We start from the raw sequence: 72089 nt of genomic DNA, 5'->3' as shown, positions 1-72089 counted from the left end.
CGGGGCCAGGCCCCGGCAGTCTCCAAAAAGTGGGACTGAGCCGGGGCCCTGCCGGGGCCCCCGTCCCACCACACGCAACATTGGCTGGATGCATGAACCCGTCGCGGCGGCAGCCACGACGGGAGATGCGCCTGCCATGAAGTCAGGCGATCTGACAGAAGTGGCAGCCAACCACAGCGATGCTGTGCCTGGCTGCCACTTCTGTAAGTCATAGTAACTGCCTCTGGTGACCTCTCGCGCGAGGGGTCACCAGAGGCAGTTACTGTCCCTTTGTTTCCCCAGGTCGCCGAGGCGTCTTTAACCCTCAGCGAACCTGGGGATTCCTTGACATTTTTCGAGGTTTATGAAAGATGGCTTGAAAAGTACACAATTCAAGCCATCTTTTATAAAGCTTTGCCGACGGACAATTTTGTCCGTAGCCAAAGCTTTATAAAAGATGGCTTGAATTGTGTACTTTCAAAGCCATCTTTTATAAAAACCGAAATGTTTAAAAAAATAAAATGGCCTGAAAAGTAGGCAAACCGTAAGGTATGTACACACACACATATATATGCATGTTATATATCTGTGTGCGTACCTTACTATGGTTTGTGTACTTTGCAAGCCATCTTATCTAAACATAGAAATACATATTTCTATGTTAAGAAAAGATTGCTTGCAAAGTACACAAACCATAGTAAGGTACGCACACAGATATATAACATGCATATATATGTGTGTGTGCATACCTTACGATTTGCGTATGTTTTAGGCCACGCCCCCCACAAGCCACGCCCCCAAATGAGGGCCCCCCCCTCGATTTCTTACCCCACTTAAAGCCCTGGGCATACCCAGGGGTGTAGGGTGGTCCCCTGTGTTGTGGGCTGTCTGCGGGGCATGGTCTGGGTGGATGGGCTGCCTGCGGGTCATGGTCAGGGTGATGGGCTGGGACAGGATTACACACAGGCACCTTCGTGGCTACCTGTGCTGCCTCCTGCCCCTTCCCCTGGACTGCACTACTCGCATCAGTGGAACCACTTCCTCCAGGCCCCATGAGTGGAGCTGATACGGCCTCTTCCTCAACCACACCCCCCACCAACCTGCATGACTCGGTGCCGTCTTCCTCAGTACGCCCCTGTGGGGGCTCAGCTGCCCCTTCTGCTGCTGAGGAGTCACCTCCAACCTTGGCCTCTTGGACCTCTCCTCGGCAGCTGCGAGTATAGACGCAGCACCAGACTCCTCACTCCCCGGAAGATATTATAACCTGGGAGGGGAGCTGTGCCCTACGTTTCCGGCTGGCGGTGGCATCCCTGCCGCTGGGCTCCAGAGCAACGTCTCCGCCGTCTCAGTCGATGCTGCAGACTGGGAGAGACAGAACACAGGCATCAGGGCACCGTACAATAGTCTGCTACACACATAACAGTTGCACATGAGTGTCAGTGTCAGACATCACAGATGGCATCATACTCCCCAACACTCATGTCATTTGAACCCACACACATGCACAAATAAACTGGCATCTTCATCCATTCACATGAACGTGCATGTACATCCCAAGGGTGACAGGAAGTTGCAAGCATCACGGGGCATGACAATCACATGCACACATGCTACCACACAGACATGCCTATGGCCATCTCAGCCTCCTGTCACAGTGCAGTCGTCACCAACTGTCTCACATCAGCCAATCGGGCACCCTGTTGTGCGTGTCACATGCATCCATGGCGTCTCACAGTCACACACATACTAAACAGACACACGCACATGCACATCATGCAAGTAAATGAAGGTGGGAAGGGCATCCATGTGTCACACATCAAACATGGCATAGTACACACCCAGACATGCAAAGATGCGTGTATCAACACATGCAGTTGTGCATCATGCATACACCACTGATGTGCACCACACATGACTTTGCACACACGCAGCATGGTCATGTCCCTGCACACACACATCCATGAATGGGCCATGTCACACATATGTCCAAGCTGCACACCTCTGCCACACCTCAACATGCACTGCTTCGAATGAGAATGCACGGACACTTACCGCTCGACTCCAAACGGGTCTGCATCTCGAGGACCTGGTGGTGAAGCACTGGCCGAAAACGTTCCAGGTCCCCCATCTAGTCGATGGTAAACTGGACCCCTTCCTGAGGGTCCTGGACTTGAAGTCCTCCCAGTGCTTCTGGACTGTTTCAAGTTGCAGGATTCCACACCCTCTGTGTTGATAGCAACCACAATGTCTGACCAGAACCTCCTCCATCCTTCCTTGTGGGCGCACGGTCTCCTGAAGAGGGCATCATAATTCCCCAGGACTTGCACCACCAGGATGCCAACTTCGCTGGCTGAAAAGCTGACAGCCCTCTGCCTCTCTGGCTGGGGGTTTCCAGTGGTCTCAGATGGTGCTTGCCCCGACATGGCAACCCCCGAAGCAGGTGTGTGTGGGCAACTGGGTCCTGGGGCTGGACTGTGGAGCGATGGAACACCAGTCGGGAGTCTTCTGTTCCAGCAGGGGTGGTCACAGCAACTGGACCCCTGCAGATGGCTGATGTGCAGGCATCAAGTAGCAGGCCACGTGGGCAGCAGGCAGGCAGCAGCAGATGGCTCGTGGGAGGCTGCTTGGGGCTCTGGGAGGCAGGAAAACGGCCTTCTGGGCATGAGCGTGGTCTTCCATGTGTTGTCGCATGGCCAGCTTGATGCAGAGTGACTCGGCACGTGAAAAATCCTCAGTTCGAGGAAAGGCCCTTAGCGTGTAAGCGCGTAAGTGACATGGCATGCGTAGGCGTTGCTATGCGTATGGGGTACAGGTCCACGTAGGACGCCATTTTCCTGTACATTTTTTGTGGAGAGCGAGCGTGTGATTCTTGTACTTCTTGCGGGTTGACACGTGATTGCTTCACAACGGTTACAGTGCGTATTCCTTGTTTACTGTGGCAGAGCTCACTTCTTATTTTGGCGGGGGTGTTGCCAATGCGCACACGCACTGCGTGTACCACGTGTACGCATTTTTTGTGTTTCTGGGTGCCACAGCGTCCTGCAGGTCCATAATTCCACGCACGTGGGCTATCCAGGGTTCGCGTGCACCTTTTTGTTTTTGTTTTTGGGGTGCCCGAGCTTTGCATGACCTGTCATTTTTCCCCAGGGGTCACAGACAGCCTTGCAGGAGCACAGGAGTACCTATTCCATCTAGTACCCTGCCCTCTTCACCCCAATTGCCCAGCACAATTGCTTTCTGCACCTCCCATTCTCACAAGTACATCAGTGCCATGTTTGGGAGGTGACCAAGTGGTAAGCGAGGCAAAGGTCGCCGACCTCCAAGAGGTGCCCATAGTAGGGGACGTGGCCAGGATGAGCAGGGTGGCCAAGGTGGCATCGGTGGGCAACATGGGCAGGGTGGCCCAAGAGGGCAGTATGTCCAGGACCATTCAGGGACACCTATGCCCCCCCAGTGGGTCAGGGAGATGCAGCTGACACCATCCCAGCTCAGGCCCTGCTAGCCCGGCCTGTATTGGTCACCGAACAGGCACGGGATGACTCACAGGCCGACTTCCGTGTCACGAAGTCCAAGCCACGTGTGGCGGTGAACGTTGCTGTCACCAGGCCACGTGGATCTGGGGCAGCAATGTCATCTGCTGCCCCGAGTAGCCATGGTAAGGCGGACAGTGTTGGTCCCGGCCCCACACACCAAGGCAGTTGTGCCGCTTGGTCGTGGCAACATCACCCAGCAGTCAATGCCTGCAGTGAGACCTTTGCTCATCGTGCCATTGCATGCTTCCAGTGGCCAGTCCACCTGCGCTTCAGCCCCTACAGACCGGAGTGGCGTAAGCCACTTAGCGTCCCCACCACCTCTCAAGAGGAAGAAGCGTGCTCTTGCAGAACAGGCTGGGACCACAGACACTTCTCGCCCCTCTGGCACGTCAAGGAAGCAGAGTTTCAATAATGTGGAACTAGACGCACTTGTGGGCTATGTGTCGGAACATGTCCGCGACATGTTGGTGACGGCAGGGTGCAAGACTATGCCTGCTCAGCGTAGGGCCCACTGGCAGTGCATCGTGGACCACATTAGTTCCTTCGGATTTCTGAAGCGACCAGCTGAGGATTGCTCAAAGCGGTGGAATGACCTCAAACGCTGAGCAAAAAACAACCTGGCTTCTAACTATACCTCTACTCTGGTGACTGGCAGTGGATCACCACCAGAGGAGGATGAACTCACAGAACATGAGGAAATCGCTGGAGGGTTCATCGCAGAGGATCAGATCCAAGGCGTGTGAGACCTACCAGATCTTGAGACAATGTCCGATGAGAGCCCATGCGTGTGTGTCCAGACCATGTGTATGTTGCTTGGGTGATGTGTTGTGATCGAGTGCCAGGTCAGGCTGTGTAGTCATAACTGCAATATGTGACCCATGTAGTGCCTCCAAGCCATCCCCCGCCTTTGGGTTTGGGTTCACTGTAACCCTACTGACGACTGCAAACACTTTGCACATGATGACTGCATTTGCCCTTAAACTGCCATCATGCCACAACATTGTTATTACAGTTTTTTCTCTTTATTCTGCCTGATTAATGGAATCATTTGCATGAATAACACAGATTTGTGTGCCTTTCTGCCCGAAAATCACCATACTTCCGATAGGGATTTTGGGCCAGAAAGGCACACAGATGTGCACTTTTCACACAAATGATTCCATCAATCAGGCTGATTGACTGCTGCGCACCTACACATGTACTGCACCCGCTCACTTCTGAGCCCTGTTTCAACCTTCAACATGACAATTCCATGTGCCTCCCATCACTGTATTTGAACACACTGGCGTTGTTGCAGCGTGTGACACATGAGTGTTTTGTCCCACTCTTTTGCATGTTCTGTTTGATGATATGCATTTTACATGGATGGGGGACAGTAGTGATTAACTCCCATCTGGGTGTCCTTGTTAGTGCTGCCATGGCTATGCTACATGCCATCTGTGTGCTGGCATTTGTCATGTTTGTGGATGGTCCATGCCACTCACAGACGTATGTGTGATGCAGGTGCTATGCACCATGCAGCACATGTGTTGCTTTTTGATTTTGGAGTCATCAGTGTCTGCTTTCAGGGTCCCCTTCCACTTCATTGCCACTGCATGCATGGCTGAGTTTGTGTCATGTGTGATTTATGTATTGGATGTGTACATTGTGATGCCTAGGTGTGTCGGCTATGCTGTTCATACGTGTCTTCATGACTTCTCCTTTCATTTTGTGCAGGTGATGAGGTACTAGATGCTGTGGCGGAGGAGGAGATGGCGCAGGGGCAGGAGTACTCAGAGCCCCAACCAAGCACCAGTGGAGGACGTGGGGTGGTGCTGCATAAGAATCCATTACTCCTATAGACCATCCTGTCCACGGGTGTCTCTGGGCACACCTCTGAGGCTCTCTAGGGCTCAGGTGCTGAATCTGACATTGGGCCTCATTAGGACCCAGGCGGATTTCGCGGTGCTAAATGCACCGCGAAGCATGGCGGAAAGCCGCCGATAGCGCCATGGGGGTTGGCGGATTTACCGCCCCATTCCGACCTTGGCGGGGCGGTAAATCCCCAATCCCCATTCTGCCCTTCCCCATTCCCATTTTTGCCCCATAGGGTATAATGGGAGTGGGGAAGGAGTTAATTACGCCACCGTAAAATACGGTGGCGTAATTAACAACGAGGTCCCGTAGCGCCATGGTTTTCTCCGCCTGGTAAAACCAGGCGGAAAAGGCCGCCATGGCGCTACGGGAACTCGTAGTATGGCGGAGAGGTACGCCATGCACTACGCTGGCGTAAAACCCTCTCCGCCAGGGTCCTAATGAGGCCCATTGACAAAAATGTCCCGTCGCAAGTGAGTGTTTCTGGCATGGATGCTGTTCTGTCCGATGCACTGGGGGTAGACCCCTCAATGGCCCATTCAGTGTTGGAATGTCCACCTGTGGCGGTCACGGATGCAGGGCCACACTCCACACTATTTGCTCCGGTTCTTGGGGCAGCAGATCAAAGGAGGAATGCAGTCCTGCAGCCTCAGGCAGCGCCAGCACAGCAAGGTGCACATCACCTTGGGGCCGACAGGTGTTGTGTCCCGCAACGCGGTGGCTGTGCGGCACCGGGCAATACTGTGTGGGAGAACTCCATGTATGCAATTGCACAACAACAGGGGGCATCATGTGAGATGATGGCTCAGGCCGTGGATAGGGTGGCCACTTCCATTCTCCCCCTCCAAAGGCAGGTGGAGCTCCAGCAGCAGACAACACGGTTCACGTGCCGCTCACACAGCCAGGACATGTTGGCCACCAACAGGGACCGACGGGCTGAACAGGGGGCTCTGCGCACAGCCATATCTGCAGAGGCATGGGCCACATGGATGCTCTGAGGGAAGATAACACTTCCCTCAGAGCTACTGTGGGTGCACTTGAGGTGTCCCGGGGTAGATGGTCAGAACAGCAGCTGGAGCAGCTAACATGCACAATCTCAGCTGAGCCCCAGGCAACCTGTGAGGAGACCCGTGCATCACGTGAGGCCTTGCAGACAGAACTCTGTGCTACCTGTGACGTGCTGCATGGGAACCTCCAGACCATCATCCTGCAGAACCAAACCTTTCAAACCTGCATGCTTGCTGCCATGGAGGAGGATGCCAGGGTTTTGCGTGGTCTGCCTCTCATACCACGCACACCTTCTCATGTAGCACCAGAGGGTGACGACAGTGACAGCAGTTCTTCTCCATCGGGTAGCCGTGCAGGCCATGAGCCCACGGAAGGATTTATTATTTGTTTTCTCAACATCCATGTATGTGGTTGTTGGGATGCACCCTTCACCTCCTCCCTCCTGGGTGCCCCCCCGGTCACCCATGGCCATTTTTGTTTTTTGTTTTTAAATTTTTATTTTTCCTCTTTTTTTTGTCTATTGTGCATTCATGTTACAGTTTGTTGCTTTGTGTGGCACCCTTAGGCATCCACTATGTGTTCCAGCTGGGCCCATACAAGCTTGTCTTGTGTTTGTGATTGAGGCTTGGGGTCCAGACACATATGCTACTCCTGCTTCCCCTTTCCATGTGCTCGCAAGGGTGGCACCGTGTGACAGTAACTTACACAGAGGCATTGGGCTTCCATCAGTTGTGTGGCCAGTCTGTAGTCCAAACTGTGTATACACCCCTAGTGGGGATTAGTGATGGTTTCTCCACTGCATGGTTGATTTGTATATTGTATTCAATATTGCTCATTATGCATATTTACATGTAGCTTCTTCATGTGTTACCTTGCCTGTCTCCATTGTAGATGCAGTTCATGCTGTATGCAGTACCCTGCCACATTTGCCTACCAGCAGCACACTGAAGATGGGAGGGGTGGATGTGCTGCCTTTGTCAGATAGTCACACTTGGACTATTGTGATTGGTCACTGTCAGACGTTGCCACTGTTGGGTCCTGTATTCATGTTTTGTCATGCTGGTAAGTATATGTTCATGTGTGCAGTTTCTTTTTCATATGTGAGAGGGATTTGTCTGTGGCCTGTTTCCATTTGTGACGGTGCACTTTGTGACATTTGTGTCATGTGTTGTGCATTTATTTGGTTGCTTTCACATTGCATGCCATGGTGTCTCGGGCGGGTGACATGGGGTTTGGGAGGGGTTGGGTGACATACCAGTATTTGGGTGTGCTGTTTTGAAAGGGGGTAGTCCTTTATGCAGCATGAATGTGTGACTTTTACTGAAACGCATTGGCTCTCTTTAAGTAGCTAGGGATGCACACAATGTAGCACTTCCAGGGAAACAATCTCAGCTTGGTAGGGTTGTGACTGTTGACTGTTCCTTTGTCATCATCATTTGTCACCTGGTATGTGCCAGGTCTGTGTGCACTCCACAGGGGTGGGATGTTAGGTGAAAAATGTTGCCACAAGCTGGGTACGGGCTGCCTCGCCATGTGCCCTTTCCCCTCCCATGCGCAGCAGCTGTGCATGTGGTTGGGGATGTGAGGGCACCACCATGTCCACTGGCACGCCCCACCAGGTTGCACGTTGTGCAGGACACATGCTGCATCAATGATCCTGCATACTACTGGGGGAGCATATAGCAACTGGCCACCAGAGCGGTCAAGGGAGCGGAAACGTGACTTGAGCACTCAGAATGGGCACTCCACTATGCCCCGGGTTGCAATAAGGGCTGCGTTGTATTTTACCTCGGGTGATGTGGTGGGGTTCCGTATTGGCGTCATCATGTAGGTGCTCAGAGGGACGGCCCTGTCCCTTGGGGAGGTGATAATGGTTGTGATTAGTTGGGTTTTGCCATTTCTCTGTGTGCAACATGCATGCATGTGCACCGGCATTTGTACTCACCAATGAGCCATGTGTCGCCATGCCTCCCAGCTTCCAGGTCCCGGTTTAGGGGTGACATTCTGAATATGAAACTATCATGGGTGGCCCCTGGATAGTTTGTGTAGACAGAAGTGATTAATTCCCTTGGCATCGCATACCACCTGCATGTTGATGGAATGCCAGTGCTTGCGGTTGTGATAGATGTGCTCAGTGGCCCTAGGAGGACGTAGAGCCACATGGGTGCAATCAATGGCACAGAGCACTTTGGGGAAGTGTGCCACCCCGTAAAAGTCCTGGACCACGGCCTGCCTTTCCACGGGTGTTCTGGGCATGTATATTTTCCTGCGGACTGAGGGGCGTGCAGTCATGATCACCAACACCTGGTGTAGGCAGCATGACAGCGTGGGCCGTGAGATGCCCCCAACTATGGCACTTGTCTGCTGAAATGACCCAGTGGCCAAGAACTGCAGTACATTTAGCACCTTTTCCAAGGGGCTAAGTGCTTGGGAGCAGAGGGTGGGTGATGTGAGGTCATCCTCCCACACAGTGACCAGGTCTAGAATGATATGGGGTGGAAACCTGTACCTGCCATAGACCTGGCCATCAGGCATCCCAAAAAGGCTGGTCCTGGGTAAAATAATGGAGGGCCTGGCTATCCTCCTCCTGTGGTGTCCCACGACCACTGCTGCGAGGAACTGTACATTCATCGTGGCGGTATCAGCTTGTTTGTTGTTTGCACGCACTTTTATGCTGCGCGTGGGCGCTTACGCCAGCTTTCGCCTGGCATACGTGTTTCAGGGTTAGCTCGTCTTTTGTGGCGTGCGGGTTTCCCCTGTTCGATTCCATGAATACGTGTTGTTAGCGTGCGTGTTGGCGTTGCAAGGATTTGGCAGCGGTACTTCCCCCGTAATGCCCACATTTTCACGTGTTGTTCCCCATTCCGCGTGTTCCTCCCCCTTTTTAGGTGTGTGCGCTGGGCGGTGTGCACCTTCACTGGCCGTCTCGCGCACAGCTTTCGGGATGTCGCAATGACGTGTGTGCCACATGCGGATTCTGCGCAGATCACAGGTAAGCCACACAGAGCGACTTCCATGAATTGACAAATGGGCGCTTGCACGGCTTTCGCACGCGTGCGCGGTGATTTTCGCGCTTGCGCCCCATTTTCAGCACACATTAATTCCATGAATTACCCTGTCAATGGTTCTCATTTTATCTGGGGGGGACTGAGTCCGTCCACCCGTGTGTACCTTCGACTTGAGCCCTGGTTCTTCCCAAACTACTTGACCTCTTTCAGGATATCCCAGTGAGTATCCCTAAGGCGGACTGTCTAAAGCTACTAAAGGACCTCTTGAGATTTGTGCAGAGAGCTAAAAAAGCTAAGATTGGCAATGCATCTATAGTGGGCCCTGTGAAGGCAGGTGGGATGGGAATCCTGAACCTGAGCAGGTACCATCAGGTGGCTCATCTTCACATACTGGGTGAATGGGGCAAGGTGGAGTCTGGGAAGCAGTGGTGGGCAATGGACATGGCAGTGGGAGGGGATGACTTATGGATATGGGTCTGGTTGCCAAAAACCAGCAGACCAACCTCATTTTACATCAACCCAGTCCCGAGATCCACGATGGAAACAAGGGATGAAACCACTATGAGACTGATGTTAAGCAACTTCAATTCAGCAATCCCACTAAGTCAGTGCCTCGTCTGGGACACCCAAGGGAAGCCCTTATTTATATATTTTTATGACAAGTTATACTCTGGATGATAAACCCTTATATAACGCCCCTCTCTTAGAATCCCCCTCACACCACTGAGCCAAGAAGTAGGTTTGTTTTGCAAATTAAAAAGGTTTATTTGAAAAATTAAACAATAGATATATATCACACTTTTATAATAAATTAATATTTGATATCACACTTAGACATATGACAGTGAGTGATCAAGAATGGATGATGTTATACTAGCACACTGGTTTAATTACTTAGGAGTAGTATAGAGGATAAGGTAGCTGAGAATGCTTTACATGGTACAAGGAAATGCAAGGTGTAGAAGAAGCAACACAGGAATAAACTTGATATGATTTCAGCAAAACATAATATAATCATTTTTCCCTTTTTGGCAATTCACCCCCCCCCTCCTCTATGCAATGTAAGGAGGTGCAAGTAACACACACAATCTTCAGGAATACAATCACATTACAATACGAATTCAGTTGCCCCCTAGCAAGCTTAGATCACAAGGATGATTTTAAACACAGGCAAAGTACTTTAAATGTGGTAAGCAAAGAAGGGAAAAATAGGCTAAAATGATTTTAATTCCCTCTAGAGGTTCAGGGTGAGTGAGAGATACTTTAAATCAGTTCAGGCCAGCCCTATCAATGATTCAGGGATGGTTACCAGGTTGAAAACGGAATTCCGTAATGGAAGCAAAAGACAAATGCTTTTACACGTGGCTGGAATTAAGCAAAATGTCAAATCGCTGCAATTTAGTCGCGTGCGTCGAGAGCAATTACGGAGGAAGTATAAGGAGTAGCAAGTCGGTTTAGAGCTTGTTGGAAAGCTTAGAATCTCAGCTTTAAAATAAAAGTTAAATCACAAACGGTTCAAGAGATACGGACGATTTTGTGAAGGTAGATTCTCAAAATAAAAGTAAAGCTCAGAATGACGGATGACAGTTTTGCAGCTTTGAATCAACAGGAGGGACACGATTTCTATGATGCAGTTCTCAATAGGTTAAAATAGTTTGAAGTAGATTATATTAAACTAAGAGATTGGTTTTGCACAGTTCTGGCTGAGTACTCACACTATATTTTGGACAGGAATGCGACTTCGTCACGGATCGGGTCAATAGGTTTAGCTGCGGTTCTCTCTGCTCGGCAGGTCAATCAGGCACTGGTTCTGCTCACAGCGATCTGGGTAAGCTCTCAGCGATCTGGTCTGGGTCTGGTCTCTCTGGATCTCTGGTCTCTCTGGATTTGAAGTCTGGAGTCTCCCGGCAGAGCATCCCGCAGGAAAGTGGAAAGTGAATCTCATTATCTGGCTTCCAGTGGCTCTTTTTATGTCTTTTGAAAATGGGTGTGGATGCTAACTTTCTTTGCCCAACCCACTAAGGGTTCTGATAGGTCAAGGATTTCTCTATGACCTGATTTGAGAAGGGAGCAGTGAGTCATCCTATGTCATCCGGTGTCATGTTTATGGCTTACAGAAAGGACACTCCCCTTGTCAATTTGCCCACAAATCTATTTCTGATCCAAATACATATTTCCCAGATACACAAGTGGTTGACATTACATGTACAGATTGCAGATGACTTAAGGTGCATTCTTGTTCAACTCTGATCTTCCTAAGAGCTTGCATTCAAAAATGACAACTTATTTTCGTTTTTAGTTGGTTTACCAATATCGGACGTTTACCAAAAATGGCACAAATGTACACCGCCTTCCTACACATATTCCAGCAAATTTTCATTTTTCTAGCGTGAACCCCGTGTCTGCAATCTCCATAATTCATGGGGTTTTGCCTCAGAACATCGTACGGAATTGAGTTTAGACTCAAATTGTAGGTACATATTCCATTTTAAGGATCTCCAAATTGTACATTCCTGTCATCTGGTTACAATTAGTTATCAGTGTTTTTTATAAAACATATATTTGCCTTCAATTCAATTCACAAAAAGTGTCTGGGTCCGCCCCCAGAAGCTTGGTGAGTCAGAGATCACATGTCTCTTCTTCCAGGCAGAGCTCTGTTTACAGTCCACACCCAAATCAGCATACTCCATTCAATTGAAAGAGTCTATTGTGTTGACTGAGGTCAGCAGACCAGGGGGCCACTCTGCATTTGGTTAGCATGACCATGTGATCTCCTGGATGTTGCTGGTAAGGGCTGGTGTGAATGCTTCCCATGGACAAAGGCCCTTTGAACTGTTTTAATTGAATCAGACTGCCTCCTGGGAACAAACCTTTGAAGTCCCAGCTAGCTCAGGATGCTGTTTAGCTTCTGCAATACAGGTCCCCAGTCAGAGTTTAGACCTCTAGCGCCGGTTTGTGGAAAATGCCGGTACTGCACCTATTTTTGGGATCTGTCTGTAACGCTCACCTGATTCCCGTAGAGGCGCCGGTCTTGACTGGGCGTATACCGTATCTTCAAAGGTGATGTGTAACACACGGCTGGCTCTTTGGGCTGGACCTCTGTGCACTGTATGTCTGACTCGAAGGGTAAGATGTCTGCAGATAGAAAATATGGGATTAAGGAACTGGGTTATTGAATGTCTCTCTCTTCTTCCCTTTCTCTTCTCCTGTAGAACCCCAAAGGTTAACGCTCTCACCTTAGGTAAGTGAACGCCGTGCTCTCCATCTGCCTCGGGGCAGGGTGCTGTAACCAGTTTCTTCACTGGATAAGGGGAGCAGGCCTCTTGACTTCAGAGGACTGCTGTCCGTCGTTTACTGCACGAACGGTAAGTTTCGAGTAATTCTAATGTCTTTAAAGTCTTTAGTAATGATGTTTCTTGTTTTGCAGGGTTCCGGCGATGGCGGATGACGGGCTGAAGTGAGTTGAAGATGGAGCCCGTGTGATGAATAGAAGCGCCTGGAAGCACGTAAGTAAGCGCTTGTTGCCTGCTTCACGATGCGCTCTAACTGTCTTTTTATTTTGCAGGTACAAGTTCGGAGCGGCTGCAGGGTGCCGGAATACCCACTGGGTTAGATGTGGAAAGGAGTAATGGCACGTGAGTATTAAAGTTCCCCAATGTCTTTAAACGCACCTTGTTTTGTCTTTCAGATGCGGGATGCAGCGCCGAAGGCCTCCGGAGCGTGCAAAGAGTTGGTAAGCTTTTGTCTTTCAAATGCCGGAATGCAGTGTGAAGACCTCCGGAGCGCACGAAGAGTAGGTAAGCCTTTGTCTTTCAGATGCCGGAATGCAGCGTGAGGCGTTGGTGACAGCCGATGGACCAGGTAAGTGAAGAGCTGTCACTGAAGACCGTAATGCTAACCTGTTCTTTCTTGTCTTTATAGGTGTTGCTGAAGACTGGATTCAGGATGGTAAGCCTTTTTCCTTAGGCCCAGGATCAGATGCAGAAGATACGATGAGCGTTCTGCTGCAGAGGATGCAGAATAACGCAAAGCAAGATTCATCTATCGGGTGTGGTTTAAATAGCCTCCTGTAGTGCTTAGGTCGCTCCTTCCACAGCCACGCCTAGGTAAGAAAAGAGTTCCTGCTTTCCAGAAGAGTTCCAGTGTTCTGAATCTAGGGAGTGGCTCCTGCCCCACCCAACAGGAAAAGTAGTTCCAAGCAGAAGAGGATCAGAGGCTCAACTGGCAGGCAAGTAAGCAGCATGGTCTGCTGCAGGTAAGTCCACCCAAGCATTATGAGCCCGGCGCTTCCAGCGCTGGGACTGGGCATATTTATGAGCCTGGTGCCACTGGCGCCAGGACTGGGTCCAAAAGGTCCCAATTGGGACTGGTTGGCACTCGGAACCTGGGTTATGGATCTGCTTCCAAGGGAGTTGGGAAAACCCTGACCTTTTGGAAGCAGAGATCATGACAGTACCCCCCCTCAAGGCCCCTCCCAAACCGGGCTTCTCCGGGGGTTTTGGCTTGTCAGGAAATGTTCGGTGAAATCTTTTGATTAGGCGAGGAGCGTGGACATATTCAGCAGGTTCCCAGGATCTCTCTTGGGGGCCGTATCCTTTCCAGTCAATTAGGTAAAATAGTTTAGATTTGGAGATCTTGGAGTCCAGAATGCTTTTGACTTCAAACTCCAGTTCTCCATCAACTAGGATAGGTTTTGGAGATTTAGTTAGTCGGGTTTGAGGTTGCACGGGTTTTAATAGAGAGACGTGGAAGACCGGATGTATCTTCATGTGCGGGGGCAAGTCCAACTTGACCGCTACTGGGTTTACTATGGTAGTGATGGAATAGGGACCAAGGTATCTTTGGTTGAATGTGCGTGGCCCTTTTAGAGGTAGATATTTGGTGGATAACCAGACTTGATCCCCTACTTGATATTGAGGGGCTTCCTTCTGATGTTGATCTGCTCCTTTCTTGTATTGTTCTTTAGCCCTTTGAAGGTCAGAAACAGCTTCCTTAAAGGCTTGGGTGATTGTAGAATGCAGGTAGTCTACTGCTGGTGTTTCAAGATCTTGGAGGGGATCCAACTCCGAGGTTCGAGGGTGACTGCCGTACAAAAGAAAAAACGGGGTTTGCCCAGTTCCCGAATGGACAGAGTTATTGTAGGCATATTCGGCTATCCAAAGGATGTCTTTCCAAGTTTTTTTCAGTTTGTTGCAGCATGCAGCGTAAATACTGTTCCAGAGTTTGATTGGTCCTCTCGGTTTGTCCGTCGGTCTGAGGGTGGTGACTGGTCGATAGTCTCACATCAATTTGAGCCGACCGACAGCAACTTCGCCAAAAATGAGAAATAAATTGACTACCTCGATCCGAAATTAGAACCGAAGGAAAACCGTGCAGTCGGACGATGTTTTCGAGAAATTCTTGGGCCAGAGTTGCTGCTGTTGGCAAGCCTTTGAGCGGAATGAAATGCGCCATCTTGGAGAATAAGTCCACGATTACTAGAATCGTATTGTATCCGGAGAATGGAGGTAGATCGGTGATGAAGTCCATAGAAAGCGTATGCCAAGGGCGAGGTGGGATGTCAATAGGGCGTAAGAGGCCTGCTGGTCTTTCCTTTTGACTCTTGTTTTGGGCGCATACTCCACAGGACATTATAAAGTCTCTGATATCTTTTTTCCAAGACGGCCACCAGAAGTAGCGCTTGATCTTTTCTGAGGTCTTGGCCATACCGGGATGTCCTTCCATTAAAGAATCATGATAACAAGAGATTACTTTTTTCTGTAAATCTGTGCTGGGTAGGTATAATCATTCTTGGAAATACAATAAGTTGTCCTTTACTGCAAAGTCCTTTCCCTGCAGATGCCAATTCTATATGTGTGCTGGAGTTACAAGTTGCCTGGCTTTATCCTTAACTTCCTCTATGGATTCTGTGGCGATTACACCCAGAATTCTTTGTTCGGGAATGATTGGTACAGGTTTAGGGTTGATCAAGTGTTCTTCCACTCCCATCCGAGAAAGGGCATCAGCTTTACCGTTCTTTGTACCAGGTCGATAGGTAATTATGAAGTCAAACTCGGCAAAGAATAATGCCCAACGGAGTTGTCTAGAGGATTGGGCTTTTGCGGTTTTCAAATATTGCAGGTTTCGGTGATCCGTAATCACAGTAACGGTGTGTCGGGCCCCCAGCAGATAATGCCGCCAAGCCTTAAAGGCAGACTTGATAGCCAGAAGTTCCTTGTCAGTAATCATGTAATTGATTTCAGGAGGCGAGAATTTGCGGGACCAAAATGCCACGGGATGCAACTGATTGGTTACCGGGTCCTTTTGTGATAGAACTGCCCCCATAGCAAGGCTTGAAGCATCAGTTTCCACGATGTAGGGGAGTTCGGGGCGAGGGTGTTTTAAGATTGGTGCAGAGATAAATTTAGTCTTCAAATCCTGAAAAGCTTGTTCCGCCTCGGTAGACCATTCAAAACGTTTGTTTTTCTTTAACAAGGCAGTGATGGGCTGGACTATTCGAGAGAATTCGGGGATAAACCTGCGGTAAAAGTTATCGAAGCCTAACATGCTTTTCACACCTTTTACGGAGGATGGTGATGGCCATTTGAGAACTGCATCGACCTTCTTTGAATCCATAAGCACTCCGCCAGGTGATAATATGAATCCCAAGAATTCAACTTCAGTCACGTTGAAAACACATTTTTCCAACTTAGCGAAAAGTTTGTGTTGACACAATCTTTCGAGGACCATTTTCACGTGTTTCCGATGTTCAGATTCCGATGAAGAATAAACGAGGATGTCGTCAATGTAAACAACAACACACACATCTATGAGCTCTCTGAGGACATCGTTCATAAAATATTGAAAGGCGGCCGGGGCATTGCAAAGTCCGAAGGGCATGACCTGATATTCAAATAGCCCATACTTGGTGCGCAAGGCCGTCTTCCATTCATCGCCCTCTTTTACTCGTACCAAGTGGTAAGCTCCTCTAAGATCCAGCTTTGTATATATGCATGCTTTTCTGACTTGGTCCAGGAGTTCAGGGATCAAAGGTAACGGATATCTATTCTTAACGGTGATCTGGTTCAGGGAGCGATAATCTATACAAGTTCTAAGGTCTCCTTCCTTTTTTGGAACGAAGAACAAAGCTGAAGAAGCAGGGTCTTGGAAGGACGAATAAACCCATTTGCCAGGTATTGATCCAGGTATTGTCGAAGGTGAAGGTTCTCAGGCTCGGTGAGGGCATAAATTCTACTACAAGGAGGAGTAGATCCAGGTCTATCTGGCAGTCATAAGACCTATGAGGAGGTAGAGAGTTAGCCTGATCCTTCCGGAAAACATCTTGGTATTCTAGGTATTCGGGAGGTAACTGGGGAGTCTCTGAAGAAATTGCTGCCAGTGCAACACCAGGTGGAGGGTGACAAGTAGAGACACATTCTGGAAACTGGACCGTTCTTGCTCGCCAATCGATCAGAGGATTGTGTTTCTCTAACCAAGGTATTCCTAGAATAATCTGAAACTGAGGGGCCTTGATCACATCGAACACGATCTTCTCATGGTGTCCATCTTGACTTACTAGCGTCACCTCTTGAGTGGTATGTGTTACTGGCCCGGAGGCTATCTCCGTACCATCCACCGTAGTAATGACGTCCTTTACAGCCTTGGGACAAAGAGTTAGATTCATCCTCAAAACCATTTCATGATCCACATAATTGCTGATGGCACCGCTGTCGACGTAAGCTCCAATTGCATGTAATCGATCCGGATTATCTGGGCTAATGAGGACCATAGGTATCACGAAATGCGAGGTCACGGAACTGGTTTTCACGCTCGGCAAGAGGACCTCTATTCTTGTCGGGCGAGGTCGTTTCCCTGCTCAGAGTTTGTAACTTTGGTAACTGCAGCTCCTACTGCCTTCTTGGCAGGTTTCACCGGACAGTCTTGAAGAAAGTGCCCTGAGTTTCCGCAATAGAGGCATAATTGCAACTGTTTTCTCCTTTCCCGCTCCTTTTGTGTTAGAGGACCTTTCAGACCCCCTATTTGCATGGGTTCCCCGGAGTCTACTCCTTTGGAAGGAGTTGGCGGTTTGGAAAATACTCGAGCATCAAACTTGGAACGATCGGCCTTCCTGTTCTGCAGTCTGTGATCTATTTGAACGACTAAGTCTATATAGTCCGAACAATCTTGTGGGGGATTCACTACTTGGGCTAACACATCTTTGAGCTCTCCACGTAGACCTCTATAAAACAGCGTAATCCTTTTGTCCTCAGGCCATTGAGTTTCCACTATCAGTCTGTTGAAAGACGCAATATAAGCCAAAAGGTCTTGATTACCTTGTCGCAACGAAAGAAACTCATTGTCCAAGGCCTGCCCCTGTGAATGTCTTGCGAACAGTTTTTCCATACTGAGCTGAAAAGCTTGAAAATCATGGAGGACCGGATCATCTTGATTTACTAGAGGGATCGACCAGTCTGCCGCATTGCCACTAAGGTACGAAAGCACAAAAGCTACTTTAGCTTGATCAGTTGGAAAGGCTGCTGGCCGGCATAAGAAATGCAACCGGCACTGATTGATAAATACTGCAAACCTCTTTGGGTCACCAGAAAATCGTTCGGGCGGAGCCAGAGGTACATTCCCAGGTAGGTTGATCTGCACTGGATTCATAGAGGATGTAGAAGGAAGATTTCCCCAGATGCGGGTAACGGGGTCTGTCCGGCTTGTGACTGTAGCAATTGTCTAGCGAGATCATCTCTTCGCTCCTTGGAAATAATCAGTTCCCTTCTTAGAGCGTTTGTTTCCTGACTGGCTGCATGCACTTCTGCCCTTAGTTCCCCAAGTAACTGGGCTAGCTGGTCGGTATCCGAGGTTTCCATAGCGCCTGGACGGGAGTTTTGTGGTAGGCTTTGCGTTCTGTAACGCTCACCTGATTCCCGTAGAGGCGCCGGTCTTGACTGGGCGTATACCTTATCTTCAAAGGTGATGTGTAACACACGGCTGCCTCTTTGGGCTGGACCTCTGTGCACTGTATGTCTGACTCGAAGGGTAAGATGTCTGCAGATAGAAAATATGGGATTAAGGAACTGGGTTATTGAATGTCTCTCTCTTCTTCCCTTTCTCTTCTCCTGTAGAACCCCAAAGGTTAACGCTCTCACCTTAGGTAAGTGAACGCCGTGCTCTCCATCTGCCTCGGGGCAGGGTGCTGTAACCAGTTTCTTCACTGGATAAGGGGAGCAGGCCTCTTGACTTCAGAGGACTGCTGTCCGTCGTTTACTGCACGAACGGTAAGTTTCGAGTAATTCTAATGTCTTTAAAGTCTTTAGTAATGATGTTTCTTGTTTTGCAGGGTTCCGGCGATGGCGGATGACGGGCTGAAGTGAGTTGAAGATGGAGCCCGTGTGATGAATAGAAGCGCCTGGAAGCACGTAAGTAAGCGCTTGTTGCCTGCTTCACGATGCGCTCTAACTGTCTTTTTATTTTGCAGGCACAAGTTCGGAGCGGCTGCAGGGTGCCGGAATACCCACTGGGTTAGATGTGGAAAAGAGTAATGGCACGTGAGTATTAAAGTTCCCCAATGTCTTTAAACGCACCTTGTTTTGTCTTTCAGATGCGGGATGCAGTGCCGAAGGCCTCCGGAGCGTGCAAAGAGTTGGTAAGCTTTTGTCTTTCAGATGCCGGAATGCAGTGTGAAGACCTCCGGAGCGCCTTTGTAGTAGGTAAGCCTTTGTCTTTCAGATGCCGGAATGCAGCGCGAGGCGTTGGTGACAGCCGAGGGACCAGGTAAGTGAAGAGCTGTCACTGAAGACCGTAATGCTAACCTGTTCTTTCTTGTCTTTATAGGTGTTGCTGAAGACTGGATTCAGGATGGTAAGCCTTTTTCCTTAGGCCCAGGATCAGATGCAGAAGACACGATGAGCGTTCTGCTGCAGAAGATGCAGAATAACGCAAAGCAAGATTCATCCATCGGGTGTGGTTTAAATAGCCTCCTGTAGTGCTTAGGTGTCTCCTTCCACAGCCACGCCTAGGTAAGAAAAGAGTTCCTGCTTTCCAGAAGAGTTCCAGTGTTCTGAATCTAGGGAGTGGCTCCTGCCCCACCCAACAGGAAAAGTAGTTCCAAACAGAAGAGGATCAGAGGCTCAACTGGCAGGCAAATAAGCAGCATGGTCTGCTGTAGGTAAGTCCACCCAAGCATTATGAGCCCGGCGCTTCCAGCGCTGGGACTGGGCATATTTATGAGCCTGGTGCCACTGGCCCCAGGACTGGGTCCAAAAGGTCCCAATTGGGACTGGTTGGCACTCGGAACCTGGGTTATGGATCTGCTTCCAAGGGAGTTGGGAAAACCCTGACCTTTTGGAAGCAGAGATCATGACACTGTCTTGAATTAATACATTTCCAAAAGAAAGGATTTTACTTGATAGTATATGATCCTTGCTAGACATGGCATTGATGTGGATCTGTAGTAGAGTAAAGTAAAACACTCAACCATAGTTGGATTTTTGTTTGGTGGTTCCGGGCCCATGATCTTAGCAATTTTTGACATTAATAAAAACAGGTTTTGAACAGAACCATCTTTCTTTGCACTGGTGGGTGGCAGGTCAGGGGACCATTTTGCTGTGTGCAAAACTGCACGGTTCTCCAGGATTCTGGCGCAAATGTGGGCTTTTCCGCCCTCTTGGATTTCCTAAGCCCACAGCACCAATTGTTGCAGCATAATAGTCCAAACGTGGGGGTCAGGACACCCAACACTGCGGTTGATGACCTACCCCTCCCCGTTCCCATCTTTGCATCAGAACGAGGAGTTCAACCCGGCCAGGGAGAAATTATCCTTAACAAACTATAAGGAACAAGGGCTGGTGCTTCAGCGACCTGTTCAAAAATGGGAAACATTAAGGCCTTTCAGCAGTGTAAAGCGGACTTCTCACTGGGGAGAAAGACAGGTTGTAATATTTCCAGGTCATATACTGGTTTATGCACCCACAGATCAAGCAGGCCGCTACACATCCACTATGCCTATTTGAGAAGCTAATGGCAAAATTACCTCTCTGCAACAGTTGATCTCAAACATATACAGGATCATGTTGGCTTCCGAAGGCCATCACCTGGTGCACACCAATTTACTGAAAGGAACCTTGGTTTTAAGATGTCTCGGGTAGACATGCATGTAACACCAAGTTGATAGGCAACAATGTTGGACTATTGGTCCGTATTTGTCATCACTGCATGCCTTCTAGCACATGTGTCCATTGATGGCATCTTCTGTTCCATGTCACATCCATTTTTTCAGCAGTAGCACATAGAATGGTTCAATTCTGTAACCTACACAGGACACCATCTTGCCGTGTGATGCTGCGCACAATGGCACTGTTGAGAGATGCAGCAGCTGCAAGATCCGGCCTGACTGCTCTTCGACGCATCTGCATCTGCAATGGAGGTTATACAGGAATGGTCACTGCTGCATGTGAATCAGAGGTGGCGATGTCACTGTTGAGAGATGCAGCAGCTGCAAGATCCACCCTGACGCGTCTTGATCAGCCAGGTGTGGTTTGGCCCCTGCCTGCTCTTCGATGTATCTGCATCTGCAATGGAGATTATACAGGAATGGTCACTGCTGCGGTGTGAATTGGACGTGGCAATGTCATTGTTGGAGGTGGTGGCACTACCGATAGTAGCCCCTATACCCCAGCCACCTGCATCCCAGGAGGGAGATGGCAACACAGCAGCCAGTGATAGGGGGAACACTTGTTCCTGTCTGCTCTGCTGCTGCCTCAGATGGCCTTACAAGGCAAATGCCACATGAAGCAGATAGGCAGATTGCAAAATGTACAGACATGACACCTCCTTGGGTACCCTATATTTGGCATGCAGATGTGAGAGCTGAACGTGGTCAATTTCCCATTCTGTCAACAGGTGTGCTAGGAGCTCCTTTATCAGCCACTGCCCTCGCAGGTGAAGTCATAAGTCTGTCACAAGTATGTTTCAGTCTTTCACAACCGAATCCTTGTTAGTGTCACTCATGTGAGTTAGTGAGTCGTTCATACCTGTGTGTGAGTGAATTCACGCAGAGCTGTATGTACTGTGGCACAGGGAAATTGCCCTGCAAGAACACAACTTGCTTATGTACCCACCTAAAATTAATGTGCATGCCGCTTGCATGTTTATGCTTGGAGGGATCAAAATAAAGAATTGATTAACAGGAGCTATAACCAGCCCTGCTGTATGGGTGGGGGGGGATCAAATTGCGAGGAAGAACTGCCTCTGGAAACGTTATACATGACATGCTGTAAATGGATTGTGGTAGGCCAGAAGCAGGAGGAAGATAAGAAACATTGTCTCTGGTCCCCTTTTCTAATTTTTCAGGGACCCTCTGATCTATGTCCTTTCTCCATTTACAGGGGGTATCTCTAATACTCTTCATTAAGAAAGATCTATGGTTCCTGGCCCTCGAGGTATTGCTTGTATTTCCTGCCTCCTAAGGTTTTGGTTTCTCTCACCCTGGCTTGGGGTATGGTTTCGCCCACCATGCATAGGGGCCTTGTTTCCTTCCCTCACCCTAGGTTAGGCTCAGTCTCGCTCACCTCACCTTTGGGTCTTGTTTCTTTCACCCGCCTTGGGATATGATTTTGCCTACCCCACCCCGGGGCATGGTTTTGTTGATCACAAATTGGGGTATGGTTGCTCTCACCCACCTTGTGGCATGTTTTCCTTCACCCCACCTTGGGGTTAGGTTTCGCGCACCCTGCCCTGGGATCTGTTCAGGCCTCTCCCCACCCTCTCACAGTTCCATGAGTGTCCATGAGTGACCGCGTGTTAAAACTGATATAATATTGTTTCGTCCTCATTGTATATGTTGGCCTATGCCCAGTCGCTTTGCGAGAAAATCCGTATTGCAAGGTCGTGACCTTAAGTGAATCAAGCCTCCATTGTAGGTTAATGCCACCATTTTAGTTTATCGTGCAAAGTCACCCTGTGGCCTAAAATGGCCGACCTGTGTTCTCTTGTTCTTACTTTAACCTCTTCAACCTTTGTAGGAGAGTTAATGTCCAACCTGCCTGCAGGCTACATGTTAGGGTCATGTAGACCTTGTCCTTTGTTGACCTCGGGATCAGGGGATTACTTGAATCGGCGATGTTAACCTACAAGTATACAAGAACAATAACGCTGTTTAAACATGGCATGCGAAACATCTGTTTGACCTGCATTAAAGCAAATGTGTAAAGAGTGTAAAGTTAAACCCAGAGAATAATAGTGCTTGTTAGTAAATGTATTAGAAAGTAAACCGCATGCACGAGATATGTAAATTAGGAATGAACCTGGCGCGAACCCTAGCCCAGTACATGATTAACTTGTAGGAGGCTGGACATCGTTATGAAGAAACTGTATAAATATGCTGATGTCCAGCTAGCAATTCCTGTTCACTGCTCACATTGAACCTGCTGGTGGTCTCTGTGATGTACTGACGGTCAAATAGCTATTTGTGTACTTTGTTTTGTAAACTGTACAGTATTGCAATAAAGATTCTGGGAATCTTTACAAGCCCGTGTTGGTGTATTTCTCTTTGCATGGTGTAAAAGCCTTAATATAGTATTTTTTCTGATTCCACAGATGGCGCCCGAATAGGGACCCTCAAGATTGACTTCGTCTCGTTGAAGGTTGGCTCGGCTATCGGACCGGGATCGGATGGTGCAAACAAAACGGCCCCTCTGGACGAGAAGTGAATTCCTCGACGGAACAGCACGAACCGATCCCTGAACGGTGAGCTGTAGCCCGAGACGATGTCTTGACGAGGGTCCATATATCGAGGTGGGTAAATTTGCCGAAATCACCAGACACGTGGGTCCTTAGAATTGTCCTTAGTAACCCGATCGGGCCTCCCAGTCCTTTGGTCAGGTGAATCGTGACCCGATTCTTAATTTAACCCTGACCATTTGAATTTGGCGCATTGTACTCGCAAGCACAATTATTTGACCAGGTAACACCAGATTTCTGATATGCCTGGAAAATTGTCTGCCTGCTTCAGGGCATTATTCCGCAGCGACAGACAATGTTTGGAAGCTAGCCATCCCGCACCACAGGAGGGGTCGCCGGCATGTACTATGTACTGTAAGAAAGGCTTTGGTAGTATAGCATTTAATGACATTTGGCACAGACAGACCAGGCATAACTCTAATCTTCGGTGGCCAACCAATGGTAGCTTTGAAATCCCTCGTATAGAATATCTAGAGTCTGTATTGGTAAAGAAAAAGGCTAGACCTGAAGCATTTGACACATTGCAGTTGGAAAACAGAAGCTTTGCAGCAACAAAAGAGTAGAGAGAAACATATGCGTCGACATATGACGAGTGCCGAAAGGGCACGGTTATATGACCAAAATAAACAATTGGAATCAGTTAGGAACACGGAAAGAGCGTTTCAATTAGGCATTCAGAAAATGTACCCTTCGAAAGATTTTCATACGTCCGATTAATTGATTAGCAAACGTTTGCATGAACGAAGGACCGATGCCTCTGCGCCACCCCAGTACGTCCCTCCTCCTGGTGCTTTGCCCCTTCCTGTTGTTATTCCTCCTCCTATAGTTCCTCCGGTCCTCCCTGTTGTTCTCCCTGTTGTTCTTCCAGCTGTCGCTCCTTTGCCTGCCCCCTTGCTTCCACCTATTGACATTCAGAATGTGCCTACTCTTCCTCTTCCAAGTGATTCTGCATCGCTCGTAGTAGACCAGGGAGCGGGATCAAGGGTTGTGACTCGTAATACTGTGTCCCCAGATAAAAAGAATGAATTGATTGCTTGGGCTAAACATTGTATGAAAAAGGGTGAACAAGCTGATGTTTTTTCCACACTCGAAAATTTAAAAGGTATTCCTGAGAAAAATGTTTTTATTGAAGGGTTAGGGATTCATTTGAGTATAATGCGGAATAGATTAAACGATGTAGATCTCCCACGAGGGTTACGGGATTTGAACGCCTTAGCGTTGTCTAGAGATACTGCGGAGAACGTATATGAGCATGTCAAGAGGATTTTGTTATATAGGAAGGAGTTGGAAGAGTTACAGAATGAAAAAGCAGATGGTGATAGTTTAGGTATTATGTTCTTACAGAAACGGTTTTCTCCTCGCCGTGAATTGATAGGTGAGGAAGCGCGAATTTGTATAAAGGATGCGATAAGATGGATTTCGGATATGTCGATAACTCCAGATGAAGTATATGACACGTATGGTCAGTATACGTTAGAAATGCAAAAGAAAGTGATAAAGGTTATGGTAGAATACCTGCAGAATGAGTGTGTAAAAAGAAAGATTTGTTGTACCACAGAATTGTTGAGTGTTTATAAGAGAGCCTTTTCAATTGATAGTTCTTCGACTGCCTTAGCGCTTGATTTGGCTCTGTTGCTTAGTAAGAGTTCGGAGCTACCTACTTCTCAGTTGCCTATGAGAGAGGTGACTCCGACATTTGTCCCGAAAGTTGAGATTGCGGCCGATGCTGCACGAGGAATAGTCGCTGTGGACATTTGTGCACATTACGTATCGCAGTTTGTTCGCGTCCAGTTCTCGAGACAGGAAGTGAACACCATAAAGCAATCTATTCCTGATATAAGAAAGAATCTGACGCGGTTAATCTAGTCCTGATATAAGAAAGAATCCGACGGGGTTCTATAAAGAAATAGAGTCAGTCTTACAATCATCGGTATTCACCTTAAGTGATATTGATTTATTACTTCCCGTACTCCTGCCAGTTGATTTGTGGAAACAGAGTAGGACTGTAGATGATGTACCTGGGTTAGGGGATACATGGGATAACATGGTTAGGCTCGACAGAGAAAGACCAGCAGGCGTGCGACCGCCTCAAGTGATATTAACTTTGCTTGATAGGATTATTGTAAAATTAAAAACTATAGTTCCTGAAAAAAGAATCATTTGGGACAAGCTTACGGCCTGTGTCCAAGGAAAATCTGAGGGTGCTACCGAGTTCTTCAATCGGTCTGAACAGGTATTTTCAGATTTCAGTGGACAAGACTTAGGCTTAGAGTCAAGGAAAAGGCTGTTTGTCGACAAATTTGTACGTGGATTGCTGCCTGACATCCAGTTACAGATTATGTCCTCCGAAAGCGCTTGGCAGGCAAAGTCTCAATCAGAAGTACTGCACATGGCTCAGTACTATGAAAATCGTGTAAATACTGAAAAGGAAAAACTTGAGAAAAGAAAGGGTGACCTAAAAAACAAAAGTACTATTGCAACAGATCGTTAGAAACCCTAGAGGGGGTAATCAATTTAGCGGTCAATACATTCCACAGGGAAGTACGCCCCTGGCGCCGGTAACCATTAACCAGTGTGCCTATTGTCGACAGGAAGGTCATTGGCGCACACAATGTCCGACCTTGCAGCAAAGGTCATTTGGGAACATGGGTAGACGATCCAGAGGTCGCCCAGGTGCAGGGGGCCCTGGCAGATGTCAGTTTGCGCCAGAATCACAGCAACCTTCTTCACAGGATAAACAAGTTTCAAATGTGGATAATAGAAACATTTTTGATCAGCCTTCTGCCGTGTACCTCTCTGAAGAGCTTCCTTTTGATGACATTCTGTTTCGTTAGGATTGCCCGGAGCAGGATTTGGAACCAACACCTATTCCCGTTCATCAGAAAGGCCCCTAAGTTGAGATGGCGGTGGGAAATAGGAAGCATCTATTTTTAGTGGATACGGGAGCACAAAAGTGTTCCATTGACCATTCACAGGTTCCAAACATTCCCCTGTCAGGGCAGTCCAACGTTTCCGTAGGGTTTTCAGGCACACCTGTAGTTTGTCCGGTCTCTTTGCCGGTACCGATAACACTGGGTCCCTTCACGGAGCAGTGTCCATTTCTACTTACTACAAACTGTGGGGAGAATTTGCTGGGGTTGAATTTGTTGAAGGAATTAAATGCAGTAATACATTGTTCCCCGGACGGAGTTCGGTTAACAATTTCACCTCAGCAATCACTTGCCTCTCAGTTTTTGACTCGACCTTTACTGCCAGAATTCAGTAACATTCCGGAATGCTTATGGGCAATTGATGATAATGATGTGGGCATTCTTCAAATTGAACCTATTAAAATTATTCTGAAACATGGAGTAAAATTGCCTCGCATCACACAGTATAAGATCTCAGTTGAAGGCGAACAGGCTTTGAAATGTATAGTTTCTGATTTTGTACATCGTGGAGTAATTGAGGAAATTACAGGTAGTTTGTGTAACAGCCCGATTTTGCCAGTATATAAAAAAGGTGATAATGCGATTCCTTTTCAGTTTATAATTGATTTGCATGCTATTAACAAAATTGTGGCTCCTCAATTTCCCATTGTACCTGATGTTACAACGATACTCACTATGATTCCGGCTTCTGCCAGTCACTTTAGCGTTGTTGACCTCAAAAACGCGTTTTTCAGTATTCCTATACATAAGGATAGTAGGTATTTGTTCGCGTTTACCCTAGGTGGACGCTCGTTCACATTCACTCGTGCACCACAAGGGTACACTGAGAGTCCAAGTATTTATAGTAGAGCATTGAAAGAGCAACTCAATACTCTCGAGTTGCCTACTACTTGCACGTTACTGCAGTATGTAGATGATGTCCTCTTGGCTGCTGATTCTGAGAGTGCCTGTAAAGAAGGCACCATGTTGTTGCTTTGTCATCAAGCAAAACATGGCCACAAAGCTTCACTCAAAAAATCCAATATTGTTGTCAGGAGGTCGCCTATTTAGGCTATCTCCTGTCAAAACCGGGAAGAAGGTTGACACCTGAACAAATAAAAAATATTTCTGGCATGTCTGTCCAAAATACGGAGAAGGAAGTTAGAGCCCTGATAGGTATGGCTTCTTACTGTAGATTGTGGATCCATAACTTTTTGTTAATGATTAAACCAATGCTGGCTTTGACAAAGAAGGGCATTTCCTTGCCATTGCCATGGACTTTGGAACACCAGACAACATTTGATTTTCTCAAACCTGCGCTGTGTTCGGCGCCGGTTTTAGGAACTCCAAATTATGAAAAGGCCTTCGTGTTGTATGTGCATGAACGTGATGGATGTGCTTTGGCTGTGTTAACGCAGGAACATGGAGGGAAGAATAGGCCGTGCAGCTATTTCTCATCTGTCCTTGATCCTGTTGCATGCGCTTTGCCGAGATGTTTGAGAGCTGTCGCTGCTGCTGCTGCATCTGTAAAACAGAGCGAGGGAATGGTCCTGGGTCATGCGTTAACCCTAATGGTACTTCACTCTGTAGATATTTTATTAAATAGAACTGAAACGCAACACCTTACTTCTGCACGATTGACAAGATATGAATTGATTTTGTTTGCTCCCCACATTCAAATTCAGAGGTGTTGTGTATTAAATCCAGCTGAACTTTTACCTGTCCCGCAAGATACTGTTGATGGTGACGAAACGTCACACGATTGCCTTTACACTACAGAACAAGAGACTAAAGGTAGAATCGATTTGAAAGACACGCCTTTGAATAGTCCACAAGGAGAGCTATTTTGTGATGGCTCCTGTTTCAAACTTCCGAATGGTACATCCACGGCTGCTTATGCCATCACTACCTTAAGCACGATTGTGGAAACCAAAAGAATTATGCATAATTCCGTGCAGGCCGCAGAAATTATAGCATTAACTCGAGCTTGTGAACTTTCTGAAGGGCTTACAGTAAATATATGTACCGACAGTCAGTATGCCTTTGGGGTAGGTCACAACTTCGGTAGGCTTTGGAAAGAACGAGGTTTCTTGACCTCACATGGCACAAAAATACAGCACGGCACTTTAATAGTGTGATTACTTTCAGCGCTCGCACTCCTTGTTCAGTTAGCCATTGTAAAATGTACAGCACATCAAAAGGTTACATATGATATAGGAAAAGGGAATGCTTTCGCTGATCAGATAGCTAAACAAACTGCTACTGATTTTAGTTCAGAAATGTATGCTCTAAGGGAAACTGTGAATGTTTGTACTTTTGGTGAAAGTATCGATTCTGTAAAAGACATTCAAGCAGATGCTACTGCAGAGGAGACCAAGAAATGGGTCGAGAGTGCAGGGAGATTGGATGGTGATGGGTGTTGGGTGGACAATGTTGAAGGAAAATGGTTACTCCATGACGTCTATATTACAATGATGGTCATTATGGCTCATGGTCCGACCCATGTCTGCGCGCGTAAATTGACTAAAATGTTACACAGTGTATGGGCCAATGATAAAATTTTCAAAATTGCGCAGCGTTTTGTCCAAGGGTGCATGGTCTGCTTGCAGCACAATGTAGGAAAAGTTACCTCGACTCCTAGAGGAAGTTTCGCTCCACCTTCTGTTCCGTTTGAGGTTATCAACTTTGATTTTATTGAGATGGAACGTTGCAAATATCTTAAATATGTGTTGGTTGTCATTTGTGCATTTAGCAAGTGGGTTGAGGCCTTCCCTGTTAGAGATGCAACGGCCATAACCACGGCAGAACTCTGTTGAAAGAGTTCTTTCCTAGGTTTGGGCTGCCGAGAGTCATCTGGTCGGATATTGGGCCACACTTTATCGCTGCTGTAATCCTACAAATATGTGAAGGATTACAGATTGATAAACGGTTCCATTCGGCCAGACATGCCCAAAGTGCCGGATTAGTGGAACGACATAACAGCATTATAAAGAACAAGCTTGCTAAGACGTGTGCTGGCACCTAGTTGAGATGGCCGGACGCCTTACCGATCGTGTTGCTGTCGATGAGAACAACCCCTCAAACTAAGACCGGGCTCTCCCCCTTTGAGGTGGTAATGGGGAGGCCTGCTAATATTTGGGGTATGCCAAAAAATCGCTTGTTGCGGGATATAGAGAATGTGCTTCTTTCATATTACTGTAACCAGTTGACTAAAAATCTATTTTCAGTCTACGACCAGGGGACTGGATCCTCACAAAAGTTTTCGAAAGGTCATCTTGCCTTGCACCTCGGTGGAGGGGTCCCTACCAGGTCCTGCTAGTCACCCAGACTGCTGTAGCAGGGCGAAAGAACTGGATACATGCAAACACACCAAACGGATCCTGCAGCCCGTGCCATACGATACAGAAGACACAGAATCCCTTTCCAATGCTGTTACCAACGTGCCCGAAACAGCAACAACCGACAAGAGAGTATCGGAGTCCGTTCCAGAGTTTGTAAGACCACACAAAATGGCCATCTTGTCTCCGCACTCTCCAACAGTGGTACTTCCGGATCATCCATTTTCTGATCCTATTTCCGTTCACTCGCCACCTCCAGTGGGAAGTGACGACATACGTTTTTCTGACCCTTCAGCACCGGAAATTGTGAAATATAATTTACTTCCAAGAAGATAGACGTACGGCACGGTTTGACTGTGCAATTGAGGAAATCATTTGAGGGCTGACCTTTTGGCCCGACTGTACGAAAGGATTCTGTTTGCTAAGGGTTGTGCGAAAGACATTAAGAAGACGCGCGACTGGAGTCGCCAGCAAACGAACAAATGGTGTTTTTCGATTGAAGACTACGATGCCTGCACCCGCTACCGCTCGCACTGAACTTTTAGATAAATATGTGACTAGCCGAGACAATGATCAAGCGTGTAAGGGGACCCCAAAAATGTATTGTTGCCTTTTAGTAATAATAACTGGGTTTGTAGTAACTATTGGTTTTGGGTTATGGTACCTGGAGGAAGCATATCCGCTAGAGGACTTTTTACCTGTTGAAAATGTATCTGTTATACCTGCTCCTTCCATGCAATTACATACCTTGTCGCCTAGAGATTCTTTGCATAGACAGAACTATCAGAATAATACTCTTTTGTTAATAATGAATGCACTCATGCAATTGTTAATAGAACCAACTGCTGGATCTGCTCGCATTTACCGCAACATGGGGATAAGGGGCTAGGTTGGTACATTCATCCTTTACCTTTGACAGCTGCTTGTTATGCTTCTCTTAGAGCACTATTCTTTGGCCGTTGGAATGACAGCATCTCAGGGAACTTTGATGGTACAAATTTGAATAGTTTTGAAAAGCGTGTTTTGATGCCCCTGGGATGCTCACTGTTTGCAAATAGGAGTAAGCCAAGCGTTGCTTCTGTTAGGCCCTCTGATAGATTATCTTGTCCTTTTCAGTCTTTGATCTCTTTCAAAATGGATCCTATAGGCAATAAAGATGCCACGCCTCCATCTTATTCTGTTAAGCATAGCCCCGATTCAGTTTCCTTCTACATACAGAGGAATGGAACACGGTCAATGGGTGATTTTAGAAAATGCGCCAACGTTGCAAATTTGACTAGTGAGAACAGACCTATGTACGTAGGTGAACCTGTCTATTTCGTTTGCGGTAATGTGGCATTTCCATGGTTGCCCAGGGATTGGCAAGGAACCTGCTATTTAGGGATTCTATTACTTGGGGTATTTATTGCCAGTACTGCAGAAATTTCAAAGACTCGTCCACAACGAGATGTGAAGGGGGATACTCCAGCGCAAACTCTAGGAGACATCATGAAATCCTTTGTGCCATTTTTTGGGCAAATTATGAATTCAGAAGATATCAGGGGACTAGCGAGAGTACTGGAGAGAACCATCAACCGGACCACTGACATACTCTATAATATGACGTTAGAACAGAAAGCGATAAGATTGGTAGCTCTTCAGAACCGGATGGCATTAGATGTCATTCGGGCAGAGCGTGGAGGAGTATGTAAATTAGTGGGGTCCGCTTGCTGCGTTTACGTACCAGACTCCTCTCCAACGATCTTTAGGGCGATCCAAAATCTACATGTTCTTAGTTCGGAAGTACATGTTCCTGAGGTAAATTGGGAACTTAGTGCATGGTTTTGGGACATCCTACGGTCGTGGGGATGGGAGTTGTTTTCGGCCCTGCTGATTATCTTGGGTAGTTTTCTATTCCTTTGTTGTTGTATACAGTGTCTCCTTGGTATATGTTTGGTATTAGGGGGGTGTTCCGCGCAAGCAACAAGTGTATTAGGGCATAAAATATATGCCCCAGATAAGGTTTCCAAGGAGTACGTGTTGAAAGAAACTCTAGTGTCTGATCTAATGGCAATAGATATGTCTGATAATGATTCGGGGTGTATAGACATTGAAATGTGGAGTTAGTTGCAAAGTGATTGAAGGTAGTTTAGCGCTTGGCATAGGGCAAAAGGAGGGGTTGTTAAAACTGATGTACTATTGTTTCGTCCTCATTGTATATGTTGGCCTATGTCCAGTCGCTTTGCGAGAAAATCCGTATTGCAAAGTCGTGACCTTAAGTGAATCAAGCCTCCATTTTAGGTTAAAGCCGCCATTTTAGTTTATCATGCAAAGTCACCCTGTGGCCTAAAATGGCCGACCTGTGTTCTCTTGTTCTTCTTTAACCTCTTCAACCTTTGTAGGAGAGCTAATGTCCAACCTGCCTGCAGGTTACATGTTAGGGTCATGTAGACCTTGTCCTTTGTTGACCTCGGGATCAGGGGATTACTTGAATCGGCGATGTTAACCTACAAGTATACAAGAACAATAACGCTGTTTAAACATGGCATGCGAAAAATCTGTTTGACCTGCATTAAAGCAAATGTGTAAAGAGTGTAAAGTTAAACCCAGAGAATAATAGTGCTTGTTAGTAAATGTATCAAAAAGTAATCCGCATGCACGAGATATGTAAATTAGTAATGAACCTGGCGCGAACCCTAGCCCAGTACATGATTAACTTGTAGGAGGCTGGACATCGTTATGAAGAAACTGTATAAATATGCTGATGTCCAGCTAGCAATTCCTGTTCCCTGCTCTCTGTGATGTACTGACGGCCAAATAGCTATTTGTGTACTTTGTTTTGTAAACTGTACAGTATTGCAATAAAAATTCTGGGAATCTTTACAAGCCTGTGTTGGTGTATTTCTCTTTGCATGGTGTAAAAGCCTTAATATTGTATTTTTTCTGATTCCACACGCGTACCTATCATTTTGCTGCAGTGCTCCTCAGGAAAATCAAAGTGTTAGGCCGTGGCATCTCCATTTTCTCTGTGTTTGCTTTGCTCTTTGCCTCGGGCGGAGCTTGCGCCTCTGTCCTGCAGGCCTCCTGTGTGTCTGCAATGCCGGTACCTCAGCACGTTGGTTGTCAGACGGCTAGGGCTCCGTGCTGCTTCTCCCAGCTGGGTGTTCCCAGTTCCTCCTATGGCAGGGCTCTCAGCAATCTGCAGGCTCTGCCTTGGATTGGCCGGCCATGCCTGGCGTTCCCTCACGTCTTCCTGGCACACCGCCCAGGAGAAGGGTTCTGCTCGTTTCCAGCTCAAAAGATGTCGCTCTCTTTGGTCTACAGTTGATTCACCCTTTATTCCTCTATTGATGGGTTGGACTTCCAATTGCTCTCTCCATCCCGGCAGATTCTGATCACTCAGTGTCAGAAACCATACCAGCCATCCTTACGGGAAGTCTCAGGTCATCATGCACTTCTGCTCCCATGTATCCACCACGATACTGGAATCTTAGGAATAGGGAGGATAACTATTATCCCTTTCTAGGGACTTCCTGTTTTCTAAGAGGGAAGTCACCCTCAATGGGATCCCGCTTTCCCTGTACACTACAGGGTGTCACATTTTGTGGGCTCCCCTCCCTTGCTTGAAAGGGGGTGGCTCCTTGGGTAGAGGGGCCCGGGGCCGAATTCCCTGGATTTGTCACAGTAACCAAGTTGAAATGTGATCCATTAGCACCTGGCACTCCAAGGACAGCCAATCAGATGGCTTGGTCCAGGGGCCTTACACATTGATAAGGGACTGCAATCTGACCCCATGCAACCTCTGCACACCGCTCCATCATAATTAAATACCTAAACTCATCCCCCATATATATTTGCAAAGAGATGTGCTAAAAATGCGTGAACAAATCTGCCTCGAGCCAATGTGCCTGCCATGAAATGGGCAGGAAAGGTTCCCTTTGCCACGTCCATGGTTGCCATCTTTTCTGTAAGTTCTTTTTTTTACCTCGGAAACAATTGTAGCAGAGCACGCATGTTGATTATCATCTTAAAAACCAGCCCCATTAGCAGCACCCTGGTCTAACTGAGCTAATACCCTTGCAGGCAGCAGGGCTTCCCTGTCAGAAACAGCAGCACCTGCATCTGGTTGAAGGCCCTTGCTTTCCTCAGGCCTTCAATTTAGTCTCTGAGCAGTTACCGCCTTGGCACGACCGTCCTGCACAGGTTTTGTGCTTTCATTATGGTTTTACATGTCTTCTAGAGGATTTCTGAAGCACCTTCACACAAATTCAAAAACTCATAATAATGTGACACAGGTTCATTTGGGTTACACTGATTGGCCTGGGGAGTTGGAAGTAACTTCATGTATTAGTTTGGGTCAAGCTAACCAGCGATGTAGCTCTTATCATTTTCAATCCCTGCCTTGTGACTCGCCGGCTGCCTCTCATTTCATGCAATCTTTTCATGTTGGCACTGTAGCAGGGCCTTTGGAATGGTTGCCCTAATGCAGGAATCAGGAGTTGTGCTGCAGAGGGTGCAGCATACTCTGTTGGATGTGTATCACCCATCACCTATACGGGTACCTGGGAAACACCAGGGAACAGGCTTGGGCGGCAATACTCCGGTGAACATACGAAATATACACCTGATGGCCTACCTCAGCAGTATCCATCACTTGTCATAATCTGAAATGTCATCTCTGGGAGTCGCTCAGGCCCGACCTGACACACGCTAATCCCAACATACGTCCACTTCTCACCCAAGGCACCTCCTACCCAGACACCAGAATCCTGTATGCTGGACAGGAGAGCTGTGTCGCCAGGGCCCTTTCTGGCAAGGATATAGTGCTGCAGAGGCATTCCAATAGCATCTAAGCAATAATATACACAGTAGCGTTGACATTGACGTGGACTACTTGTTCATCCCCCCGAAGAGTGCGTGCATTGCATTGCTCCACCTGGCTGGAACGCTTCGCAACATTTTTTAACCTCAGCTTTGTGGGTGACATTACTAACACCATGGTCATTTTGGATTGGTGGCTTAGTGGTTGCTGCTGGTGTGGTCGCCATCACTGGCCCCCTCCTCAGTTTTGTTGTTAGACCAGCGTAGCACAGCTTTCTCCTGATGATGAGGATGTGCCCTTGATCATGAGGTTTTTAGGGGACAGTGTTCACCGTTCTCATTTGCCACTCCTGCTGGATACACGATACGTGATTGTGTGTGGGGAAGGTCAAGGCCTTACTGTACTGTAATGTTATTCCACGACATACCAAACGACACTAAAGACCGAATACATAGCCAGACCAAGACGAAAGTACTAGGACGACTCATTAATAGCACCCAGGCCCTAAACCATACCCATGCTCCAACAGACCCATGTCACAATAGATAGCAAGGAAATAGGGAACACCCAACCCCCAGCTCCGACACTAGAGAGATAGAAAAACACACCCAACTATATTATACAGTGCTCAGTAGGATACAGCTGGGAGCGCCCCGCGCCATCACACACTACGGTGAGACGCCCAATAAAGGAAATCAAACAACCCACCCACAGGAATACAACGCAAATAGAAGATGATGTATTAGAATCATGATACAATCCCCACTAAACCAACTTTCAAATCTCTCCATACCCAACCCACCCAAAAATTCACACAACCATATCACAACCATATCTCGCCCATAAAACCGCACGTACTTTACCACACTGCATCAACAACGAACAAATCACACATAAACAGCACCTACAGCACACAAGGTCTCGCCCGGTTCCGATACTCGCACCAAATCTCAGCGCACAGTGTATACCGAACTGAAGCCGCCAACAGCACACCACTTCTCCCACTCTCTAACTCCACGTCCACCCGACTAACCTACCCGCCTCCTTCTTGTTTACAGATCCGCCAGAGCAGCTGGGGACCAACTCTGTTGGTGCGCTATATAAACACCTTTAACATTAACATTATCATGTGTAGGTCTGTAATGTGCCAGAGCGGGTTGTTATGGGCTGAGAAGTTCTTGGCATTTGGACGCATATGCTTACACACTTGTATTGAGTCAAATGGGCGCGCTTGATGTGTCCAGCCACCACCTAATGTTCTATTGCCCTACATGGGTGGGATTTCAACGGGTGCATCACCCAGGGCGGGAGATACTTTTTGTTAAAGGGTGATATCATTGCAGCCAGTAAAGTGCTTTTCCCTTTTTTGGTATGAGGACCTGCTAGCAACAATGAACAGACCAGTGGCAGCATTCTGTGCCAGGATGGCTTTCGGGCATGCCTCTGTTGGCTGAACATGTGCCAGATGAAGCTCAATTGCTCGCCACTACGTGTCTTTTCTTTCCTACATAGTGTGCCATGTGGCCTGTCTCCATCCCTCACCCTGCCTCAGTGCAATGCATTGTTTCAAGATGGAACTGTCACTTTTGGTTGGTGTTCCATTGATGTCAGTGCAAGAAAATAAACCTTTGTTTTTGGTGAGGCCAGCGGTGATTTTGTGGGAGGTAATGGAGGGCAATGGGCTTGTTGCTGGGGTGACGCCATCCACGTGCTTCAGCCCTCAAAAACGCACATACGCACGCTTGTGCCTCAGTCATGCTTCTTTAGTGTGTTTTCTTTTCATGTGAAGGGTGGCAATCTTCATTCGTCGTTGTTAGGAAAGTTAGAGTGCGTGACGCCGACTTATGGGCACATGCTTGGTGCCTGGTCAGTCATGTTGCACGAATTGTACGTCTTTCCTCTGTCTACTTTCACTGCCGAGCCCCCAGGTGTGTGCTGACGTGTTTCCTGGTTTGCTAGTGTGATTTCCCCTCTGGCCGTTTGGTAGTGTGACACCTGTGGCAGGCTTGCAGCCCTCCAGTTGAGGTCCACCCACGGGTTAGGGCAGCATATATGTAAATTCAACCGTGCCTAGTGCATTATTGTGGTTTCTGGCTGCAGCAGCGTGTGCAGAGTAAAACAGTTCAGTCCAAATGATTATGGACCTCATTACGAGTTTGGAGGTAGCCATGGTGCTATTAGTGCCATGGCTGCCTCCAAAATCGTGTTCGGGTTCCTTGAATGAGGAATTACCGGGTCATTCCAACCTTGGAGGACCCGGTAATTCCTCATTCAAAAAATCCATCCCCATTCCCATTCGAGCCCCCATAGGGCTCAATGGGATGGGGAGGGAGCTAATAACGGGCCCCTTAATAATAATGGGCCCGTTATTAGCTCCCTGGTCCCCTTGCGGGACCCGCAAAGGACATCTGGTCTGACCAGACGTTCTGAGCGGGTCCCGCAAGGGAACCTCGTGATAGGGCGGAATGGGATTAACGGCGCCGGCACCATTACCGGCGCCGTTAATCCCATTCCGCCCACCTCGTAATGAGGCCCTATGTTTACAATGGCACAGTCACGCAAGCCAGATTGCTATTTCATAAGATGCTTACTTTTATGGATACAAGGAAGAGCTTTGTCATAAGCGTGTCCTAGCTCTGTGCAGTCAACACATATTTCGGTTTGCGTTGGATTATGCAATGCAAGCCCTAGAGTGTTTACTAGTGGTGGAACCCAGGCTTCCATGGACGACAGTTCGGCCTTCAGTATGGGAGACTCTACTGAGAGGAGGTTGGCATCCATGCTCTCTCTCGCCCTCTCTTCTCCTAACTTACCTGAAATATAAATAAAACTCTTCTACCTTTTGTGCCTGCTGGTTCCAGTGCCTTACCTGCATCCTGTGTCTTCTGCCAAAGCATTATCCTACACAAAGGCAGAAGCAATATTGTAAAAAAAAAAAAAGGGGCCTCTCTGTAATCACTCAGCCAAGCACTCGTACACAGACCTGCTGTGGAGTCTTGGATGGGTTCAGGTAAGGCTTTATTATACAGTATGTACAGCATGTACATAATCCAGTTACTCTTACGTATGTACAGTCACGTATGCACATGGACAGGACATGGATGGGTAATAACAGTAACATACAGAGGAGAAGACCCACCGGCCATCCTATCATCCCAGCTCAGGCCCCCAACTGACACTCTTGGAACATTGACTCACAGATTCACTGGCCATTCTCCTGAGCTGCATTCATGCATCAACATTCTAATAGCAAGCACTCCTGGCCAGTGACAAGACAAGTCCTACTATATAACATCTCCCTTTCATACCAGATCCAACTACAACATATAACATCTCCCTTTCATACCAAATCCAACCACAAAACAAATGTAACAGTAAAAAGCATTGTGTCGGTTTTTAAGAGCAGACATTTGACAACCAAGGACGCCACAAATAATAGTGGAGCTGGAGGGGTGAAAAAAAGAAATAACAAAACGTAAGTCAAATAATGTATACAGGTGGATGGGAGACTGTTGTGGTGGAACAATTGTCTTACCCATACTGGAATTAGATATGGTGCATACATTAGCATATTTGTTGGAGAGAAAGTGATGTCTTCCCTTTGAGCTGTAAATGGTGGACTGGATAATCCCGGAAAACATATAATTTGTGACAGCCAGAAAACTGAGGAGGCTGTGATGCTTAATAATTAAAATAATCTCCTGGGTAAGGATTTCTTACCTATAGATATTAGTTAAGCAAGTCCAGTTGGTGGGCGTATTAAATTGTATGCTTGAGTGTTGCATTTTAGCAATGAGGTTTGTCTCACAAGTACTAGTTCTGTGTAGAATCAAAGAATAGGAAGAACTATTTGCAAGGAGGAACATCAACATTGCCTTCTTACGGTTCACTAGATAAGGGGCCTCATTACACGGAAGGCGGTAAGGGTTAACGGTCACCGGTAATGGTACCGGTGACCGTTAACCCTTACCGCCTTACTACGAGGTCCCTTTGCGGGTTGGTACTTTAACGCCTGCCTAGCAAAGAGACCAGGTTGCTAATTACGGTACCGCAAATTGCGGTACCGTAATTAGCACCTTCCCCATTCCCATTATGCCCTATGGGGCAAAAATGGGAATAGGGAAGGGCAATGGGGGAAGGGGGAATTACTGCCCCGCCTACCTTGGAATAGGGCGCTAATTCCCCTTTCCTCCAAGGCGGTGCCGGTATTTTACCGGCATGGACCAAGGTGCTAATAGCACCTTGGTCCACCGCCTACCGTGTAATGAGGCCCAAGGACTTTTGGGAGTAAGAGTACCTCGACTGAAAATTACTTGTATGTATGTTGATGTCTTGCATCAAAAAAGCCGCACTTGGCTTGTCGGTGTATGTTCATGGCACCATTTTGTTTTCCACTTTTATTTATGGTATAGGGTCTAGCGCAGACGTTTGTGACCTCACAGCTGGGACGATGCATGTTTACATTCTGACTAGTGTGTGGAATTTTGAGATACTCGCCAAGTACACATTAGTCATATGCATCAACAAGGATTGTTGATTGTGTTTATGTTTTTATTTTTTATTTAAGTGCTTATGGTTGGAAACACCCACCTTTTATACTAAACATATAACATATATACAAAATCAATTTAAAAGCGTAAAACCAATTTTTTTTTACAGACAAAACATGAAAATACTTTTCACTTTTAAATAGAAGATTTTAAAACCTAGGTTATCAGGTAAGCATTTAAGGGGGAGCTGCACCCAACATTTCTTTTGCCCGCACCCGTATGTAATAAGCAGCCGATGTCACCACCAGCGATTCCGCACCATATACTGTACCCCAGAACTGATCAGACTGATGTAACTGGAATTTAGAATAACCTTTCACATAATGAGGTCTAAGCACAGTACATTCTGTTAGTATGTGGCGTGAGGTTTCCACTTGTAATTTACATAGCTGGCAAAGGCGCTCCTCCCTCGATACACCCTCCCAGGCACCTATGTACTAAAAAAACGGTAAAATACCCAAGCACAAATATGAAATAATAAGTAGAATTAGCGCCGGAGTGCGCAACTTGATCAGGTAACTGCGAGGGGTTTCAGGGAACATTCCATGTTGTGTATATAAAACATATTTTCTATTTTTGGCCAATAAAGCCACCGACATCACTCGATCATATCCTATGGACTTCACGCCTACGTTATTCAAAAACAAAGCCGCCACCGAGGCTATCGGGGCTGGCAGGCCTATGTCCTCACAATGGCTGCTAACGATACCCACCATGGCCATGTACCAAATACTTCTGGAGCGAAGTTTCACATTTCCAAATGTCAGGCTCACAAGCGATCCACTAGCTGCCGCGCCAGTGCTAATTGTAACCCAGAGCTTACAGACAGCCATCTTCCATAACAACATCAGGGACTGCAGCCCCAAGCCCAGTCTGATAGCCTCCACTGGAACCACCCCAGGGAGGCCAAGTACTTAAGGCAATATTTTGGCCTCTAACTTATGCAACCATAAGACTGCCTTCGCAGGGAGGACGTCCAGACCATACAAGATGCCTGGAATAATGGAGATCTTCTAGGCATTAACCTTAGTCTCAATGGAACGGCCACCACAGTTGTCTATTACTCTTTTTAACGCTAGCCATTTCTGCCAAGCTTTGGTATGAATCACCTCAGAGAGGTATGTGAATGAAGGGGAGGCCCCAAGAAGTAGGCCTAAGTACTTGTATTCTTGTACTTGTCCGAGCTGGGTACCGCCCAGGCTCCACAAATAGGATACACCAACAAATGCTCTTTACCAATTGTCATTATTTTTGTTTTTGTTAAATTAATGCGAAGACCGTCTTGATCAACATACTGATGTAAGACAGCTAGCGAGCGCTGTAGTTCCGCAGCCATCCTATCCAAAATGACAATGTCATCCGCATAAGTAAGACAACGGATGTTCTCGCTACCAAACTGAGGGAGGAAATTACGGGCAGTCTTCAAGGTCGTGGCCAGGTCTGCTACGTATAAATGAAGTAAAAGGGGAGCAAGAACGCACCCCTGCTTAAGCCTGGTGTTAGTAGAAATAGTCTGAGACAGAGTGCTTGTGGTTATACCATGTGTTTTCTTTTTGGCTTCCGGGTTCACTATTTCAGATAAGGCATTTCGTACATTTGGGTTTTGCAATTCTAGGGCATGGGTTTTCAAGAAAAAAGTCCCGAACTTCAGGATTGCCAAAGTGGCTATATTTGGCACCCCAAATCTAAACGAATTGCACTATTTGACGTACTTGGTGGGAGGCCCGTAAAGATTTTCAACAATTTATTCTGTAACACTACTATTTGTTGACAATTGGCATAACCCCAAAACTCGCTCACATACAGTAGCATTGAACCTACTTTGGCTCTATAAATGTCTAAACATTTCTTAAGAACACGGGCACCAGATTTGCAGTAAAACCTTGATAGTCTTGCCACTAACAATACAAGACATTAAGAATACCCAACATTTAATGTTCTTAGAAGAACAGAGTGAGATATCTGAGTGCCAGATATGGCAGGCTCTCAATGTCATATCAGGAAATTAGGATATGCCTCAATCAAAGAACAAGTCCAAATTCTCGCCCATCGTATCACAGGAGAATACAATTGATACCTTCCACAAGGCAGTCACATTATAGATACATCATCATATTGACAAACAGATGCCAGACATAGCAGTAGGAAGAGTAACCTGACAGCCCCTGAAGACTTTGCTTTGTCCAAATTGAGAAGCAATGATACGATTGTAATCAAAGAGGCTGATAAGTGGGGTAACATTGCAATACTTAACAAACAGGATTACATAAAAATGGCTATGTTACTCCTTCAAACACCTAGTTGTTATAAACAATTTATGGCTAATTCTGTCAAAGAAGTGATCTGCTGAGCCAAGAACCTAATGAACAAATGGCATAGGAAGGGATTACTCACTGTTAATGAGAGGGCACAGCTAACTATTGAACATCCCAGGGTACCCGCCGTCTACCTCCCACCGAAAGAATTCTCAAGGAAATGTGTAGATCCTCCGTATCGAAGACTGATCATGAGTGGAATGGGTGACTGAACATCTCCCCAAAAATATAGACACTGCAATTCGAGGACACGTCTGTTAACTGGCATCACACGGGAGGGAGTACATGCACATATTGCAAATCTTAGAAAAACTTAATTTGGAAACCCGAATTTCTTCTGGTTACTCGACGTCAAGGCATTTTACATGTATATCGCACATGAAATTGAACTAGAGGCTCTGGACTACACACATGCCAGCAGATCAGCCACTCATTGGACCCACCTGGACAGATGATGACATTTTCTTTAAACAATAATGTGCTTGTATTCAATGATAAATATTATCAGCAAATCAAAGGAATAGCCATTGGGGTCAGCTATGCACGCTCTATAGCAAAACTTCTCATGGGCTGTTATGAAAAAAACTCATGCACTGACTAATAGCCAATAAGTGGGGAATGTCATTGCCTGGCATTGATTTATCATTGTCATTTTTACGATCTGGCACTGAAGGACAAGTCAAACTATTTGGACGTCCCCTCAATTCCAGTACATTTGGCTTTGGACTAACAAGTACCACAAAAAGAGGTTTCTTAGACCTCCACATATACGGAGGGGGATAAGCTCCAATTGCAAACCTTCCATAAACCCACACAGGTACCATCGACATCACATGTCACACGCAGCCATTGGAAGAGCATGATAGAGAATATTCCCCTTGGAGAGTAGTAGTAGATCAATCCATATACGAGAGCACCCACTTTAAGGTCAATTCTACACCTCTCCTTTATGGAGAATCAACACAAGATGCAAGCAACGTGGTGGCAGGAAAATAAAAGTGTTTTTTTACAAATGTGGTTCTTGCTCCATGTGCCACTACGCTGTGGTTTCGAAAGCCTTGCAAATGGATGACAATGCATCTTTTATGGTTAAGGAATTCATAAATTGCAGAACAAATTTTATTTGCATAACAATCCATTCCTGCCACAAGATGTTCATTGGAAGCAAAATTAAGCAACTGAGGACCAGGGTCTTCAAACACATCAACTTAATGGGAAACCAGGCTCCAACACTACTGCTAGTCTTGCATTGGCATAGATATCTTCAAGAGGACAGCATAAATGATGCAAAAAGTGTATGCCTACGAACTATTACTTGTGACAAAAGAGGTGGGGACAGGGAACTGAAGTTACAACTGGATTCTAAATACATTTGAAAGTTTGAACTGTATATGCTTTTCTGCAACTTGTTTCAATCATGCTATAAACATTGATCTGACCATCTCCCTGTAATATTCAAACAACATCTCCCAATTGTTTCATGGATGTTTCTACAGGAAGATCACATGTTCTTTTTTTTTTAACTGGAAATGCATCTTTTTATTTTTATCAGACTAATATTTAGTCTGCACACTATCTTAATGTAGTATGCGTCACTCTCTTGGCAAAGATTGATATAGCCTGTAGATTCAGAGTGGATACCTCCTAGCATTGAAGACGTGCCATTGGATGATTAATAGGAGCTTTAAAGAATGCATTATATTAGCATGGGATCTCTGTTGAAGAAGGATCCTTTACAGGGCGTGGGCTAGAGATTAGATATAGAGGTTTAGAAATATCACATCCTGGAATCCCGAAACTCTTAGAAGAGATCGAGAAAAGTAACCGTGCAGAGATGTGGCCAGTTAGGTCGTGGTGACGGGTGGGGGCAGTGGCTTCAAAGGGGCTATTTAACATACACATGTTACACCTACAAGATGACAACTGGGCTTCATCAAACTGGGCTGTTGGGGCACTGGGGGCTGACGGGCCCTAACATAGAGGGATCCTCCCTTTACTGAAAGGGGAAAGGGGCTGGCAAGAGAGGGGTCTGATCAGTGCTCCGTTAACTGATGTTAAAATCGCCGCAAGGTTGTGGGAGGGTTATTGAAAGACAATTGTTTAAGCATTTAGCCATTTGTTTCAGTCTTTAGCATTAGCTGGCAAAGTCCATGAGGGGATGGGCAATCGCATGCTGGGACCACTTCGATCTTAACCCAACCCGTGAAGAGGGACCTTGAGGCAGATGAGCATCGCCTCAATCTCATATGCGCTCCCACTAACAGTAGGGGATTATAACTTCTCAGTACAAGCACTTCCAGAGACTGAATGTGGGCGCCCAGCAAATTCGCAAACACTGAGCGCTTGTCCAGATCAGTGCTAGTATGCACATATGGCATCTACAATGGCAGATATGATAAGTGGATAGAAACCACTCTGTGTGATGCTAAATGAATGGGCTGTGCCAAGATACGATTTGGTTCGTCCTTGCCTCGCAATACAAAACCCTCAATCAATCAATTGTGTGCATGACAATTCTTCATGCATGTACACCAAAGCATCAATGTACACTGCTATTCACCTTGTAGAGCATGGGACTGTGCGCGGAGTACACATACAGCATCATCATGTCTGCGTGCTGTTAATCTGCCTCAGGTTCTGCTTCAAGATAAGCAGGCATGCCCTACGTTTTGCTGCTAACTCCCCAACACATGCTGTAGTACCGAGTGAATGCACAGTGCTTTAATTGTAAAGTGTTCCTGTATTGTGGTGCTTAGAAAAGGTGTAGCATTGTGTAGGAGAATCCTCTGCATGCCTCCTTTCGTCAACGGCACAGTGTGCAAATAAAATGCTATTCAATGTATAAACTGTAATCACGAGTAAAAATATCATGGCTTGGGTTTGTTTGACCTAATCACATTTGACCTGATCACATTTGATCTAATTTATTTGACCTTTTTTTCTGTCTGGAATGTGGTGGGAGACCCCCTCACTCTCTCCACTTCCCCTCAACCTAATCTATACCCTTACCCATCCCATATATATATGTAAGTAGATTTGACTGAAAAAGGTCAAAGAAATGTTATCAAATGTTTTATGTCAAATGTTTTTAGGATAATTATGGTAATACCAACATCATAGCTTACAGTACAAGGGGTACAGTAATGAATTCCTCTGATTTGGCACACATTGTAACTGCATAGCGCTCACTGCATACACAGCACCCCACAATATGAGTGGGGTATTTATCAGTTCTTGCATTCCACTGTTTCTGGACTGTTCAGCACTGTACAACACATCACTCATATTTCTACTGATTGTGCATTGATATACATGTATGATCTGGGAATGGTTATTAATGGCCGTGGGGCACATGACAAGGGGTAATTATAAGGGGATAATTGGGGTGAAATATGGGGATTCGCCTCAGTCCAGATAGGGTCGATACGTTGGACTATAGATCAGTGGTGCAGAACATGCGGCCCAGGAGCTGAACGCAGACCTTTGGGACATTATTTATGTCAATACCAAACACATGAGTTGAATGATTAAGTGTTGCCTGGCATAAAGTTAGTCAGTCACTAAGGGGCTGATTCATGGAATTATTTGCGCTGTAAAACGGTGATGTGTGCGCCATTCTGACCGCAGATCCCCATTTGTTAAACAGGGATTTGCGGCAGAATGGCGCACAAATCCCCGTTTTTCGGCGCAAATAATTCCATGAATCAGCCCCTAAATCTGTCATGTCAGGTGTGCTGCCTTCGTTTTTGTCTTTGCACCATGATACATGCACTTTCGATTCTAATTAAAAACATAATATCAGTCCCATAAAACAAATAAGCCAAAGTGGTAATGTCAATAAAAGGCTATTGTATATCACGTGTTACAATATAAGCAATACAAAAACACCTTTAAACCACCGATTCCCCTGCCGACCTGCTCATTGCCACGGAGAGTTCGGCCCACTCAATGTGACATGTGTGCTACATTCGGCCCTTCAGCAAAACCAGCTGTGCACCCCTACCATAGATGGAGACAGGTACCCTGTTAAGTGGCAATCCGGGTTCTGGAAAACAGGGGAAATGCCCTCAGAGAGGAAGTGTGGGTGAATGCGGGTGGCTACCACCCACCCTCTGACTCTCTTGCTGAGTGTACACCGTCAGTTTGGGTCCCACTCACTGCCTCATTAGACTGTGGGCCTCATCACGAGTTGGGCGGTAACTTCAAACAACTATGACCACAGGTATAGGCAGTCCAACCTTTGGTATAAACTTGTACTACACAGTTCTGGTAGAGTGTTGAGCAGCCAGGCTTATCTCAAGAGGGGAAATGTGAGCTGTAGTGGAGTTACACAAAGATTCACAGTTAAAGGTATTCAAATAAACTCTTACACTCAAGGTTTCTTGCACAAACAATTATTAATTTATTTATCAGTCAGTTATAAAGCCTTCCTTAGAAGGGAGCAATATACTACTAACACACAAATACACTTCAATACTGTACACTCTGAGTTTCTAAATCAGTCAAGACCCTTTTGGGATGGCCCACAGACACAACCTACACCCATAGGTGACTTCAATGACAAGTGTGCTGGGGACATTAATATCTTACTGTTGGCATTCAGAATACTCTTAAAAGTTGGTAAAAGGCAAAGGTTATTAGAACACACAAGATCATCAATTTTCTTAAGCAGGGCAAATACTTTTAGATTGCAATAGAAGAGTCATTCAATTCAATAGGCTAAGCCAATGTCAATGGGCAAAAGTCTTTTTATAGGATGCAGCATTCAGGTAAGTAAATGAAAAAGTCTTTGCACGAGTTCTTAGGAGTTTTTGATAAAAAGAAGACTCAAATATAGGGCCAAAAGCTGATTAGACTTGTGAGTTGCAGAAATTACAAGCACTTCCACAGTAAGAGGTAAGTTCTCTTAGACTTGTTTTACAATACCTTGGTAAAGAAGAAAATATGCAGCTGATGACTTCTGTTCCTGTGCAGCTCTGCAGAACTCACTGGTCCTGGGCCTCAGTCATTGGGACAAGAGCGAGGATGGCGAGGAAGTCCTGTACTGCACTGGGACTGTCAAAACTGGCAACCGGCAAACTTCACTTTCAGTGGCGGTTTTGCGGCTCAGCTCATTGTGGTACAGCAAACAGCAATAAGAGCAGTTCCTGGCTGTCAAGGTGGACTTTCCTTACATCTGGGGTTCCGCACTCGGCTTAGGGGGGTCCGGCTTGGTCAGTCCTGCTTCGTGGGAGTCTGGAGGATCTTCCAAAAGCTTTAGGCCAGCTTAAAAGTAATGCACACAATTTGGTGTCCCACTCTCTGTCTATGCGGTTTCCTGCAGCAACTCTGAGGAAATTCAACCATCTCTGAGATGGGTGTCGAGGTGGCTTACTTTTGAGTTGATTGGTCCCACCAACTCAAAGGGAGAAGTCATCCTTGCAGGGGCTTCTCTGTCGATACGAACTTGGCAAGTTGGCACTCTAGCAGGGCTTCACTGGGCAAACCAAAGGTCCAGGAGTTGCAGCAGGCGTCCTCTTCAAGGGCTTCTTCGGTTCCTTCGTCCAGTTGTTGACTCTGCCTTCCAAGCCAAAAGACTTGCCTTTTATTCAGTTCTCTGCCATTCATTCCAGCCTAGCTGTCACTCACCCTACAGGGTGGCTGCCCTTGCTGGACAGTCAGACAGCCAACCACCACAAAGAGCATTTGGATCTCCTAGTGTCAAAACAAGGAAATAATATGAGGCAGGGTAACCAAAAAGGAAACACACCAAACACAGGTTACAAAGGAACATACAAAGCACTTTATTTTATACTGAATCCAGTTACAAAAGAACAGAACAAAATTCAGATACCTATCGACCCTCAGTACAACACAGCGAACTCCGGCGTGGTTCGGTGTGCTCAGTGAGTGCAAATATTCATTGAAACAGTCAGGCTTTTATATATTTCTCAAGCCTGTTGTCCAGCCTTTCTTCAGGTTAACCATTCCATAAATAAGTTACTGCTCTAGGGTCCCTTGCCAGGTCAAATCTAGTTCATCTTAGGTTTATACATTAACAAGAAGAAATGGTAATAATGTATGCTCTAGGCCTAACATTACAATGCAGGACTTAATTTATACAATATAGTTAAGCAGGTGTTCTCATTCAATTATAGATCAGTTTCGGTGATACAGGTAATCCATTGCACACAGGTCAGCAGAAGGACAAGGTCTCAGCTCATGACCCTAACAAGTGGCCTGCAGGCAAGTTATACATTAGCTGTACAGAGATCATGACAATCAAGTTCTGTTCTGAATAACATAGGCTACCATTTTAGCTCACATGGTGACTTCATAGAGCAAGAAAACCTAAAATGGCGGCTTGTCCCAAAATGACAGTTTACATGGTTTCTAAGGTCAGGACCTTGCAATGCGAGTTTATTCACATGTAGTTTATAAGCAGCTTGTTAGCAGCTTGGCGTAGGCCAATATACATATATTCATAGCAATAGGAGGCACGATATAATTTCTAGTTTGACAAACCCTCCTTTTGGCCTATGCCAAGTGCTAAACTACTTCTGATCTCCCTGCAAATAACTCCATGTGTCATCGTCCATACACCCTGAATAGCTGTCAGAAATATCTATCGCCATTAGATCTTTTACTAAGATCTCTTTCAGTACATACTTCTTAGAGGTTTTATCCGGGGCATACACTTTATGTCCTATTGTACCTATCGCCTGAGCGCAACATCCCCTTAGCATTGAACGTATACTTGGTAGACATTGGATACAACAACAAAGAAATAGCAGAATTCCCAAAATAATCAGCAAGACTGAAAGCACTTTCCAACCCCAAGACCGCAAAAAGTCCCAGAACCAAGCGCTAAGATCCCAATTTCCCTCGGGAACATGCACTTCTGAACTAAGAATGTGCAGATTCTGTATTGCCTTAAAAATAGTTGGGGAGGAATCCGATACGAAAACACAGCAAGCTGACCCCACTAGTTTACATACTCCACCACGTTCAGCCAGAATGACATCTAATGCCATCCGGTTCTGAAGCGCTACCAATCTGATCGCTTTCTGCTCTAAAGTCATATTATAGAATATATCTGTGGTCCGGTTGATGGTTCTCTCCAGTACTCTTGCTAGTTTCCTGATATCCTCGGAATTCGCTATCTGCCCAAAGAATGGAAGGAATGATTTTGCTACATCTCCTAAAACCTGTGCTGGAGTGTCGCCATTCTCGTCCCGCCATGGAAGAGCCTTCGAAACCTCTACAGTACTTGCTATAAACACCCCAGGTAACAGGATTCCTAGATAACAAGTTCCCTGCCAATCCCTGGGCAACCATGGAAATGCTACATTACCGCAAACAAAATAGATAGGTTCGCCTACATACAAAGGTCTGTCTTCCCCAGTCAAATTTGCAACGTTGGCACAACCTTTAAAATCTCCCATTGACCAGGTGCCATTCCTCTGTATGCAGAAAGAAACTGAATCGGGGCTATGGTTAACAGTATAAGAAGGAGGCACGGCATCCTTATTGCCTATCGGAGCCATTTTAAAGGAAATCAAAGATTGGAAAAGACGAGACAGTCTATCAGAAGGCCTAATAGATGCAATATTGAGCTTACTCCTATTTGCGAAAAGCGAGCATTCCAGGGGAGTCAGAACACGTTTCTCAAAACTATTCAAATTAGTGCCATCAAAGTTCCCCGAGATGCTATCGTTCCATCGGCCAAAGAACAGTGCTCTAAGTGAAGCATAACAAGCAGTTGTCAAAGGTAAAGGGTGAATATACCAACCTAGCCCCTTATCCCCATGTTGTGGTAAATGCGAGCAGATCCAACCATTGGTTCTGTTAAAGATTGCATGGGTAGCATTCATAATTAGAAGTAGAGTGTTATTTTGATAATTCCGTCTATGCAAAAGATCTCTAGGTGACAAGGTATGTAGTTGCACAGAAGGAGTGGGAACAACAGTTATATTTTCAACAGGTAGGAAATCATTCAAAGGGTACATTCTCTCCAAATACCAAAACCCACAACCAACAGTTACTAAAAGTCCCGTGATTATCACCAGTAGACAACAAAACGTTTTCGGGGCCCCCATACATATCTGCTCATTGTCTCTCCTAGTCACATTTTTGTCCAAAAGTTCAGTACGAACGGTAGCGGATGCGGGCATTGTCGTCTTCAATCGAGAAACACCAATTGTTTGTTTGCTGGCGACTCCGGTCGCGCGTCTTCTTAATGTCTTTTCCCACAACCCTTAGCCAGCAGAACCCTTTATGCAATTGGGCCAAAAAAAGGCAAGCCCTCAAATTCTTTCAATTGTACAGCAAGAGCCGTATTGCAAACCTATCTCCTTGGGCGGAGATTATATTTCACAGTTTCCGGTGCAAAAGAATCAGCAGACAGGATGTTGTCACTTCCCACAGGAGGTGGCGAGTGAACGGAAGTTGGATCAGAAGATGGATGATCCACAAACGATGCAGTGGGAGAGCAATGAGGCAAGATGGCCATTTTGTCGGGCCTTACAACTTCTGGAACGGCCTCCGATACTCTCTTTCCACCGTCTGCCGTTTCGGGTACGTTGGTTTCAATGTCGGAAAGGGGTTCTGCGTCTTCTGTATCGTATGGCACTGGGTGTGGGATCCGTTTGGTGTGGCTGCCGTGGATCCAGTGGCGACGTCCTCCTACCCGCACCGCAGTCTAAGTGACCAGGAGCACCTGGTAGGGGCCCCTCCAACGTGGTGCGAGGCAAGACGCTCTATCGAAGGATTTAACGAGGATCCAATCCCCTGGTCGTAGACTGTGACCGGGGCCCTCGTACCTCACCAGCAATGCCTCTCGCACCTGGTGATAAATTGAAAACAGGTTTTTAGTCAATTGGTTACAATAGTCGGAGAGAAGTACATTTTCTACATCGCGCAATGCGCAGCTTTTAGGCAAACCCCAAATATTAGCAGGTCTCCCCATTACCACCTCAAAGGGAGAGAGCCCAGTCTTAGTTTGAGGGGTTGTCCGCATTGAAAGTAAAACGATCGGTAAGGCGTCCGGCCATTTTAGTTTGGTGCCGGCACACGTCTTAGCGAGCTTGTTTTTTATGATACCATTGTGTCTTTCCACTAATCCGGCGCTCTGAGCATGTCTGGCCGAATGGAATCGTTTGCCAATTTGCAATGCCGCACATATCTGTAGAATTACAGCAGCGATAAAATGCGGACCATTATCCGACCAGATAACTCTCGGCACACCGAACCGTGGGAAGAATTCCTTTAACATGGTCTTTGCAGTGGTCATGGCTGTAGCGTCTTTAACAGGAAAAGCCTCGACCCACTTACTAAAGGCGCAAATGACCACAAGGACATATTTTAGATTGTTACATCGCTCCATTTCAATAAAGTCAAAGTGAATCACTTCAAACGGGACAGAAGGAGGCCCAAAGCTACCTCTTGGAGTTGCTGTCCTCTTTCCCACATTGTGTTGTAGGCAAATCATGCAATTTTGGACATAATGCTGGGCAATTTTTGAAATCTTATCATTTACCCGACTTTCTCTAACATTCTCGTGATCTGTTGAGCGCACACATGTGTGGGACCGTGTGCCATGGTAACCATCATTACTATATAGGCATTAGGAAGCAACCATTTCCCTTCAACCATGTCCACCCAACACCCATCATCATCGAGTTTCCCCAAGCCCTCAGCCCACCTCTTGTATTCTTCTAATGTGGCATCGGCTTGGATATCCCGTACAGACCCGACACCCTCATCCATTGCATAGGCATCTACAGTCTCCCTTGAAACATACATCTCCGTGAAGAGATCAGAGGCAGTTTGTCTAGCTATTTGATCGGCGAAAGCATTCCCTTTCCCTATATCATCTATAATCTTGCGATGTGCTGCGCACTTAATGATTGCTAACTGACTAGGGAGCGCAAGCGCTGAAAGCAATTGTACTATCAGGGAGCCATGTTGGATCTTGGTGCCATGCGAAGTTAAAAACCCTCTCTCTGACCAAAGTCTCCCAAAGTTGTGAGCCACCCCAAAGGCATACTGGCTATCAGTATATATGTTTACTGTTAGCCCTTCGGAAAGCTCACAAGCTCGAGTCAATGCTATAATCTCTGCGGCCTGCGCAGAGTTATGCGCAATTCTCCTGGTCTCCACAACTGTACTTAATGTAGTGACTGCATAAGCAGCTGTGGATGTACCATCCAGTAGTTTGAAGCAGGAGCCATCACAAAACAGCTCCCCTTGTGGGTTATCCAAAGGAGTGTCCCTCAAATCAACTCTGCCTTTTGTATCTTGTTCAGTAGTATACAGGCAGTCATGTGACTCTTCGTCACCACAAACAGTATTTTGCGGGAAAGGTAGGAGTTCAGCCGGATTAAGAACGCAGCACCTCCTAATTTGAATGTGGGGAGCAAACAAGATTAATTCATATCTTGTCAGTCGTGCGGAAGTGAGGTGTTGCGTTTGGGTTTTGTTCAATAGAATATCTACAGAGTGAGGCACCATCAGGGTTAAATCATGGCCTAGGACCATTCCCTCACTCTGTTTTACAGACGCAGCAGCAGCAGCGACAGCGCGCAAACATCTTGGCAAAGCGCATGCAACAGGATCAAGGGCGGAAGAGTAGTAACCGCATGGCCTATTCTTCCCTCCATGTTCCTGCGTTAATACAGCCAAAGCACATCCATCACATTCATGCACAAACAACACAAAGGCCTTCTCATAGTTCGGTGTGCCCAAAACTGGCGCCGAACATAATGCAGTCTTGAGCAACTCGAATGAATGTTGATGCTCCGTATTCCATGGCAATGGCGAAGAAATACCCTTCTTCGTCAAGGCCAACATCGGTTTTATCACTAGTGAGAAGTTTGGGATCCATAACCTACAGTAAGAAGCCATACCTATCAAGGCTCTAACTTCCTTTTGTGTATTTGGGACAGACATGCCAGAAATGTGTTTTATTCTCTCAGGTGTCAATCTTCTTCCCTCCTTTGACAGGAGATAGCCTAAATAGGCGACCTCCTGGCAACAATATTGAAACTTTTTAAGCGAGGCTTTGTGACCATGCTTAGCTAGATGGATGAGCAACAACACAGTGCCTTCTTTGCAAGAGCTCTCAGAGTCCGCGGCTAAAAGCAAATCATCAACATATTGAAGCAACGTACAAGTAGGGGACAATCCAAGGGTATCAAGCTGCTCTTTCAAAGCCCTACTATAAATACTAGGACTCTCAGTGTAACCTTGAGGTGCACGAGTAAATGTGCGTCCCCCTAAGGTGAACGCGAACAAGTATCTACTATCCTCATGTATAGGAATACTGAAGAAAGCATTCTTTAGGTCCACAACACTGAAGTGAGTAGCCGTAGGTGGAATCATGGTTAATATTGTCGTCACATCAGGCACAATTGGAAATTGCGGAGCGACGACTTTATTAATGGCACGTAAATCAATTATAAAACGAAATGGAATTGCATTATCACCTTTTTTGTACACGGGTAAAATCGGACTATTGCACAAACTTCCTGCAATCTCCTCAATCACCCCACGATGCACAAAATCGGAAACAATGCTCTTCAAAGCTTGCTCGCCTTAAACTGAGATCTTATACTGTGGAATACAGGGCAGCTTAATTCCATGTTTCAAAACTATTTTAACAGGCTCAATCTGCAAAACACCGACATCATTGTCATCAACTGCCCACAAACACTCTGGTACATTACTGAATTCTGGCGGCAAAGGTCTAGTCAAGAATTGCGAAACAGAACATTGCTGTGGTGAAATCGTCAAACGCACTCCATCAGAAGAACAATGAATTACCGCATTTAATTCCTTCAACAGATTCAACCCCAGCAAATTCTCTCCACAATTCGAAGTCAAGAGAAATGGACAGTGGTCCGTAAAGGGACCCAAAGAAATAGGTACCGGTGAAGAAACCGGACAAGCAACTGGTGTGCCAGAAAACCCTACAGAAACATTGGTTTGCCCTGACAGTGGAATGTTTGGAACCCGAGAATGATCAATGGAGCACTTCTGTGCTCCAGTGTCTATCAAAATTGATGTTTCCTATTTGCCACTACCATTTCAACGTAGGGACCTTTATGATTAACGGGAATAGGTGTAGGTTCCAAACCCTGCTTCGGGCAATCCTAACGAAACAAAATATCATCAAAAGGAAGCTCTTCAGATAGATATGCAGCAGAAGGATGATCAAATATGTTTATAGTATCCACACTCGAAGTCTGATTATCCTGTGAAAAAGGTTGTTGGGGATCCTGCGAAAACTGGCCTCTACCAGGGCCCCCTACACCCGGGCGACCTCTGGATCGTCTACCCATATTTCCAAATGTGTTATTCGACCTCTGTCGAAGGACGGGGCATTGTGCACGCCAATGACCCTCCTGGCGACAATAGGCACACTGGTTAATATTCACAGGACCCAAGGGCACATTCCCTTGTGGAACATACTGACCTCTAATCTGCGAACTACCCCCTCTGGGGCCTCTAACAATTTGCTGTAACAATACTTTAGTCTTCAAATCACCTTTTCTCTTCTCGACTCTATGTTTTTCATTATTGACACGGTTCTCATAGTACTGAGCCATGTGCAGTACTTCTGATTGGCATTTCGCCTGCCAAGCGCTCTCAGAAGACATAATTTGTGACTGGATGTCAGGCAGCAATCCACGTACAAATTTGTCCACAAATAATCTTTTCCCAGACTCTGTGCCTAAGTCTTGTCCACTGAAATCCGAGAATACCTGTTCAAACCGATTAAAGAACTCGGTAGCACCCTCAGATTTTCCTTGGACACAGGCTGTAAGCTTGTCCCAAATAATTCTCTTTTCGGGGATTATAGTTTTCAGTTTTGCAATGATTCTGTCAGGCAAAGTTAGTATCACCTGAGGTGGTCTCTCACCAGCTGGCCTTTCCCCATCAAGCCTAACTATGTTAGCCCATGTATCTCCCAACCCTGGTACATCGTCTATAGTTCTAACTTGTTTCCACAAATCTACAGGCAGGAGTACAGGGAATAGCAAATCAATGTCGCCTAGGGTAAACACTGAGGACTGCAAAACGGACTCTATCTCTTTATAGAACCCTGTCGGATTTTTCCTAATGTCAGGAATAGTTTGTCTAATAGTATTCACTTCCTGTCATGAAAACGGGACGTGAACAAACTGCGATACATAATGTGCAGGAATGTCCACAGCAGGTGTACCTGCTGCAGCATTAGCAGGAATGTCAACCTTTGGGACAAATGTTGGAGGAACCTCTCTCATAGGAAACTGAGATGTAGGCAACTCCGAACGCTTACTAAGCAACAGATCTAAGTCGAGCGCTAAAGCAGTTGAAGAAGTGTCAAGTGAAAAAGCTCTCTTATAAATGCTCAATAACTCTGTCGGACAACTAACCTTTCTCTTTAAACATTCATCCTGCAGGTACTCTACCATTACCTGTATCACTTTCCTCTGCATTTCTAGCGTATATTGACTGTATGTGTCATATACCTCAACTGGAGTTATCGATATGTCTGAAATCCATCTAATTGCATCTTTTGTACAAATTTGCGCCTCCTCAGATGTCGATTTACGACATGGAAGAAATCGTTTCTGTACATACATACTTTCTTCCTCGTCATCCTCATTCAGTAACCTTTCCAACTCCTTTCTATACTCAAATATCCTCTCAACATGCTCATGTACCTTCTCCACAGTGTCGCTTGAAAACGCTAAAGTATTCAGGTCCCTCAACCCTTGTGGGAGGTCTGCATTATTTAATTTACCCCACATTACACATAAATGAATCCCTAAACCTTCAATGAAAAAAAAATTCTCAGGAAAATTATCCATATTAGAAAGTGTGGCAAGAACATTAGCTCGATCATCTCTCTCCATACAATGCTTAGCCCATGCAAACAAATCCTGTTTCTTTTCTGTAGGAACAGTATTACGAGTAACAATCCTCGACCCCGCACCCTGATCAACTACAAGCGGCACAGAACTACTTGGGAGTGAGGGTGCAGGCAAATTCAATGGAGGTACTATTACTGGTGCAATGGGAAGAGGCAGAGGAGCAGGTGGAGGAACAACAACCGGAGGAATAGGAACAACAGGTTGAGCAGGAAGAGCAGGAATAACAGCAGGAAGAGGTACAGCAGGAGGAAGAGGAACATACGGAGGTGGTGCAGAGGCACCAGGCCTTCGTTCATTTAACAATTTGTCGATAAACTCATCAGAAACATGAAGATCTTTAGAAGGATAGATTTTCTGAATACAGAGTGAGAAAGCCCTGTCCATATTCCTAACCGACTCAGACTGTTTGTCCTGATCATATAACAATGCCTTTTCAGCATTTGTTTTATGACAGCGCACATGTTTTTCCCTACTTTTAAGCTGCTGCAACGCTTCTCTTTTCCAATTTTGCAAAACATCAAATGCTGCAGGTCTGGCCTTCTTTTTTAACAAGACTGACTCTAAATATTCAATACGAGGGATCTCAAAACTACCATTGACTGGCCACTGAAGTTCGGAGGCATGTCTGGTTTGTCTGTGCCAAATTGTATTAAATACTACACTTCCAATGCCATGCTTACAGTACATAGTACATGCCGGTGACCCCTCCTGTGGTGCCGGATGGCTAAATTCCAAAGATTGTCTAAGCTGTGGAATAATGCCCTAAAGCAGCTAGACAATTTCCCAGGCATTTCTCAAATACTCGGTGTTACCTGGTCAATAATTGTGTCTGCAGATACAATGCGCCAAATTCAGATTGTCAGGGTTGAATTAAGAGTCGGGTAACGACTCACCTGACCAAACCTAAGGAGGACCGATCGGTTTACAAAGGACTTACCTAACGAATTTTACCTTGTGTATGGTGATTTCGGCAAATCTGCCCGCCTCAAAAAATTGACCCTCGTCAAGATGCCGTCTCAGACCACACGGCTATCGTCCAGGGAACGGATCGTGCAGCGCTGTTGAGGTGTTGCGTCTCGTTCAGTCGGGCCCGTTATGTCACACCGTCCGATCCCGGTCCGATAGCGTGCGTCAACCTTCAATAATCCGGCATCAATCTTGAGGGTCCCTATTCCGGGCGCCAACTGTCAAAACAAGGAAATAATATGAGGCAGGGTAACCAAAAAGGAAACACACCAAACACAGGTTACAAAGGAACATACAAACCTCTTTATTTTATACTGAATCCAGTTACAAAAGAACAGAACAAAATTCAGATACCTATCGACCCTCAGTACAACACAGCGAACTCCGGCGTGGTTCGGTGTGCTCAGTGAGTGCAAATATGCATTGAAACAGTCAGGCTTTTATACATTTCTCCAGCCTGTTGTCCAGCCTTTCTTCAGGTTAACCATTCCATAAATAAGTTACTGCTCTAGGGTCCCTTGCCAGGTCAAATCTAGTTAATCTTAGGTTTATACATTAACAAGAAGAAATGGTAATAATGTATGCTCTAGGCCTAACATTACAATGTGGGACTTAATTTATACAATATAGTTAAGCAGGTGTTCTCATTCAATTATAGATCAGTTTCGGTGATACAGGTAATCCATTGGACACAGGTCAGCAGAAGGACAAGGTCTCAGCTCATGACCCTAACAAGTGGCCTGCAGGCAAGTTATACATTAGCTGTACAGAGGTCATGACAATCAAGTTCTGTTCTGAATAACATAGGCTACCATTTTAGCTCACATGGTGACTTTATAGAGCAAGAAAACCTAAAATGGCGGCTTGACCCAAAATGACAGTTTACATGGTTTCTAAGGTCAGGACCTTGCAATGCAAGTTTATTCACATGTAGTTTATACGCAGCTTGTTAGCAGCTTGGCGTAGGCCAATATACATATATTCATAGCAATAGGAGGCACGATATAATTTCTAGTTTGACACTAGGAGACTAATCACAGGGAGTTTCGGGTACCTCCCTCACTTCCTGCCTACCCCCAGAGACTCGGGAGCCAGAGGCTGGTTTCTGTCAGAAACCCCACCAAATGCGAAATGAACAAAGAGACCAAACCTGGTTTGGCGTGCAGACAAACTCTCTAGAAGGACCTTTCCACAAAGACATGGCGAAAAAAGGAGACCGGGCACCATTTTAGCAAAGATGGCTGTATGCCATTTTGAAAAAGATGGCTCCCACGGTTACTTTACCGGAGCTGCTAACGGTCACAGTAAATGCAAACCAAGGTAGTTAAAAACGAAACCACTGCCACCAGCCAGACGAAAGGGGAAAAATTAAAAATGCTAAATAAGAAGCTAAACAAAGGGGATACTAAGTAACCCCTCCAGCACTCTATTGGAAGATAGTATTTGCTGGGTCTAGAAAGTTACAATGCTAAGTAAAGTCAATTTCACTTTACTGTTCTGGGAAACAGTAGTTTATCCTAGAGAAGGTATTTAACCTGTGGGAAACCTGGAAGACTTCCCTGTATCACTGCACTGAAGGTGCTTTGTGACACAATTGTAAAAGATGATGCCTATGGAGTTTGTTAGCCTATGGAGTTTGTTAGGCTACGTAACCAAAAGAAACAAAAACAGAAAACACATTGAATTGAAAAGTTCAAAGTCCAAAATTTAGCAAAAGAGCTCGAGGGCTGTAAGGTGGTAGGAATTGCCACATTTTTGAGAATTCTCCCTAACACTCGTCCCCCTGGTTATGGGTGCAGTAAAAATAAAGAATAACATAACAAAACATGGGCCATTTTTACAGAATGCTGGAACTACTAAACTTTACCATCCAAATCGTCTGCAGATAATCGGTCCCCTTGACATATTTCTATTCCACTCATATTTGAGTAGGTTCCAATAAGGGTCTACCAATCAGATACGTTAATTAATTATCAGTAATATAAATAATTATCACCACAAGCAACAAACTCTCTGGATGTATATGGTTAAAGTGTACATAGCAACTATCTACAGATACTGCATGCTACTCAGAATGTTAACATGAATCCTCACAACTTTGACGTCACAGTTACGCTATACCGTAAATAAAAGTGGAAAACAAAACGGCGCCCACAAACATACATGCGGGACGCCAACAAGCCGAGTGCGGCTTTTTTGATGCAGGACATCACCATATATGCAAGTAAGTTTCACTTGGGGTACTCATACTCCTTATCTAGTTAACCATAAGATGGCAATTTTGATGTGCATCCTTGCAAATAGTTATTTCTAGTCTATGATTCTACAAAGAATGAATACTTGTAAAACAAACCTCATTGGGAGGTTGTCTCGGGAGGATAGCTCAGGGGCAACATGCTCACCTTGGAAGCAAGATGACACAGAGCAACACAGGTTCAATCCCGGGTCCGCGCTTAGAAACCTCTGGGTAGTAAGCACGTTATAAATAACCAATCATATCATATTGCCAAATACAACGTTCAAACATACAATTTAATATACACCCACCAACTGGACTTGCTGAATTAATATCTATAGGTTGGAAAACCTTCCCCAGGAGATTCATTTTAATTATTAACCATCACAGCCGCCTCAATTTTCTGGTAGTCACAAACTATATATTTTTTTATGAATAATCCAGCCCCCCACTTAGAATTCAAAGGGAAGACATCATTTCCTCTACAATGAAGATGCTAATGTATCCACCATATCTAATACCTTTGGGTAAAATAGTTCACCAACCACACCAATTATAGCTAAGTCTCCAATTCGCCTGTATAAAATATTTAACCAATGTGTTGTTCTTAGTTTTCTCCTCTTCCTCCACCCCTCTTATTAGAGGCATCCTTGGTTGTCAAATGTCTTCTCTTTAAAACAACACAATGCTTTTTACTGTTATATTTGTTCATTAAATGATGTTCTTGTTTTTCACAAAAACGTTATTCTACATATTACTTCCACAATTGTCTTGCACATGCGCATTCTGCTCTCAGCCTTGAGAAATATCTGTTTAGTCGAAACATGTGTTGACTCTATAGCGCTAGGACACCCTTATCACAAAGCTCTTCCAGGTATCAGTAAAATAAGCATGTTATGAAGTGACAATCTGGTTTGAGTGACTGTGACATTGTAAACAAAATCATTTTGACTAGCTCACCAGGTGTGTCCACTTTGTCAGTAGAAGGTTTCATGAGGTTTCCTTTCTGGGTCACACTGGTTCTGTGCTGTGCCTAGCCCTGCCTTTGCTTATTTTATGGATTGGCAGTACTTTTAGCACCCAGCAGATATGATTACCACTGGGCAGCATCTGCAGGATGTGGGCGTGACATTGCAGTGACTTGTGTTTCTCCATTGTACATAGGGGATGGAAGCTGAGCAGTATATTTACCTTTGGATGGAAGAGTGGCAGCAGTTGTATGTATGCACAGCAGTCCTTTGCACTTCCACTGGACGTTGAAGGTATCCACCAGTATTGAGTGATGCTTGGTTCCCCACCAAGTGCTTGGAGACCTTTCTAAATACCATTACTGCTATATGTCCCGCGTGGCTGGCCGGTACAGCCTTGTGGTATGTCCGCACAATGAGGGTCAAAGACTTGGTGCAGAATCTCTTGTAATAGATATTTCCATCACATCAGGGACCTCACTCTAAACATTGACCCTGCTGCAGTGATATGTATCTGACAATTGGTTTTGCTCCTGTGGTCTAGCACTGGAATGGGGATGGAAGGGCTCAGGGGAGTCTACTATGAAAGGTCCTGGTGGATGCCCAGACCTTTTTCACCACCATCAGTTGACCATATCGTGACATGGGTGGGAAGGGGGGGGTGCACGAAAAAGTAAATATGTGGTTTGGGGTGCAATTGGCCTTCCAGCACGTGAAGGCCGGAGTGTCCGAAATGGATATGGATGGGAGTCCTTTTGTTGAATCCTTTAGGTGGAATTTTTTGAAGTTATCTCTGCAGATGATTTAAGTCGCAGTAATGTATGCCATTTCAGTCCGACCTTTATTCTTCCCCACCTAAGCCGCCCCTACTAACAATTCTTATGTTCCCTAAAGTGAGCGGATGCCTTTGGTAAATGCTCCTTTGCACTGTTGGTGACCTGGCACACATAGCATTATTTTAATGTGTTAACCTGCAACCCACAAACATCCCTTTTTCAGGCTGACTTGCTCGTTAAGTTTTATAGACCTAGCCCGGGGGGGCGTAACAGGAGTTATAGGCCCCGAAGACGAAGTAAAAGGCCTGTGCGCAGCAGGGGCAATTATCGAGGTTTACGGGGCCATAACTCAAAGTAAAGCCTGAGGGTGTGGTCTTTAAAGCTATTAAGTCCGTGGGTTGATGGGAGTTAGAAAAGAAATTAAAAAAGGAAAAAAGGCGAGCTGCCCGGTGTGGCCAAGCAATCACGAACAACGTGATGGAGAGAGGGGCAGATCTTTGATTGCAGCTGGGCAGCAACTGCGGGTGCAGCCTGGCAAGGCAAGTGACCGCAGGTGAGGGTAGTGATGGGGGGAAACCAGGCCTCGTCTGCCAGGTGCGGCTTGGCGAGGATGGTGTTCAGTGGGGGGGGGGGGGTTAAGGTAAAGGGGCAGGGGCTGCAGTGTGACGAGGGCGCGTCTGTGAGGTGCAGCCAAGGTGAGGTGGGGAGTGGCACTGGCAGCAGGGCACTCAGTGCAGTGCTCCCTTGATGAGAGGGGTTGCTGCTCAGAAAGCCCTGCTACCAGCATATAAACAACAGGGGAATGACGAGACTTCCCTCTAATTGACCAATTTCCACACCATATGGAATGTCCGAGCCATACCGCTTCGTATGGCTCGGAAATCGGCCAATAGAGGAATGCTTTGTCACTCCTCCAGTATATATTTAAGCAATGAACCCCAACATGTGCGGGCTTTACAAGCCCTCGGGCCAATTAGAAGCCTAGGCAAAGCGAGGGCTTTAACATTAGCCTTGGCCTTGCCTGCCCTGGTAAAGCCACTGCTTTCCCAGGGTTTTCTTGCTATTAGCATCACAGCATGTTATACTGGGATGCGAATAGTAATTTTTTTCAAGTTGAAAAAAACTACAAACCAAGATGGCCGTCACGTATTAGGGAGAAGGGAACTACACGCAGTCTCATTTCCCTTTACATGGAGGCTATTGCTGGGACGGAGATGTGCCGACAATGGACAGAGGAGTGCAAGGTAAGTGGGGCAGGAGTTGGTGTTGGATGTGGAAATTGGGTTTAGGGGAAGGGAATGATAATGCAGAGCCGTGGCGCACTTACCTGAATTCCTGGTGGGGAAGACAGGGCCTCCCACTTCTGAGGAGGCTTGGAGCGGGATTTTTCATGTGGCAACGACTTCCTTCTGAGCGTCCTGATTGGCTGGAAGGCTGCCACCTCCCTCACACCTGCCAGGTGCTAATGGAAACTATTATCATTCATACATATGTCTTTAAAAATGTCTGAGTGAGTTTGCAAGATAATTTCACTTCCGGATGGTAATCTTGGTGATAGCTTAATGGCAAAGCCTTTCAGATCCATGCTCTGGGGCCACCAGTTCGAATCTACCTTCAAATATTGTATTGTGAGATTTCACAAGAATATGTAATAACCACAGGGATGCTGCTGGTGTATTGATCCGTTGTGTAATGTTATTTTAATCTCTTAGGTGTCAGGGGATGCTTGGTCCTGACTTCATTTTTGGAAAGCTGTCCAGGCACCAGAGCACCCATATAAGGGCAAGTGGTACATGGGTAAGTGTCCCTCTTGAACAGTAAGCCTAAAGGTGTGTAATTAAGCAATACTATTTGATTCTAATGTCCTTTCTAGGTGGTAACGACCCGCAGCCCAAGGTTCTAGACCGAATGCAGCAAGTGCCTTTAACGAGGGCCCGAGCCACTGCCCCCAATACGGCCCTAAGAGACAGGTATTACTGCTATCAGCATGGCAAGGGGAACCCTCTAAGAAGAATGTATGGACCCTGGCAAGAGCCCAAACCATAGATTCGGCTTGTAAGAGCAAAGAAATGGCCACCATGGAAATGGAAACCAGGTGTCCAAGAGGAGCGCCTCTTTCTTTTCCACCACCGCGTGCATGATGAGGTGGCAGCGCGCAAAGAGACGACGGACAGAGCTGAGAAGAAGTGCGGGGTGAGCAACAGAGAGCAGCGAGCGATGCCAAGAAAAGGAAGCCGGGGGGTTGCAGCGCCAGCTTGGAGGGTGCATTGCAGGCTTTTATCAGTAAACCAACCCCGCCCGCCACATTCTGCGCACCCTCTGTGGCTGGTGCGCACTCCTTGGAAGCGAACCTCAAGTATTGTAATGTTCAGGCAGCAATGGTGTGCTACTGGGGAGCCCCTGGGTGCGGCTGGTCCAACTTGATACTTTGCACTACCGGCTTCGGTTCCATGTGCTAATATCCCCGCAAAAATATTGGCATACAAAAATATCGCCATATTTTTGCAGCGATATTAAGCTATGAAACCTGCAGGGGACACCCCTGCAACTCCCATAATTTTTTTAATGGAGCCGGGGACATCCCCGAAACTCCATGTCCCAATAAACCCATACATTATCCCAACTAATAATATCGCCTATGGCCTTACCCCACAACCATATATATGGTGATATTATTGGTGGGGAAAATATTAGCCGATACCCCGGCTCCTTCAGAATCACACTGGCAGCCACACAGGGATGGTAAGGGCAAGAAAGGAGGCGCCCCTGACATGCAATAGCTTCCTCTGCACACCCATACCTACTGTCGCTCTCTCGATCCACGGAACACATACGGACGCCTCGCATAGGCACCGGTGGGCAAGGCCAGTATGGCAACGTGTCTGCCCATCTGCTTAGATGTCCGGAGATATTTCTTAATGGGTATGTGTCTCAACGCCCTGAAGGCACTCGGGACCCAGTCCACTCATAGTGACAGTAGGAGTGTGGCCAGTGCCCATGGCTGGCACAGCTGACTTTGGCGACGTCTACAGGTTTAGCTTGGCTGGGGGTCTACACATCTGCAATGGGGCGCTGTCCTGCACACCAGGCTGCGGGTTAAAGACTACACATGTGGAAATAGAGGTTGCTGACGCATATGGAATGCAACAGAGTCTAAACATGTTGAATGGGCTAAACACGTGCACATCTGAAATTGGGCAAGGGCCTACCACACCGTTGTTTTGGCAAAGCCAACACATCTGTAATTGGTGAAGGGGCCTCACCTGGAATGTGGCACAAGCCCTCTATGATGTGGTCTATATTTGTCACAAAAGCACGTCCTTGAGTTCTTTCCAGCTTACAGCAGCAAAGGATCAATTAACCGAGTGAACTGCTTGCACGCTGGCTAGCCTTGTTTTACGCTGCACGCTTCGTATTCTAAGAAATGCTAAAAGCGGGCTGTCCCCGTTGGCGCTCTTCCTCTCAGCGGGACGCTGAATCCTGCATGATGTCACTCCCTTGTAAGGATTGTGCCAAATTACACACCTGCAGGAACTCTGAGCCAAGCCAGGCGATGGCTGTCAATATTCCCCAGTGGAGAGGAGCTTTGCCAAGGTGTGTGCGTGAGTGCGTCAGAGAGAGGGGGCAGGCACCGCGGCAGTGACAGTAATAGGCTGATCAAAGGCCAGCACGCGCAGGGTAAAAGGGACAGGCTGCCCAGAGGTAGTGATAGACAGGTGGGCAGGGTGGACAGTGAAAGGTGTAGGCTGTTCGGGGACAGTGACAGACAGGTGGACAGTGAAAGATACAGGCTGCCCAGGGATAGTGACAGACAGGAGGACAGGGAAGGTATACCTGACAGACAGGTGGACAGTGAAAATGGACACCCTGTTCAGTACAGTGTGAGCGGCACAGGCTGTCCAAGGACAGTGACAGACAGGTGGACAGGGAAGGCATACGCTGTACAGTGATAGTGACCGTCAGACAGCGAAATCTACAGGCTGTCCAGGGACAGTGGGAGCCGTACAGGTTGTCCAGGAACAACGGTAGATAGGTTGACGGTGAAAGGCATAGGTTGTCCAGGGATAGTGACAGGTGGACAGTGAAAGGTATGGGGCCGTCCTCTGCACCAGAGCTGTACAGAGCCAAGGGCAGACAGGTGGACAGCGATATGTATAGGCTGTCCATGGACAGTGTGAGCATCTAAGGCTATCCAGGGGCAGAGCTAGGCTGGCCAGAGACAGCAACGGGCACAGGAATCCAGGAACAGTGACAGGCAGATGGACAGTGAAAGGCATGGTCTGACCAGGGATAATGGCCAGGCATATGCTTCCCATGGACAGTGACAGGAAAAGTCTGCACAGTGACAGGCATCGGCTGTGCATGGCCTGGGGTCGGTGCCAGCCCCTGCTTACCCATTTCTGACCTTGTCTGCCTGAGCCATGTCCCTGTATGTCTGTTTTACTTATTCGGTATTTTGCATCATGCAACATGCACAAAGGATGATTCAGGGGCATTGACAATGTACAGCACTTTAGTAGAGGCTCCTTTAAGAGCCCTGCTCTTCCCCGCACCACGTCTCTGAGCCCTCCCATGAGTGCCATGCCCACGTCTCTGGTCCCTCCCGTGAGCGCCATGCCCACGTCTCTGAGCCCTCCTCTGAGCGCCATGCACCGTCTCTGGGCCCTCCCGTGAGCTCCATGCCCACGTCTCTGGGCCCTCCCCTGAGCTCCATGCCCACGTCTCTGGGCCCTCCCCTGAGCACCATGCACCGTCTCTGGGCCCTCCCCTGAGCACCATGCACCGTCTCTGGGCCCTCCCGTGAGCTCCATGCCCACGTCTCTGGGCCCTCCCCTGAGCTCCATGCACGTCTCTGAGCCCTCCCCTGAGCTCCATGCCCACGTCTCTGCGCCCTCCCCTGAGCTCCATGCCCACGTCTCTGGGCCCTCCCCTGAGCTCCATGCCCACGTCTCTGAGCCCTCCCCTGAGCTCCATGCCCACGTCTCTGAGCCCTCCCCTGAGCTCTATGCCCACGTCTCTGGGCCCTCCCCTGAGCTCCATGCCCACGTCTCTGAGCCCTCCTCTGAGCGCCATGCACCATCTCTGGTCCCTGCCCTGAGCGCCATGCCCACGTCTCTGAACCCTCCCCTGAGCGCCATGCCCACGTCTCTGAGCCCTCCTCTGAGTGCCATGCACCATCTCTGGTCCCTGCCCTGAGGGCCATGCCCACGTCTCTGAGCCCTCCTCTGGGCGCCATGCACCATCTCTGGTCCCTGCCCTGAGCGCCATGCCCACGTCTCTGAACCCCTGAGCACCAAGCATCGTCTCTGAGCCCTCCTCTGAGCGCCATGCCCACGTCTCTGAGCCCTCCCCTGAGTGCCATGCCCACGTTTCTGGGCCCTCCCCTGAGCACCATACCCACGTCTCTGTGTTTGGATCGTTTCTGTATTGTATTCAAGCTTCAGATTCTTTTGGCCTTTATCTTGGATTTATTTGGGATTTTTTTCCCAAGCGAGTCTTTATCTGTCATGTGTTGGAGGATTTATTTTGGATTTTTACTGACTTGTTTCTCAGTAAAAACAATCCAGTAACACTGACTGCCAGGCACACATGTTTAAAGGGTTTATTTTGGATTTTTTTTACAACCAAGGATTGTTTGGTCATAAATTGCAGGATTTATATGGGATTTTTTTCACCTTCTTTCTCAATAAAAACAATCCAGTAACACCATTCAGTTTTACTAGATTTATTTTGAATTTATTTACAAGCAATGATTGTTTGGTCTTACACTGGATGATTCATTTTGGATTGTTTCCATCTTGTTCCTTGGTAAGAAAACAATCCAGTAACACTAGGCACACATTATTACGGAATTTAATGTTAAACAAGATTTAACAATTTGGTTCCAGTTATTTAGGAGTTTAATCTGGTAAAAAAACATTTAGGTTTTATTTATTTTGGATGTTATTGGCGAAATAAAAGTTCAACTGCCCTTAACTATTTCTTTAGCAAATAATCTTCAGGGCATAGCAATTTGCAGCAATAGGAATAGCACTCTATCCATTGTCTTCAGTGGCTTTGCCAATGCCTGTTTTAAACAGGATGTCAGTGGCTTTGCCAATGCTTGTTTTAAACAGGACTTCAGTGGCTTTGACCAATGCTTGTTTTAAACAGGACTTCAGTGGATTCAGGGGCTTCAATGGTTAGTCCACACCCTCAACTGCCAACACCATTCAGGAATCTGAACACAAGGGACTCAACTCATGCGAATGAAAAGAGAAACTTGGGACAAGCAGCCAGAACATGGAGGGATAGGATGTACTGCTCAGTTTCAATGCACACTCTGTTCCAAGCACAGTACAGACAGACAGAACCTGCTAACAGAAGGGGGAACTGACTTATGCTCCCCCTTTGCAGCATGTATCATAGAGAACACAGACCTCCCATTCCTCTGGCAAGTCTTGCAACCACTTTAAAGCCATCTTCAAGGCCGGCGTAGACTTCACAGCTCCAGCGTCATCAATGCTTTGTTTGGCCTTCCCTTCCCCTGTCTCCCTCTGGTCCACCCCCTAACCCTGGTCCCTGGGCCCCTTCTCCCCACCCACGCCCACCCCTTCCCTGATTGGCTAGGACATCCGGAAATCCCTGCAGGCTACCCTAGTTGCACATAAGGCCATTTCCCCCTTTCAGCATGTACCCCCAGAAAATACAGACCTCCCAATCCTCTGGTAAAACTCACAACCACTTTAAAGCCGCCTTACAGGCCGGCTTTGTCTTCATGACTCCAGTGCCATCGGCGCTTCGTTTGGCCTTCCCCCACCCTTTCTCCCTCTGGTCCACTCCTTTCCCCCTTCTCCTCCCCATCCATGCTCTGGTTCTATCAAGAATCGACTATGTCATCAGGCTACACCTCCCCGTTCCATATCACTTACTAAAGAAACTACAACTCATCCAGAACACAGCTGCAAGAGTCGTGCCCAGGCCCGACAGGAGAGCTCACATCACACCAGCTCTAAAAACCACCCACTGACTACCAGTAAAGAATGAAATACATTTCAAAGCACTCCAAACCCCCACAGGCTCTTCCGGGCCGTGGTGTTACGTGTATCCGAGAGAGCATCATCTCATACCACCAGAGCAGACCTCTGAGACGGAGTAAATATGTACTCCTTACAATCACGTGAAATAGCAGAAAGAGGCGTTGAGGTGTGGCCTTCTCCAAAATCACAGCCAAACTCTGGATCTATCTACCAAGGAAAGTTCACACAATTCAAGGTCAGCTCGTGTTCATTAATAAACAAAAGACCTGGCTGTTCAACAAACCGTAACCAACCACTGCCCCGTCATTAAGATTCAACTCAAATGATGACACTGAACCTAAGCCAACTCACTACATACTACATACTAATGCAGGATGTCAAACACATGAAGGCACCTCACCCCACACTCATTTTCCATTTAAGAATTGCATATCAAGAAGCAGCCTTTATGGAAGAATCCCCATAGAAACATAGCATGAAGTTGCGGGGTGTCTCTCAAGGGGGTCTAGTTTGGTACAACATGCCAGAGGACACCAACTGTAATTCTGATGTTTTTAATTGAGCCCTCGTTGCCCATTGAGATTTAATGACCAGTTGTTACCCTTTACCTTACCAAGGCACACCACCACCAGGACATCACCCTGACCACTCCAGATCGTAACGACAAATACTGCCCTCTGCTACACACTATGCTCTTAGACAAGACACATCTTTGGTTATTGCAGATGCGAGTTCAATGATGCAGGCAGCTTTTCAAGAGATCTCCTTCCTGATCTTAATGTAATACATTTGTGGAAACACTGGCTGAGGTAGAGTGCTGGGGAGAGTTCTGGTGGTGGTGTAATGTGCACAGGTCATAGACAATTCACACTGACCAAGAAACCTGATGGCACTGCATAGGATGACATATTTGCAGAAGCAAAGGCTTGTTTGGGGACGTTTGGCAAGGAACCTAATATTGTTTTGGAATGCCAGAAGTTCTACATACGGTTGCAAGCCCCCTCAGCCGGTCAATGAATTTAACACTGCCGTGAAAGTGTTAGCGAGCACATGCGCTTTTTCGGGGACCAGCTCAGAGCACACTGATATGACTCTAAAACGCAGGAAGCATTATGAATGAGCAAAGATCCTATGCTTGAGCAGAAGATCACAATAGACAAAACAGTGAAAAGTTCACTTGGCTCGATCACAGAAGACTAGCACACACAGGCCAAGGAGGTAGTCTTCATCGATGTTGTTCTGAATATGAAAGAAGTTGTCCAGGTTGCAAACTGGTAGAGGAGTTCCAATGCAGACGTTCACTCAACCCCAGGAGGAGCGGCACCACACACAAGTGTTTCCACTGCAGTGGTCGTAATCACCTGGCAAATGATAGAACATGTCCAGTCGCAGGCAAAGAGTGAAACACGACGCAGACATCGGAGAACCAGCTGAACACCTAGAGATGTGGTTCTGTGCGTTCGTGGTAATGGCCGACCATGATGAAACCATTCTGCGATGTTGAAATTGATGATGTATTTTCAAGTCTATTTCCAGATTTCACATCTGACTACCCCATTTTGACAGAAGATAAATACCTTTTCCGATTCTCTATCCACAGAAACAAACTCCACCAACCAGAATTAGTGGCAGGTGCGTTTGGCAGCCAGGAAATAGAATTATTTGCTTACTGGTGAAGTAACATACTTTTCAAATGTCTTCTGTGGTAAAAGGTTATGTATCAATCAAAGGGATGGCAGTACTAGACAGGGACCACCAAAGACTCTTAGAGATCAAGCCAGATCCGTGTTCCAAAGAACAAGTCTTCTCCGGTCAACACGCGTCAGTATCAGGCCTCCTCAATCAGCATGAGAAGGTTTCCAAAAGACAAAGGAGGATCTCAAACATTATGCTCACAAGATCACCCTATGGCCAGGTGCTGTGCCAGTGAAACATAAAGTGCGCCCATGCTGTTTACGGCATGCAAGCACCTCAGGCACTGTCTGTAGAACTTACTATACAACAACATCATCGCACCAATCCAAGCTGCAGGGTGCCTGAACCCAGTAGTACTAAAAAACAGGATGATTAAGTCCTCCACCTATGCGACACTGTTACTGACTCATACCCGCTACCTAATATTTTACATCTTCTTTTAGCCCAGGAAGCCAATGGGTCTCATTCCGAGGTTGGTGCTAGTCATGGTGCTAATAGCGCCATGACTAGCACCATTACCGGTACTGTGTCCACCCTGGTTCAATGGGGACTTACTGGTCTAGTCCGACCTTTGCGGGACCGGTAAATCCCCATTGAAAATGTCAATCCCCATTCCCATTTGAGCCCCCATAGGGCTCAATGGGAATGGGGAGGGTGCTAATAACGGTACCGTAAATTACGGTACCATTATTAGCCCTGAAGTCCCTTTGCGGGTCTTGTCCTTAACGCCTGCTAAAACCAGGCGTTAAGGAATGACCCGCAAAGGGACCTCGGAATAGGGCGCAAAGGGATTATCAGCACCAGTGTCATTACCGGTGCCCGGTACCCTTTGCGTCCGGGTCGTAATGACCCCCATTGTCTTTTCAAAATTGGACCTCAAAAGTATGTATCACCAGGTTCACCTCCATCCTGGCTTCAAGGCTTAAACTGCTGACATCCCCTTGAAGGCAAATACCAATACACGAGGATGCCTTAGAGACTCTCATCCACAGGTGCGGGTTTCCAAAGCCTTATCACTAACCTCCTTCGTGACATGACCAATGTCACATATTTCCAAGACTACATATTAGTCTATGGCCATGACACAGAATCCCACTGTCTCACCCGAGGCAAGGTCCTTCAGAAAACTAGAAAACAGTGGATTAACTATCAGGAAAGTAAAGTGCAGATTCGAACAGCCTGAGCTGCAATGCCATGAATGCAACTATTCAGGAACTAGTATCCTCCCGAAGATCTCCACAGTGGGCACCATTGCCAATGCACCGTGCCCTACCGACTAAACACGATTGTGCTTATTCATGGACGGAACCCCTCTGCTTTCTCCTCAGGAAATTGGTTTTGTATGAATGGTTGGAACGGTGCCGGCACACATTCAACCTCATCAAGAAGAATATTCTCAAGGGGCCTAATTCACAGAAGCGCTTTATAATGGCAAAACCCCATTGGAAAACTGGGAATCAGGGTATCAGATAATAATATCGCCATATATATGGTCGCCGTAAAATAATATCGCCGGGAAAATGTCGTGGCGATATTATTTGGGTGACCATATATATGGGGACAGGGGCAAAAAAAAAAAACATTTTTAAAAAAGAAAAAAAAAAGTTTGGGGTTGCGGGGGGTGTCCCCCGCATGTTCCATGCAATAATGTCGCCACAAAAAAACGCCATTTTTCGGCGATATTTTTGCATGGCGAGATTTTTGTGGCGACATTATTACATGGAACCAGAATCAATGTTGTCGCATTTTCATTCACCGCGCTCTCAAAACCAGAAAAAAACTATTCAGTAATAAAAAAAATAAGCTGGAGTGCGCCTGGGTGTTGGAAAAGACCAGAAATGATATCTGAGGCAGGAGATTCATGCTGCGCATATACAACAATCTCTTGCAACATCCGTTAATCCCAGGTGGCACAACGACAATCCTCTCCATGTCCAGCATGTTCCGGTTTGGCAGAACAATCAAGACAACTGTCTATCAAGAGTGACCTTAACAAACGTAAACAATACAGGTTGGAATGCTAACAAAAGTGTGGTGGCTACCATACTTGACACAGTGGAGGACACTTCCGCCTGCATCTCAGTCCACACGTGGGAGAAGTGCTTCCAAGAAGACCACGCCCTGCAACGTAATAAATAAATAAATTAATAATTTGTATCTTCGCACCAACTGTCCACTAACGATGTAATGTTACCAATGAAATGATTCTTGTATTAATTTCTAAGCTGTCTTATAACCACGCCGTGACACCCGAGGGTCTGGGCGTGTAACAAATAAATAAATAAATAAATAAATAAATAAATAAATAAATAAATAAAATAAACGTATCTCATTGTATGCTCAACAAGGGTGGTCACCTGAGAAAAGTCTTCCTCCTGGGACACATCCATTCAGCAAAGTTGCCTCTGTACTCACAGAAGAAGACAGGCCTTTGCATGAGAATGAACAATGGAGACCACCAGCAATCTTCATTAATAAAGGGCTATTTCTGCCCCAAGGGTGGCATTTGGGGACCACCCTATAGAAATGAGGACTTTGAGAGCAGTACTGGTGGCTGGGTATAGACAGTGATTTGGACAGACATACTGCAGTCAGTTTAGTCTGCAACCAGGGCGACAAATGTCACATGAAATGTTCCCAACCAATGTCCTCAGTTGAATGGACTAGGATCCCGTGGCAAAAGATAGAATTTATTTTATTGATCTCTCGGAGATCATGCCTCCACGCCAGAAATACGCCATAAACGTCATAGACTACACTACAAAACAGATCGAAGCACACTACCTCCAGACAATCAGGATGGCCACCACCATGAATGTCTTAGTAAAAGTTTTTTGCAGAAAAGCAAACCCTATTATTGGACAACAGGGTACAGTGCACATCGAAGAACATGGCAGGATTTCTACAAAGAAATGGCAGGAAACACTACCGGGCAGCATAGAATCATCCCAGGGTAATGGGCAAGTAGAGAGAGCAAACAGGATGCTCAAATAGGCCATGCAACAGGCTAGGTCACACAGAGCCCATAGTCACAACGCTTTTCAAAAGGCTCTGTCTACACACAGAGTGACCGTGAATTCAACTACGGGGGACACCCCATATGACCTGACGAGAGGGCCCGCACTTGACTAAATCCCCCATGGACCCAAAAACAAATATGCAATCAAATGAAAGGTAGTCCAGTGAATCAGCTAGAAGATTCGAAAGCTCAAAAGAAGCCAAGGATGCCGTGGGATAAAGCTAATGTGCAAACAAGATGAAGGTTTGACACTGGAGAACAAGTTAAAATCAGTCTCCCACAAAAGGGCTACCACACGTCCCTAAAGTATGCTCCTCCACGGATGTTATCAACATGTTCAATGACACCATGGTCAGAGTAGGGAAGGCGTGTAACATGGTTCACTGTAGCGTAATACCAGAAAGGACACACACATGGCTAAGGGTAGAAGAGGAGGGAGACTGTCGCCCAAATAGCTCAAGCTGGCATTGTGCCTTCCGCAGAGAGTGAAGTCTT

Source organism: Ambystoma mexicanum, chromosome 1p, assembly GCF_040938575.1.
Source record: "Ambystoma mexicanum isolate Mex_15411 chromosome 1p, UKY_AmexF1_1, whole genome shotgun sequence".
Lineage (NCBI taxonomy): Eukaryota > Metazoa > Chordata > Amphibia > Caudata > Ambystomatidae > Ambystoma > Ambystoma mexicanum.
Note: the sequence above shows the minus strand (reverse complement) of the source record.